At 37.5% G+C, this 61,450-nt stretch overlaps 5 protein-coding genes across 12 annotated transcripts; 2 read left to right on the top strand and 3 right to left on the bottom strand.

The window, feature by feature from the left end:
- The first annotated feature begins 3,959 nt into the window (after positions 1-3,959).
- Positions 3,960-6,902, top strand: LOC110731800 (protein FAR1-RELATED SEQUENCE 5-like). 2 transcript variants are annotated; one of them, XM_021911685.1, is made up of 3 exons: positions 3,962-4,501; positions 5,100-6,382; positions 6,795-6,902. In XM_021911685.1, the coding sequence occupies exons 1-2, from the start codon at positions 4,349-4,351 to the stop codon at positions 5,436-5,438; spliced, it is 492 nt and encodes a 163-aa protein (XP_021767377.1). In that variant the 5' UTR covers positions 3,962-4,348; the 3' UTR covers positions 5,439-6,382; positions 6,795-6,902. The 2 variants fall into 2 exon arrangements, with proteins under 2 accessions (XP_021767376.1, XP_021767377.1); XM_021911684.1 differs by lacking the exon at positions 6,795-6,902 and having other exon boundaries at positions 3,960-4,501; positions 5,100-6,787.
- A 27-nt stretch (positions 6,903-6,929) lies between these two features.
- LOC110731801 lies at positions 6,930-9,517 on the top strand. Its single transcript, XM_021911686.1, has 3 exons — positions 6,930-7,151; positions 7,246-8,018; positions 8,121-9,517. The coding sequence occupies exons 2-3, from the start codon at positions 7,443-7,445 to the stop codon at positions 8,208-8,210; spliced, it is 666 nt and encodes a 221-aa protein (XP_021767378.1). The 5' UTR covers positions 6,930-7,151; positions 7,246-7,442; the 3' UTR covers positions 8,211-9,517.
- A 7,059-nt stretch (positions 9,518-16,576) lies between these two features.
- On the bottom strand, positions 16,577-18,542 carry LOC110731784. Of its 2 annotated transcripts, XM_021911665.1 has the most exons (5): positions 18,503-18,542; positions 17,477-17,647; positions 17,289-17,395; positions 17,078-17,153; positions 16,577-16,982 (listed from the first exon to the last, which is right to left on the bottom strand). In XM_021911665.1, exons 2-5 carry the CDS (start codon positions 17,561-17,563, stop codon positions 16,839-16,841), a joined length of 414 nt encoding a protein of 137 aa, XP_021767357.1. In that variant the 5' UTR covers positions 17,564-17,647; positions 18,503-18,542; the 3' UTR covers positions 16,577-16,838. The 2 variants fall into 2 exon arrangements, with proteins under 2 accessions (XP_021767357.1, XP_021767356.1); XM_021911664.1 differs by lacking the exon at positions 18,503-18,542 and having other exon boundaries at positions 17,477-17,718.
- A 12,193-nt stretch (positions 18,543-30,735) lies between these two features.
- Positions 30,736-35,725, bottom strand: LOC110731799. 6 transcript variants are annotated; one of them, XR_002513359.1, is made up of 9 exons: positions 35,472-35,725; positions 34,302-34,361; positions 33,939-34,211; positions 33,431-33,515; positions 32,691-33,345; positions 32,472-32,609; positions 32,256-32,381; positions 30,920-31,260; positions 30,736-30,828 (listed from the first exon to the last, which is right to left on the bottom strand). XR_002513359.1 is itself a non-coding variant. In XM_021911683.1 (8 exons), exons 5-8 carry the CDS (start codon positions 32,691-32,693, stop codon positions 31,030-31,032), a joined length of 498 nt encoding a protein of 165 aa, XP_021767375.1. In that variant the 5' UTR covers positions 32,694-33,345; positions 33,431-33,515; positions 33,939-34,211; positions 34,302-34,361; positions 35,472-35,723; the 3' UTR covers positions 30,736-31,029. The 6 variants fall into 6 exon arrangements, 4 of the variants coding, with proteins under 4 accessions (XP_021767375.1, XP_021767372.1, XP_021767374.1 ...); XM_021911683.1 differs by having other exon boundaries at positions 30,736-31,260; positions 35,472-35,723; XM_021911680.1 differs by having other exon boundaries at positions 30,736-31,260; positions 32,472-33,345; positions 35,472-35,724.
- Positions 35,726-35,825: 100 nt separating this feature from the next.
- LOC110731783 (probable flavin-containing monooxygenase 1) lies at positions 35,826-40,551 on the bottom strand. The gene is made up of 5 exons (XM_021911663.1): positions 40,114-40,551; positions 39,315-39,552; positions 38,646-38,821; positions 37,197-37,570; positions 35,826-36,859 (listed from the first exon to the last, which is right to left on the bottom strand). Exons 1-5 carry the CDS (start codon positions 40,549-40,551, stop codon positions 36,517-36,519), a joined length of 1,569 nt encoding a protein of 522 aa, XP_021767355.1. The 3' UTR covers positions 35,826-36,516.
- Positions 40,552-61,450: the final 20,899 nt, after the last annotated feature.

The raw sequence follows: 61,450 nt of genomic DNA, 5'->3' as shown, positions 1-61,450 counted from the left end.
AGCAGCTGCAATTGACACTATTTCGGAGCAGCTAGATGGGGCAACGGTCGAAGAACTATGGGATGAGGAAAGTGGTTGGAAGTGGGATTCCTTCGCTGAGCTCCTCCCCCCTGATGTGCTGAGATTAATTGAGGCTCATGCCTTGAGAAAAGACAACGACATAGGGGATTTGTTATATTGGAATGGGGGATCAAAAGGAAAATTTTCTATAAAATCCGCAATGACAATCATTCGTCGTGACGATGATCCTGGGAATGATGGCACTTGGAGTCTAATCTAGAAGCTAAAGGTTCAGCAACGAGCCAAAGTTTTCCTTTGGCTAGCAATGCACGATCGGCTCATGACTAATGCTAATCGGTTGAAGTGCAATCTCACTAACTCTCCTTGGTGTAAAACTTGCAAGGACTTTGAAGAAACTACAATTCATGTCTTAAGAGATTCCAAAGCGGCAAAGGAGGTTTGGAGGCAAGTTGGAGGCCCAGCTGCTACTGGCAGCTTCTACCAAGGTTCATTAAAGCAATGGATTGGGTTTAACATTAAACATCAAGTGCGAAGCAATCTTTCCCCTGAGGTTTGGCCAACCTATTTTGCAATTACCTTATGGTGGATTTGGAGGTGGAGGAACAATGTAGTATTTGATAGAACTCAAGACATACCCTTCAATATAAATCAATTTCTTCTTGCAAGGTTCGAAGAGGTATGGCGTGTTTTGGGAGAAGACGCTCAAGTTAACTCTCAGCAAGCAAGAACAAGGAATGAAGCTTTTGTTCGTTGGTTAGCACCTCCTGTAGGGTAGCTGGCGCTCAACACGGATGGTGCAGCTAAAGGAACCCCTGGACCAACAGGGAGTTGGGGGCTAATTCGTGACTACACTGGTAAAATGCTCCATGCTTTCTCACTCAAGATTGGTGTATGTGATGCCTATATGGCTGAATTGAAAGCTATTGAATATGGGTTGGAACTAGCACAACGAATGAATGCTGCAAAACTCCAGGTTCAAGCAGATAGCCAACTGGTGGTGGCAGCTCTAACTACTGAAGAAACTCACAGAGGCCAAGGATACCATATCATACGCCACTGCAAGCAGCTTATCGAAAATTCTAATTGGCAAGTCCAAATAATCCACATATACAGAGAAGCAAATCGTGTCGCGGACTGGATAGCAAACCAAGGCGTCATCCAGAACAACAGTATCGAGTTGATTCAATTCCCTCCTATAGAATTAGGACGTATTCTTCATGATGATATTGTTGGTGTGGCCTTGCCACGTTTAATTCCTAGTTAATAGTTTGTTTTTCCTTTCTGGGGCTTTGCCCCTCGTGAGCACCAAAAAAAAAATACATTTTGTATACATTATCAATTGATAATTAGCTTTTAAAATTTTAACATGTATTTTTACAAATATAGAAAAATTAATATTCTAATTGTCAATATAACACAATGATCAAATTAAAAAGTATACTCCATATGTCCGATAAATTAATTACTTTTGTATATATTTACTCCGCATCTATTATTCGTAAGGTTATAAACTATATGATAATTTATACTGGTATAATATAAATAAAATGAAATTATTTCTCGTATAAAACTAATTAGTAAATGTATTACTTACTAAATATGTGCATTGAAAAAATGAAAAATGCAATTAAAATGTACAGAAATTCATCAAATGAAGGCCAAGGGGTCTTAATATAAAGAGAATGAATAAGCTACTCATTTTATATAATCTTTTCGTTAGATTGGGTATCATGTACGATATTTAAAAAATAATTTAAGTTCTCTTTAAAAAAATGATTAAAGTTTTTAAACAAATTTGTATTATTACTTAAAAAGCATAGATTTTACTATTTGAATGAAAGCCTTTAAAAAAAATGGATGAATACAAAATTAATTATACACACATAAACACATACACACATACAAGATACAACTAATACAAGTAGAACAAAAGTAAAAAATAATAATAATAAAGTCAAAAGAAAAAAGTTAAAAAAAAAATTAAAAAAATAACCTAAGAGACCCGTTTTTATACAACCGGTCTCTTTTTGTTTAAAAGGGGAAGCGGGCTGGTCAGCAGGTCAGGTATTAGTTTGCTATGGAATAATCAAAGAGACCTGTTATTTCAAAAAAACAGGTCTCTTTGATTAACAGTGTTATTATTTTTTTTAGGGGTAGCAAGTGCTACCCCTTATTACTACGTAGGTAGGTCCGCCTCTGTGTGCCGCACCCGCAAACTAAGAGAGAGAATCCACTTCACAAGTCCAAAGGAGGTTCTATCTCAAAACCACATGGCAACAGGAGGTTTATCCCCTTAGCTTTATAAAGTGTTTGACTATCTCTTCGTTCTTCAACCAATGTGGCAATGTGGAACACTTACATGTGGTGATACTTAGGAGGTCTATTCTTCAACACTCCCCTTCACATGTAAGGTCCCTTATAACTTTGTCTCATGTGATTTTTCGTACTAGAGTGCTTCTTTACTGTAAATTCGCAATATCATCTACAAATCTACAATTATGAAAGATACCAAAATGAGTATATGACATGACAAATGACAATTGTGCAGAGGACCGCAGTTCACAGCAATTGTACGCACTACTTGTACATGCATGCCTAATGCCTACATTACATTTTCCTTGAAGTCAAACAAAGAACTGATTGTAGCTTCAGAGATAGGATAGATGTTCGAAATGAAGGTGCCAAATTTGTACTACGTTTATATATGATGAGTTGTTGGTTGAAGACTTGATGATATATCTAGCCCCTACCAAGAGATTTTCTTTGTTTTTGTTTTTTTTTTTGTAAGGATTATAACTTTTATTTCTAGGAGATAATAAGCTTCATCCATAAATTTCCCTTAAATATATAACCAATGTAATGGTGACCATAAATTTTGTAGTCATTCATTTATATTAAAATTATCAAACACTCTAACATAGTTTGTCAGCTTGATTTTCATTGCTACTAAAAAAAATCACCAAAATTATATTGGGTTTGTGTGTTGATAATTTCAAGCCGAGAAATTTTCTAAATTGGGTGGTTTAGGGACATTTTGATCCGGCCTTAGGCATGCCTTTATTACAAATTCTTAAATGGACCTGGTTCACACTAATTTATTGTGGACCACTAACATTAGAGAAAGTATGGTTGTTTTATTAATAAAAAAAGGGTCACTATAATTAAAAAAAAAAGGTCACTATGTTGAAATAAAAATCATTTTGGTTATATATAGGCCTAAGTGGTTATTTTTGTAATGAAATATTTTATATACTGATCAATATGAATAATAAAGGCCACTATGTTAAAATTAGGATAATAATGTCGTATTTCAAGTTCACAATATTATTAAACGTTGTAGTAGTTTTAATAAAGGTTACTATGTTAGAAAATAAGGTTATTATGTTAAAAATAATGGTCACTATGTTCAATATAATGTCAGTTGCGTGTGTATAGACCTCGGGTCCACAATAATATTATTGTGGACCAGGTCCACGCAAGTCTTTTTGTGCCTTTATATGCCTTTTAAACTTACCAAAACAATTTTTTAATCTATTGTCTGTTCTATATACTATTTCCGTTTCTTATTAATAACAATAAATATATTTTTATGTCTACAACTAAAACTCCTTTGCTACAAATAATAAGAAGCTAGCTAGTAATTGGGCCCGGACGATGCCTCGTGTCATTATATGAAGTTGATCATTAATATACATTTTAATTTCCAACTCAAATTTCTTGTAATTAAATTTGTTTTTCTTATTATCAATCGCAATATATTAATAGTTTGTATTCAAAAGATAATATAAATACCACATATGTAAGACACTTAGTTTTAGAATTATAGGTTACATGTTCAAATGTTGTGGAGATTCTTTTTTATTATAAGTGCATGACGTGCAATTAAAAACAATTAGAAAGGAGAGCCACGTGGCGTACTGAGAAGCTAAGTGGATGACGTGGCGTAATGAGAGGTTTACGTGGAGAAAGTAGAAATGCAGGGTTGTGAGACATTTGGGTATTGTCTCACAATGGCAATTTTGCAATTAAGTGGATAATATATTAAAACGGGGCTGGTTTTGGAGGGAAAAGAAACCGTTTAGCTAAAAAATAAAACGGGGGGTCCTAAAAGAATGATAGTGACATTTGAATAAAATACTAATATGCTGAGGGGGGGTCCTAAAAGAATGATAGTGACATTAGAATAAAATAATAAAAAATGTGTACTTGTTGAATAATTTTCGGAAAAGCAAAAAAATTAGTCTTCTTCTACCTTATTTCTCCCAAACTCTAAAAGGCAAAAACTGTAGAAGAAATATCAGAAAAGTATCTACGTTAGGCGAATGCAATGGTTGGAGATGGTGTTACTCACGACGAAGCTGTCGTTAGTAACACCGGCGATGATGACGTAATGATGCTTGATCTGGTGAATGATGGCGGAGGAGGAGGTCAGGTCGAAGAGGTGAATGACGGTTCTGCTTTAAGGGAGTTGTTGAAAGGGGTAAGTATTTAACAAATGAACACGAAAATCGATTTATAGGGTTTGATGTCATTTATTGTGAAGTATGTGTTTTGAGTAATATTAGGCAGTAAATTAGGTTTCAATCGTATTGGATTAGTGAAATTGAAATTGTAATTGACAAATGAAGTGGAAAATTGAATTGGAAAATTGAATGTGTATAGGAGTTCTGTTGTCTGAAATTGAAGATCACTGTTTTGTTTAGTGTAATTTGGTTAAGATTGAGTAGTTGTTGTTATTGGTAGCATTTAATTTTGTCTATTTAATTGTTATAGTTTCTCAGTCAAATGGAAGTATTAAAGCAAAAGGTTGATATTGAATATAGACAAAGGTTCAGTAGTGAGCTCTCCCAGTTGAATAAATAATTAAGATGGAAGATATTAAAGCAAAAGGTTTATATTGAATATTACACATATTATGATTTGCGCCCGATGTTAATATTTTCTTTAAGTTATCCTTTGTTGTTGGGTAGTTGTTTTAGATTAATTAGTTTTTGGATATGTCTATGGTTTTAATTAGTTGTATTTATTTTTGAAATATGGATGTATTATATATGTTGTTATATTTTTTTTGAATGAAGGTTGTGGTTGGTGAAGAGTCTTATAAGACTCCAAAGAAAGGTTTTAGTAGTGTTGCAATATCAGTTGAGATAGAGGAGTTTGTTGAAGTGGATGTTGGTCTTCCTCCTCCTTCAGTTGGGATGGTTTTCCAGTCATGGCAGGAACTTGATGAATATTTTAGGGAATATGGGAAGCAAAATGGATTTGGTGTTATTCGTACTAGTGCTTGTAAAGTAGGGAAAGGGCCTAATGCCAAAATGAGAAGGAATTGTTTATGGACATGTGAGTGCTTTGGGTTGCCTGATAGGAAGCGGAAGAAGGTGGATGCTAGTCTAGTGACCGATGCTCAGGTTGTGTGAGGATGAAGCGGTTGGTGTGAAGAGGAGGAGTAAGAAAGTTGACTGTCCTGTGAATGTGTATGCTAATGTTAATGAACGTGGGGAATGGGTTGTTTAGCGGGCAGAACTTAAGCATTGTCGACACACACCGACTCCAGGAAAGGCTAAGAATATAAGTAGGTTGAGGAAGAAGTTTCTGGTGGAAAATCCACATGTTGTGAGGCAGCTTTTCAACGAGCGGCGATGTGGGGTTCCCGTGGCAAAAATATATAATAAAATGGCCAGGGAGCGTAACGGGGTGGAGAACATGCCCTTTGCCCAGAAAGACCTTCATGAGGAAGTGGCTAAGCTCAGGAAAATAAATTTTGATGAAGGTGACGCTAAAGCAATGTTTAGCTATTTTCAAACTATGGTTGATGATAACTCTGATTTTTTCTACACTTATCGAGTTGATGAAGAGGGTAGGTTGAAGGATGTTTTGTGGGTAGATGCTAGGTGTCGCATGGCATATGAGGAGTTTGGAGATGTAGTTTGTTTTGACTCCACATACTTGACTAATGAGTACAAGTTACCATTTTGCAACTTTGTGGGAGTTAACCACAATGGTCAAACAATTCTTTTTGGGTGCGCGCTTGTTAGGAGAGAGACTGTTGAGACCTTTGAGTGGGTTTATAGCAATTGGTTGCGGTGTATGAACAACAAAACCCCGGTTGCAATACTAACAGATCAGGACCCTGCGATGAGGAAAGCTTTGAAGACTACAATGAAAGGGACCACACACAGGTGGTGTATTTGGCATATATTGCAAAAATTCTCTACCAAGCTGGGAAAGCATCCAAATTATCCCGAGTTGAAGGTAGACTTAGAGAGTGCTGTGTATGATAGTTTGGACATTGAAGAGTTTGAACGACGGTGGGCAGAGGTGATCAAGAAACACGAATGTGAAACGGACGAGTGGTTGGAAGGTTTGTAGTTCTAAAATATGACTTTAATGTTATTAATTATTCCGACATAAAAAGGAATGTTGTAGTCGGGTTTTATGCTTCTGTTTTTTATGGGTTAAATATTGTATGCTTCTACTATTTATTGTAATTTAGGTTTTAAAATATTACTTATGTTTATGGTAGTAGTACTATTATTTATGCTTTGTTGGTATTAATACTCTTCTGGTATAATGTTGTAAAATATTATTTATGCTTCTGCTGTATTTACTATTGTGTTATACACAGAGGCCTATTCCTGGTTTGGGTGTGTGTTAGACCAGGCCTTTTGGATCAGTTCAGTTAATGTGTTATACATGAGATGTGTGTTGTTATACATGTATTTTGTGCCATTTAGTGTTTCTGTTATTTTCCACTTATTTGAAGTTTTTTGAAGGCTTGTATGGTGAACGTGATATGTGGATACCTGCGTTCGTGAAGCATCTTTTTTGGGCCGGCATGAAAACAACCCAGAGAATTGAGAGTATACATAGTTTTTTCGATGGTTATTTGAGCCGTAGTTTTTTCGATGGTTATTTGAGCCGGCATACATTGCTTTGTGAATTTGTGGAGAGATATTGTGAAGCTCTTGAGGTTAGAGTCGTTACTGAGAAAAGAGCTGATGATAACAACTCCAGATATGTTAGGCAGCCCATGACATCATTCCCAGCTGAGTCTATGTTTCGGAAAATATATACCGATGCCAAATTTAAAGAAGTCCAAAGGGAGTGCACTAGGCTGCTATATGTGACGGGTAGGGAGGCACAACTAAGTCTACATTTCAATGTTGTACACATTTCAAGAATTTTTTCGCAGATTGAATTTTGTTTATATTGTACATGTTACAGGTTTGGAGAAGCGGCAGATCTCTGATACATTGATAGAACATGTGCTTGAGGATATTGTTTGGTGGAAACCTAAGAATTCAAGGAAGGAAGTACCCTCTCAGAGGAAACGGGTGTACAAGGTGACATACAATAGCAGCACAAAAGAAGCAGATTGTGAATGAAGGTACTTCGATTGCCATGGTATCATATGTCGCCATATGATTATGGTGTTTCAGATGAACAACTGTAGAGGAATTCCTGATAAGTACATCCTACGTCGTTGGAGGAAAGATGTAATTAGGAAGCACACTAGAGTGAAAGTGAAGTACCATGATCCTAGCAAGACGGAGGTCGTATGTAGATTTGATAAGATGATGGTGAATTTCTCTCCCATTTGTTCTAAGGCTTCTATTTGCAAGAGTGCTTCCGATGTAGTGTTGAATGGTTTGCAGTTGCTTGATATACAAGTAGAAGAGAAATTGTCCATGTTAACCCGAAACAGATCTGTCCTTTTGGGGTGTAATGGGACACCTTCTTCTGTTTGTTTTGAAAAAGAGGCTTCACCACCTGATACTGAAAAGCAAGGAATTTGTGCGAAGGACCTGTTTACACAACTTGCTACCATAAAGGACCCGCCAATTCCGAAGAAACCTCCTCACCGTACCACTGCTTCGAGGTACAAGTCTTGTGTTGAAAATTCGAAAAAACCGGGTAACAAGAGGAGTAGTGGAAAACAAGGAAGTGCTGCATCTGCTGGGGGCTCTCAAAACAACCTTCAATCCTCTTTTTCACAGGTAAGTCACTGATACGTTAATTATTGAATTTGAAAATAATTGTTATATTTATTTTTGGTTATCTCTTTGTTTTGCTTATTGGGGTGTATTTGGTTCTAATAGGAACAACAACATCCATTTCCTATGATGGGTTACAGTCCTCATTGTGTAGGAGGCATTCAAATGACAGATGGAGATGGGTCTTTGGGGTAATTCACTTCGTTGCATGGGGTGGAGCGGCCTCCTTCTGTTGGGGTTGCTAATTCTCCAAGTCAGAGGCCTTTTTTCCTCCCCCCACATCCACATTATTTGGCGTACCAACAGTACTATCAAATGCATGGAATGGCGATGCAAATGGGGGGTGGTTATATGTCGCCTAATACGGCTGGTTCTCAGTTCCCGTACATGGTGAGGCCTGGAAGTATGAGCGAGACTCCCACCCATGGTGGGTCCAACAGTACCAAGTAGGCTAACATTTTAACAATGCAATGCTGCCCACCCTTTTTGTGTAGTAATTCTAGGATATGGGTAGTTTTACTAGTTGTAAAAAGTGGTGTTGATGGTCAATTTTTTGTAAAGTACATTGCATTTCTGCCCACCCTTTTTGTGTAGTAATTCTGGGATATGGGTAGCGTAACAGGTCAATTTTTTGTAAAGAAATCTAACTTATAACTTTGAAAACCATATGATGCTATATGGTTTTGCCATTGCTTTGTAAAGGAAAATTTAACCTTTTGGGGAAAATGTGATGGTCATGAATTTGGGCTAGGTTGTTGTTTAATTAAGTAAGTGTTAATTTTTTTTTAATCATTGATGTTATTTGGGCCAGGTTGTTTAATTTGTGCCAGGTTGTTATTTGGGCCAAGGTTGTTTAATTTGGGCCAGGTTGTTATTTGGGCCAAGGTTGTTTAATTTGGGCCACAATTGTTTTTTAATTAAGTATGTGTAATTATTTTTTTAATCATTGATGTTATTTGGGCCACGCCAGGTTGTTATTTGGGCCAAGGTTGTTTAATTTGGGCCACAGTTGTTGTTTAATTAAGTATGTGTAATTATTTTTTTAATCATTGATGTTATTTGGGCCACGTCAGGTTGTTTAATTTGGGCCAGGTTGTTTTTTAATTAAGTATGTCATTTGGTCCAGGTTGTTATTGTTTAAGCACTGTTACTACGTATTTTGTTAAAGGTCCACTGAAACTGTAAAGGTCCAATTGAACTACTTAATGGTATCGCTGACATTGGTTTTGACATTGGTTAAAGGTACGAATGACATTGGTTACTACCTAAACCCTGGGTAGTCAGTCCAATTGAAGTAGTTAATGGTACCACTGAGACCTAAAAGGTCCAACTGGGTGTATATTTTAATTGTTAAGGTCCAACTTAAAAGCTTAAAGATCTATCTGAATTTGTTAAAAGGTCAATGGGAGGGTGAAAGTTATTAGGATCCACTGTAACTTGTTAAGGTTCCATTGTAACTTATTAGGGTACTACTCAGTACTTGGTATTAGTGAAGTAAGGGTTACCTTTAAGTCCAACAATGGTACCTTTGAGATAAATTATAGTACAATCAAATTAAGAAGAAATGGAAGATGCAATTTTATATATTAATAAGTAAAATAAGCAGTGGGTATCATGATTTTATTTTGGTGACAATGATGTATTGAAGCTCCTTTAACACTAATGAATGTAGTTAGGAACTTGGAAGTGATATTTTGGGTAGAAAGATCACATGAAAGTCGTTACTTGTTTAGTTATAACAATTCGATAAACCTTTATTGTCTCATCACATATACTTTTATTTCTGTATATTTTCACTAAAAAGCATAAATATTAATACCATTTTACCATATAGTGACACCATGTATTTAATAAATGGAATTGATACTGTTGATATGTTATTGTAATACTTTTGATATATTTATATAATACTTGAATAATGTTCAAGTTGTGTGTTCATCATTTTCAAACGTCCAATTATGTGTTGGTTTCATACCATTGACAACAACTTATTACCATTTGAGACTTGATGCTGTACCACTACGTCTGTAAAACCTCTGTAATTGTTTAGGGTACCACTGTAACTATTTAGGGTACCATTAACTATGTACTTTTACTGTCATAAATAATAGTTCAACTGGGACTATCATTTGATGCACTAGTGTTACCAACTGTTAACGAAGGGTTACCTCTAGGTGAAAAATTAGTAGCTCTAAGTCTTGTTAGGGTACCTCTAAGTCTTCCTAGGGTATCATCATTACAGTAAGAGGAAACCAATACATTATTCATGCATTTTGTTATAAATAAATAGTATTTGTTATAAATAAATAATGTTTGATGATGGTGGGAGGGATGTATCACTACAATCAAATATGAGAAATTCATGTATTATGTTATTATTCCCTTGTAAGTAAGATGATACGAATTGGTAATGTTATCAGGAAGATAATGAAGATAAACCTTTGTTTCCCTTTTATGTTTCTATGGTTATCATAGATAAACCTTTACTTCGAACTTTGTCATATTGACGATTAATGGTTTAATATATGTAGGTTGTTACAATTTGGAGGTGGGATTAACAAATGAATAGTGCATTTTTTGGCAATATTATGGTGTAATTAATTAATTAATGTACTTTAAAAAATTTTACCACTGAAATTAAAGGAAAGACCACTGAAAACAACAAATTACCAGTTTCAATATTCTTTTGTACCACTGTAAGCCTAATTTAGACCCCCTAGTGGTAGTGATAGTGAATAGGATGTAACAGAAGACCACGTGTGTTATGTGAAAGGCCCAAAAAGCCCAAAAGCGCCAAAGTTTTCGTTGTTTTATCGCCCAAAATTTCGGCTACAATTAAAAGATCTTTCATTTGCCTTTGGTTATAAATACACAAATACCCATTTGCAATTCAGTCAAAGTAAAATGAAAACCGATATTGGAATTAGATTAATCATGTCTTTAAACACAACATCTTCAGTTGGCCTTGGAAACAATTTTGGAGCCGGCGGCGACATTTTGTGGGTGGCTGCGAAGCGTTGCAACTGCGGGGGGCAAGCAATAACCGAATTCCGTATTTCGCTATCGGAGGCTAATCCTAGACGACCATACTACAAGTGCAGGGGTTGTTCATTTTGGCAATGGGCAAGGGAGGAGGATATGGTAAGAAGCACCAATATTGGTGTAGTTGAGATTGGGCAGAGGCTTGATGTAATTGAGAAGAGAATTGCTACTATGAAATATGTAATTCTTGTAATTGTACTTGCTCCTCTAGTATTGCGTATCTTCACTTGATAGTTTAAGATTGGTATTAAAATGGTATTAAAATAGCTACTAAAATTATGGGTTATCTATGTATTTTCACTTGAAATATATAGTTTAAGATAAATGCTGTTGGTTGAATGAAAACTTAGGATTAATGGTTTTGATTTAATTATGGCAAACAAAGAACCTAAATGTGGTTTTATGAGATAGTCAAATAAGGTAGAACATAACATTATAATAAAATTTTAAACATAACAACATACATAATAAAGCTATTACATCCGACTACTAGATACGTAACATAAAATTTAGCCGTAGTGAAATCATAGCAAGTTAAAATAAGTCATAAGAGTCATAGCAAATTCCCGCTACACTAGCAGTGTCTAAATAGATAAGTGGTCGTTGTCAGAATGCACAGCTCCATCTTCATTCCCTCCTCTGTCTTCGTACCAAGTCGATGCAGGGTGAAGTCGATCGGGGCTTGGATAAAATTTTGCTCCTGCCTGGATTCATTTAGGAAATAAGTAGAACACAAAATTAAATAGGGCCATATTATACAGTCAATTACAATATTATACATTCAATTATTTAGAAATTACAGAATTAGTAAACTAACCAATGAATGACAATCTAATCAATTATTAAAAACCAAAGACAAATAAAGAAATGGTATGTAACAAACCTGAACATCAACGCCCATTTGGTGGCCGTTGCTCGCATGACTCCTGTGAGTGATCCAAGGATTAACGTCTGCCTTTTGCCAAATTAGAAGCAGACTGTAGTACCCACTGACCAATCCGAAGCCATCAACCGAGTACACCCCTTGAAACACGTCTTTCACGTACCCGAGCAAAGAAGCGTCAGCTCTGGCCTCTGTCACCACCACCACTTCCGGGGAAAAGGCATTGTATAGCTTGTTGAACGTATCCTTGAAAGATGGACGGTTCACATTCCGTGCATTCCACACAATAAAAGTAGCCCCTTTTGGAAAACATGGAGCACCCGCCGTAATGTCTTCCGTCGAGCCACAAACAGAGATTCGATGGTACCGAATATGTCTTAAGGTTGTTGTAGATGTGAACACATTCAAAGTAACCAATCTAATGTTGAGGTTGACTTCCATGACATGAACAGTAGAAATTTTTGAGCCAATGAAAATGTGCTTTTCAATCAAAGGAATAGTGTAGATTGGAAGATGGTCGGTCATCACGAGTGGCTTACGATCGAAAATAGGGATCAAATCTAACGGTATGAAGGGAGCACCAACCACAGCCATGGATTTCTAACACAACCACCTTGCTAACACCGGGACACCCTTGTGGAGGTACCCTTCTAGATCGGACAGCGTAGGATAGTAAGCAGCCCTTGTGTCGAAGTCACTAACCTCCATGATGCTGTCGGGGATGAAGGTGGTGGTGTCATCGTCAAGAGAATTAATTAGTTGTTCGCGGACGATGTTCACAGGAATTGGGTCCATATTAAGGAAGTAATCTTCCGCATCATATTAACTTATCTCGTTGAACTTGAGCTCGGGCTCAATTGAGGTTAAGAAGCCACTAAAGTACATGACGGGTTCAGCTGGGTGTGGCTACATTAGGCGACCCCATATGTTGCGCATACTACAGAGACGGGTGGACATGGCTACACTTGAGATTGTTTTTTGGGTGTTTGTTTTTTGGGTGTGGAGGGGTTACTGACCACAATAAAATGACAACTGAAATAATAAATCATCCAACTACAACTGTAGCGTTCAACGCAACAAGCAATATGTTCAAACTCACAACAAAATCTGTGTTTGACATGACTATTCATCACCCCAGCACAGTAGGTTATAATTAGATCTATTACTAATATTTTACCCTAGGGTGTTACCGTGTGGTTTTACCCTATGCTTTTAATAAACACTGTCCAACTAAAAAAGCTTCAAGATTGATTGACATGACAAAACAATGTAGTTGGCTGAAGCAAGACATTAGCTGTACTTTATTAAATTTTAAATTCATATAAGTTAAAATAGTACATCCCTTTAAATTCACATCCCTTTAAATTCATAAAAGTTAAAATAGTACATCCTTTCCCAAGTGTTGAGTATTAGGTGGTTATTTTATCTTTTACAATTACAATTCCAAAATTATGGTTATATATTGAAATACTGAATATAACTTACACCCCCTTTGAACATTTTATTTCAAAATGAAACCAAAATTGAAAACGAAATGTGATATCGTAGATTTTATCTTAGATGGTGGCATACAATCGGGTGAGTTAACTGAAATATACGGGGAAAGCGGAGTGGGGAAAACACAAATATGTTTGCAACTTCTCCTGACTTGCATGCTCAAGCCTCCAGATGGTTTGTACGGGTCATCGATATACATTCAAGCATGCCCGGTGTTTCCTTTAAGGAGATTAAATGATCTTAGCAAGATTATTTGTGATTCACTAGTGGGGGAAGATCCTTTGTCCTCCGTCCATGTTAAAAAAATCGACAATCCTGATCAAATATTTTTGGTGTTGAACCAAGTCGAACAAATTGTGTTGGCCTCACATGAAGAATGCCGACACACAAGAGTCGTTATACTTGACTCTATAGCATACTTGTTCAGGCATGCACATGACAACACCGCAAAAGGATTCATGGAGAGGAGTGAAGTATTAGTGGAAATATCTAAAAAGATGAAACACATAGCGAGTACCTACAACATTGCATTTGTGGTGGTGAATGAGGTTCTCGATGTTTTCGAACATAATAACGCAATGTTGCAAACATTCACTTCTAGCCGGGAAGTCAAGGCATCACTAGGACAGAAATGGGCACAACAACTCTCGAACAAGATGTTCATTTCTAAGCAATACGACAACAATTCTAAGTCCTGGTATCGCGAATGGTTGGTGGTATAAAATACAAACACCTCCATAGTAGGGCGGCGATGCCCTTTTCGCATCACACACAAAGGTGTTGAACCCATTTAATGGACATCATCATCTTATGCTACGTAAGGTATGTTCCAGGATTTGTAGGGTACCATTTACGATCATAATGGTGCCACTTTATTGTTAGTTTAAAATTAGCACCAATGAGGTCAAATAATGTACCAAAAAGATTAAGTAGGATGCCATTATGGTCCCTAAAAGGTTCTAGTGATTTAATGTAAGTACCATTGTGGTCATATATTGTACCATTAAGATTAAGTAGGATGCCATTATGGTCCCTAAAAGGTTCTACTGATTTAATGTAAGTACCATTGTGGTCAAATATTGTACCATTAAGATTAAGATTAAGTAGGATGCCATTATGGTCCCTAAAAGGTTCTAGTGATTTAATGTAAGTACCATTGTGGTCATATATTGTACCATTAAAATTAAGTAGGATGCCATTATGGTCCCTAAAAGATTCTACTGATTTAATGTAAGTACCATTGTGGTCAAATATTGTACCATTAAGATTAAGATTAAGTAGGATGCCATTATGGTCCCTAAAAGGTTCTAGTGATTTAATGTAAGTACCATTGTGGTCATATATTGTACCATTAAGATGAAGTAGGATGCCATTATGGTCCCTTTAACGTTGTACTCAGTTAGTTTAAGCTTTGTATCCGGAATTCAGCTTATACTTGAAAGGTCCACCAACTACCAACTAGAATTAAATGAACACTACAAGTAATGCAGTAAATGTTTTAAAGCTTTGTATCTCGTTGGGCTCAATGCAACACTTAAAAAAGCTACTAAAGAGCATCATTTAAGTTGAAGTACAAGGTTGGGTGGGTAAAGAAAATTATGTAATTGATTTTGATACAACTGTCACAATGAAAACCTACATTGTGAAGAAAATTATGTAATTGAATGTAAGTCCCATCTCGTTGGGCTCAATGCATAACTTAGTAAATGTTACAGCAAAGGCAGTTGGATGTATTCAAATCACAGCCAGTTCTACGTCTATAAATGAACAGAAAATTTTAACATGGAAATCATTTCATAAATTAGCACCACAAAAATTCCTAACAACAAAATCAAATACAAGAACATGGGTAACAAAGGTATTAGTTCTACGAATTATTAGGTTTAGATCAAAGGCAAACACATTTCAATGAGTATAACATATGGCATCTGTAGTAGTACTATTTACACACTAACTTTATTAATTTTTATTGCAGTGGCACTTTATGTATTTGTCAAATGGTAATTCTTGAATAAATAGAGGTATTTTATGAGGTACTAATATATGTTTGTTTTCATTGTTGGTGCAGCTAATTCGCGTGAGGAAAGGAAACGAAAGAAGTTCTTACGAAGGGTGGCCAAGATCAAGAAAACGGGGGTACACGATCCAAAGGCTATGATTAGGGACATGTACATGCCAAAGTACAGCCATCGTATGATGCTTTGTCATCAACTACCCACAATCGCACGGGGTGGCTTAGAAGAACCAATCAAAGGGATTGATTTCCACCCAAATTACCCTTTTTTAACTCTGTTCAATGTTAGTAGGGCACGTTACTTTCGTAAGGAGGCTTTTTGTTTCATGTGGTACTTGGTCGATGTTGCAAACATAGCCATCTATTTCAACTTGAGAACCTTAAGGAGGTCTCTAGCTGAGTGTTATGCCTACGCCCTTTACCACACCTACCTCAAACGTTTCTTTGAGTCTTTTACATACCTTGAGGATTGGTGGTTGGATGTTGATGAGGAAATTGGCAAGGGGAATGAGTGGGGAATTGTACTTGTTGGCAAGAAGTTCACTACTCCTGCTGAACAAGGAATCAAGGTTACTTATAAATGGCTTCAATTCACAAAAGAGGATCCAACCGAGGCTATTACTAACATCCCCGAGCAGCGCATGGCTTTCAGACGCAAAATGTTGTGTGAAAATGGCTATGATGAGGTGGCTAACTTGTCTCTTGTAACTGCCGAACCGTTCACCTACAATGACTACCCACCCGAGTATGTCAAACGTCTACAACACGCAGTCCATTTGTATGAGACGAACCATGGAAGTGACTCTGCTCAAGGTCTAAACTGGACATCGGAGTCTGTTTCGAGTTTTGTTGACTCGGCCATCGGATGTCAATTACTAATTCAGTTTTGAGTGCTTAAAAATGTCATTTGTACGAATTTAATTGTTGTACTAATTACCGGCTCTTAAGTGTTAAGTTCTAATATAGTTGTATGTACTATTTACGTGTTAAGTACTAATATAGTTGTAGTACTAATTAAGTGACGCAAATTGATATATTCATTGTTTAGTACTTTGTATTTTTCAGAATCTACTTGTTTTAAGAATGTACAAATTACGGTAAGATACCAGCGTATGAATACCAAATTTCAATTCTACACAAAATGAGTTTGAGCCAGCCAAATGCAATGTCCTTTTGGGCCAAATTTGTCCTTTTAAGTACAAATACCAAATTTCATTTCTACAAATACCAAAATCCTTAAGAGCCAAATGCAATGTCCTTTTGGGCCAGCCACATACAATATGTCTACATTGTCAACCCAACCATAGTTTGTCATCACATCTAAAGTTGACAGTTTTTCCAAAAATCAAGGACACAAATCAAACACCACAAATTACAAAACACACAACTAACTCGCCGAGTGGGTTTGCGTAGACGCAGTCCTTTTGGGCCAGACTCGTTCCTTTGGGAGAATTTCATCAAATTTCACTAGCAATTCATTGCATGGGTTATTTGCATCCTCCAAAAACAACTTCTTCCTCAAGTTCTTCTCCTACAACACGCAACGTAGTAATATCAATATTTTGCCCCAAATTAACTATTATTAAACAAGTTCAATATCATGTATATAATACACAGCAAACATACCATCGGGTAAGTAGAAAGACAAGAATTACTGGCACAGTGTTTAATGCAACCAAGCATTAGCACACCACAGGAGAAGCTGCTCCATGAGTAGCAAGACATGTGGTTAGTTTAACTGATAAATGTCATGTACTTATCATAAGTGTGAAATACCATTTAACATTCAAAAGTATAAAACTATGACCTTTAACAATGCCAAATTCATGGTACTTACGTATCGGTTTGCTTCACCATGCCAACCACATGCCTAGGCCACAACTCACAAGTGCCCAACTCCCAAAGGGGATCTTTCAGGTGCAACAGAACATCAATTGCCTTCACCTATGAACACAACATAATTCAGAAAATGTGCATGGTTTGTCATTGCAAATATGGTTAAAACATTAGACTGAAGTTACTAACCAATTCCGTAACAAGCTCAGAATGGCTTTCATAAGGATCCGAGTATAACGAGTCAATGATCCAAAATTGCTTCTTCACCATATCCATGAAAAGGCACCACCAATGTTCATCCGAATTTGTCGCCGACCCGTCAAGCACAGGGAAGAAAACCTTGGCACCAACAGTTTGTTACTGTAGGGAATAGTTTCAAGCCTTTAAAATCCCACTAGCTTGAACCCCACTGTGATCATACACTAAAGTACGGTGGCGTCCAAAAGGGAAGAAGATAGAGCAAAAGAGTAGCCAACAAGTTTGTAAGGAACTTGTAAACCGTTCATAGGATGAAGGTTACACCCCTTAACGATCCAAGAGATCGTCAACTCCATAAGGTCATGAACCAAATAAGGGTTCGGGGATGATGGTACAAATCCAACCTAAAAGAGATTGAACCTGCCCTAATAATAGGCCTCTACTTTATTCTGCTCGTATTCATGTGCGCTTTCTGACTAACATACAATCAATAAGATTAACCCTAAACCTGTTTAATCTATGTTGGTTGAATATTAATGCACAAATAAACTATTATTGGCGATCAGTTGAATTATAATCATATTAACCTAACAAGATTATTAATTATCTTATTAAGCATGGTTGCAAATACAAATTCCCTTTAAGCATGCAATGAAAGGTGTGATCAAGCAATAAAATAAAAAATAATCAAGCAACATAATAAATAATCAACATCATTAATAATAATAATATCAATCATAATCAATAATCATGTTAAAGCATAGCAAGATCCTAGGCATGATACTAACAAGATTAATAACAAACCCTAGCATGTCACTTAACAATAAAAATCAAAGCTTTAGCCCTAACATGATACTAACAATCATAAATATTATGAAGGAAATAAAAGGCATCATAGCAATCATATTTAATATTAAAAATACCCTAGACATGATACTAGGAATATCATAATAACAATCTAAACATGATATCTACATCATAAATCAATTAATCAATAAAATCCCTTAAAGTACTTACTTGGATGCCTCGTACCTCTTTCTAATAACAAAATACACACGTTAGTAACTTCAAGGAAAATAATAAACAAAACAATTAAATTAAATAATTGAAAGAGAGATTTGGGACCAAACCCTCAGAAATTAAAACCTTTCACGTCTAGGGCGAAGGCAACTTCGAATATGGCTAGGTGTTTCTAGATCTTGCGAATGCGGAATTTTGTATCAAAAAGCAAAGCTTAGAAAAGAATACTAAAGAATTAATATTATTGAAAGTTGATGAAAGAAAGATGAAGAATGAAAAGAATTGATGAACGATTTGTGAATGAAGAGAGTTGATTAAAACTTAAGAATAAAGAGAATTGGTGAATCTTGGTGAATGAAAACGGAGTTTTAGATACGATATTTATAGAGAAAATCATCCAAAAAAGATAATTTAACAAAACAGAGTCTGAAGACCGCAAAACAACCTTGGCGTCAGCCCTGGCTCATTGGCGCCAGGACCAGTGGCTAGCATCAAGCGCCAATCCTGATTCCAGGCGCCAAGGCCTGGGGTTGGACGCCAAATTGGATTTCAATGCGTTTTCAAAAATCTGATAAATTTCCGTACTGGAAGATAAAATAATATAATTTCCATCGAAAATGCTATTTCATCTAATTAAAACTCTGAAGAGTCCTAATTGAATTAAGAATGAAAAGAACCTTCTAGAATGTTCTAGAAGACCAAAACCATTCCTAATTATATTAGGAATGATAAATTATATTAGGCCCTCCCCTAGATCATTGGGCCGTACTTAAAGCTCAAACCGGGCCCAGTTTAGTAAATTGGCCATAACTTCCTCAATATTCATCGGAATTGGGCTTATAATATATCGTTGGAAAGATATTTGCAAGCCCCATCCAACTACACCACTATTGGACCCATATCATGGACCAACCAAACTGGATTGGCTTTTTTCTTAAAATAAAGTTTTCAAAAACAGAGAGAAGAGAAAAGAAATAAAACTTTCCGCAACACTGGACCTTTCCACACTTTCGTTTCATTCGATTATGATTCGACGTGAAAGGCACTCATCACTAGGTTTGGTTTTAGGGAGACACAAATGGGTGTCTACAGAAGCCCCCACTTTGACTAAGTTTGGAGAAACGTAAGTTTCGAAAACGAATGCCAAAGTATCGATAGGGACGGAGAATGATTCAGAACGTTCTGCGATCCTTAATCAATCTTATAACGTCGATACCTGCAAAACTAGCATTAGTTAAACAGATAAAAGAGTTAAGAAACGCGTATCTTGCACCGTCGAGCACACGTCTCTGAAAGTAACCGATTGCTGCTGTTGTTGTTGTTTTGATGATCTCCTGCAAGCTAGAGAATGCCATCCCGCCTGAAAACCGCTACGCCTTGTAACTGCTTCCAAATCAGAAGATTGCTTCGACTGAAACTATCCTCTCCGCATTGATAATATTCCACGTCCAAGGGAACATCATCCAAAATTTTTTCTCTTGAAATAATTCTCATCCGCATTACGATCATCTTCCATGCCTCAGGAACTATGATCGAAGACAATTTCGCCCTGAAATTACCTTCAGCTGTTTGTGACAACTTTCCGCAAGCCAGGGAATGATTCCGAAGACATCTTCTCTTGAAGTCATCCTCATTTAATGCGTTAATTTTCCAAAGGAAAATACCGAAGATCCACGCCTGTCGATCCTTAAAAGTTCGCCTGAACTTTGCTCGTGTTATGCCTATACGTCGGCGCTCTTTCGCTTTGAACCTGTATATCGGTGCTCTTTGCTCTTGAACCTATATGTCGGTGCCTTTGCTCTTGAACCTATATGTCGGTGCTTTTTGCTAATGAGCCAATGCTTAGGTGCTTTAAGCATAGTGAGACGATCTTTTCATCAGGTCGATCACTTTACGTAATCAAGCCGATTACTTAATCATGTCAAATTGCTTAGAGGGGCTAACTGGCGTACCAAGGAACCCAAAATATGTTGCAGAAAGCTAGCACAACCCCAACAGGTGGCTGGCTTCTTTGGCGTCGCTGAAAATCAATCATCGCCAGACTTATGGCATTAGCTCCATACGCTGGCATTGGCGTCTGGCGCCAAGCACAGAAAGTGACGCCAATGCCTAGGGACTGGCGCCAGCACGGATTCTTCTTTAAATTCAATTCTCCGTTTTATTTCTTGCTCTGTTCGTCGCGAAACAGCCTGAGAGAAGTCCGAAAACTTCAATTGATCGTTGCTCACTCATTTCTCAACCGAATTCGCTCAAATTTGTTGCAAATCAAAGCTCTTCTCATCCATATTCCCGATCTATGTAAGTTTTCCTCCAAATCACAACGGTTTTTATGAATTCTTGGCATGTTCATCCACGAATTTCATGAAAATTCGAAACTTATAATGCTCAATTTGCTTTGTTTATCAAGTTTTATGCCATGAAATTGCTTGTTTATGTTTGTATATTGCCTTGGGAGTAATTTGAGACTTGTTTGACTCAATTTGGTGAAGAAATGAGCAATCCGCCATTGTTGAACCTCTTAAGGTAGTGAAGAACAATATGACCCGTTCTTGATGTTTTTGCTAGCAATTCTTGTTCAATTTGTCACAATAATCACTATAGTGTTGCAAGAAATTGTTTGATTGCTTGAAAAAATGCTGTCATGCTCAATTTGAATTTGTGCTCTGTTTTAGTACTACGTACTCTGTTTTTGCGAACATAGTATCATGCGGCTAGGCGAACCTTTAGATACTATAGAACCTTAATTTATGATGATTCTGCACAATGTTGCATGGCTAGACAACGAGGCTCAGGTTCACGGTCCCGAAACACTAGACGGGAGCATGAGCCCGTGGAGGACGACACTACACCGTCCACTTCGCTTGGTCGGTTCCCAGAGTGGGATGAGCAGACCTTGTTCTTTGCCCCTGTCCACCACATTTCAGAAAGGGTGAAACGGGGAACCGAGCCTGGGAGGACACGGCATCACGGCTCTGGCTGTGATGGTCTAGGCGATTTGTATAGGATGCATATTGCCAGAGACCGAGAGACGAGACTCCTATGGGAGTCTTGCGGATTGATTGCCTTATTCGAGACCTCCGAGGCTATGGTTGCCTCCAGCGGGGGTCACCACGTAGTACGCGCTCTGGTGGAGTTCTTCTGGGACACCACCAACACTTTTAATTTTCCATGGGGTGAGATGATGGTCACTCCTACAGACTTCAGTCTCATCACAGGACTGGAGTTCACTTCTGTGCCACTGCCATTCGACGGCGGTATCGACGTCTTTTCTCCAGAGGTCGAGGAACTGTTGGGGTTGATTGATGTTCGGGCTCGAGCTGAGGTTGAGACGACTCAGTTCAGCGCTAGAGGGATTCGCCGCTCAACGCTGGCAGCGGCTCTTGACGACGATGCGACCACCCGAGAGCAGCGGGTGCGCATCTTTGTGCTGATGTTGTTGTCAGGGACATTCTCCCCTGACAGGGGTAGTAGGGCGTTGCTTTACTACCTCCCTGCTGTTCGCGATCTCCGGCGGATCGGGACTTATGACTGGGCCAGCTTGGCCTACACTGACTTCGTTCGCGCACTGAGGGACTCGTGTCACCATCGGTCCTTTAGGACGAACGTTGCTCTGTGTGCTTTCTGGAAAGTCGTAGAGGTAAACATTATTCCCTATAAAGTTTAGCCCTATATGTTAGTTAGCATTTATTCATGCGTTTAATTTCTCGTAGATCTGGTTCTATGAGTACTTTCCTTTCATTGCGCCGGCGAGACCATCGCCGAGGGGGTATCCGGTGAGCGCCTCTTGGGGCGGCCACCATGTGGACCTGTCTACTGCACGCGTCCGGAGTCGGATCATCTCGGTACGACTTTTAGTGTTTATCTTGCTCTTCTGCGACGTTTTGGACATGTTCTTACCCGATTGGTATTTTTATAGGGACTTGAGGTAGTATACCGACCATGGGGTGGTTGGACAGTCCCTGGATTAGCCGCACAGTATTCTGCTGAGCGCCGCTACTTTCTGGGGACCTACGGAGCGGTTGTGTACTTAGGAGAGAGAGTTGCTAGACAACACTCTTCCGATATTTTTGTTGTTCCTACTCCTCCACCACGTCACATGTTAGACGAGAGAGAGTTATCGAGCATGGCCGAGGAGTCTGGTTCCTTCTGGCGGTCCCATGTGATCCTTGGGCGGAGTTATGCTGAGGAGCTACTTCCTTTGTTAGCTCCAGCCCCTTTACCGGCCGAGGATGTGAGGGTAAGATCCTTAACTTTTGTTTTTTACTGAGTAGCCCCCAAGTAATACCTTACTAATTTCTTTCTGTTTCATCAGGATGGTCCCACTGAGTTTGTGCCACCCCGTATGTCCATCCACTACCAGAGGATGTACGGGCCGATCGAGGAGATGATTTCTCCGGCTCCTGAGGGCGAGCGCTTCGTGGAGCGGTCGATTCCTCGTCACCAGACCAGAGTAAGTCTAGTTCTAATTCAGAATCTTGTATTCAGTTATCATGCATTTTTACTGACTTAACTTTCCTTGACAGTTCTCACGCGAGGTGGTTTCGGCTATGGCACGATGCATAGATGCCTTTCGGAGCCAACTCGTTCGGATGAGGAATGCGGCTACCTGTCGTCGAGACGACACTGTCCGAGAGGTAACTTTTCTTTACTTATTATTTCTGCACTATGCTTCAGTTTTTACCTTGTTTCTGATTTAATTTTTTTTGCAGGGTCAGCCGATTGCTTCTCACACCCGTACGAGGCCTGAGGGGCGGAGAGATCCGGCGAGGTCTAGCGCGAGACGTCGTCGCACTTCGTCTGGAGGTAGAGGTGGTCGTTCTGAGGCTGCTCGAGCCGATGTTGCTGAGGGCTCTAGGTCTTCTTATGAGGGTGCTCCTGCTGCACTGGTAGGAGAGGCTACCTCGGCTTTTAGAGGTGGTGGGATGTATGAGGTTGGCTCGTCATCGCAGCAGCCTCCGCGGTCTCAGCCTCAGGTTGACCTTGGCTGGAGCGGCCCTGTTTTGAGTTTCCCTCCTCCTACGGAGGCTGGAGCTGGTGCTGAGGCCGGAGCTGGTGGAGAGGTGACTACTCGGACGGCGCAGTTTTATGGCATGATGGGCCTACGTCCTCCGGCGCCGTAGTTCATTTATGTATATGCATTTTATTTTGACTTTTTATAGAACTTTGCCTTTGACTTATTATTTAGACACTTGTTTATTGTAAATTTATCTATTATTATGTTAGTGTATGTTAGTGTGTGCAAATGTGATAACAATTTTAATTCCGTCATTTTTATTATTGATGGAGGGTATTATCCGACTCTCTCCCCCAAAAAGAAAAAAAATAAAAAGGAAAAATAAAACGGAGAAAAAAAGCTGATTTTTGAAAATTAATTCAAAAAAAGAAATAAAAATAAAAATTAACTAAAAATAATTGCTATATTTAATTAATAAATAGAAAAATATTTAGAAAAATAAAAACGGGGCCATAAAGTCATTAACCGACTCCAATTTAATATCAAAACGCAAACTGAGCACGCGCGACCGTTCTACTGACTTGGCGCCAGCTGGCGCCAGCCTGTGGCGCGTGGCGTCAGGCGCTACACCTAGCGTGTGGCGCCAAAAGCTGATGCGTGACGCCAATTCCCGGTGTGTGACGCCAATTGACGCTGACTCCGTATTTCATTCAGATTGAAATTCCTCTCAATTTATGCATAAATAGCCCCCTGCTCAGCCGATTCTTCGCATAATTCCAGCGAAAAAATTATTCTTCTCTTTAGAAAAAATAATAATCATGTCTTTAGCCAATAAAACCTTCACCCAATATTTTCATGAATGGTGTCGATCTCTTAATGCTAGAGAAAGAAAAGAATTGGATTTATTTCACTTGGGGGGAATATATGGCATCAAAGGAGTAGATTTAGACATAGACTTCATACATACCGCTTTGGAATATTGGAACATTGATACACATTGTTTTAGAATAGGTTATGATGAAATTAGCCCTTTGCCAGAGGAATTTGGTGCTATTTTAGGCTTCCCTACAATAGACCTGGTAGTAATCCCTAGAGTAGATGCATATTACTATAAGGATTTTGAGCGCTTCTTTAACTTGAAGGAAAGGGATTTATCAAAGATAGTAGATGGAAATGTAGTGAACTTAAAACAATTCGCACGCTATTATTTTGATAAACCGCTTTCTGAATCTTTTCACATATAAAGAAGAAGGGCGTTCTTATTCTGCATGCTTAATCAATATTGTCTTAGTAGTGGTAAAACTAATGAGGGACAATCAATTATAACCACTGTGCTAGAACAAATTGAATCAGGGAGAAATCCAATGCCATTGATAGTTGGAGAGACTATGATTAGTATAGATGAATTGAAAAGGGACCCAAAAGCACCTCTTCGCGGTTCTCCAATTTTATTACAGGTAGAAAAATAATATTTTTGATTACAGAAATCAAAAAAATATTTTTGTATTGTAATATTAATTTATTTGCATTGGAATTTTTTTTTTTTTACAGATGTGGCTAATGGAGGCTAGGATTAATTAGCCCTCCGGACGACATTGAAAATTATACGCCCACTTGCTTTGTGAGAAGAAAGAAACGCATCCCTAAAATTGGGCGCCATGGGTGGAAGAAAGTCTTTGAATCACGTGATTTTGCTATCAAGTGGGTCATCCCATGGTGGAAAATAAAAAGGATGGTTGGTGTTAACAAGCAACCTTTCTGCCGTCTTCCAAGCTTGTCTCGTGTAACATACTATTATCCCTGCAGAGTAAAGAGACAATATGGCTTGCTTCAAAATATTCCTTCCAGGGATCTTCGTCCTCCCTATGAGTATCCCGTATCTCAAGAAGTGGATAAATTTGACACTTACTGGAGCGCTAGACCTTTATGGGAAGTGATTACCCAAAAGGTTCCCCCTTCTTTACCTAATGATGTAAAGAAGTGGTTGTTGAAGAAGTCTTCAATTGATCAGGGTAGAACCGATGTGAAGAATCGTCTAGGTGACAGGGTGACACCGGCCAAGGAACGCTTAGGTGCAAGCATTGAGTTCAAAACACCAACAATGCCTAAGAAGAAGAATACTACTAAAGACAAGGGGAAAAGGAAAGCTACAGACAAGAAGGCTTGGGTGGAAAAGAAGCATGGGGTGCTAGCTGAAGGAGAAACAATCTATTCTAAAAATGAATGTAGGTCCTCTAAAGGATGCCTACTAGCTAAAGTAATGGATGAAGAGGAGGAAACAGAAAAGAATTGGGAAAGAGCAAAGAAGGAGAAGAAAGACTAGAACATTGCTTAGCTTTAGATTTATTAGATTGTTATTTCTATTTAAAGTTAATTTATTTCAGCCTTATTTAAATTCCATTAAAAATGTAATTTTGTTTCATTATTGAAATTTCAGCTTTCAATTAAATTGTTACTTTAAATTTATTTTATTAAAGCAATGAAAAACCAAAAAAAATTAATTTTCCAGAAATCTTTCGAGTACGGAAGTCGAAAATTTTCCGAAAAACACCGAAATTCGCCCAGATTTTATGACTGAATTGGCGTCAATAATTGCAGATTGGCGCCAACTATTGAGGTCTGGCGCCAGACTCTGTTCTGTGACGCCAGTTGCTTTTCCGACTTTTGTTGACTTTTTGTTGATTCTGGAACGCGGAGATGTCGAAAAATAAAGTGGCCGCACCCGTAATGGGTTGCCTACGTATCCTTTCCTAAGGAATCAGGCCGAACGTAGCTCCCTTGAGTGTCCTACTCAAGTAATTATGGGTAGTATTCTTTAAGTTGGTCAAGATTGGTCATGTTTGAGAATTCATTGCCTTCCATGTCAGTTAATTTTGCTGCACCACCTGACATGATTGTTTTGACAATGTAGGGGCCAGGCCAATTAGGTCTAAATTTTCCCCTTGGATCTAAAACATTTTTCCTTTGCGCTTTTAATACCAAATCTCCTACTTTGATATTTCTTGTCTTGACCTTCTTATTAAAATGTCTATCCATACGAGTTTGATAGCACTGAGTGTGATGTAGAGCTTCTAGTCGTTTTTCGTCGAGTAGGATCAATTCTTCATATCGTGCCCTAGTTCATTCGACTTCATCGAGTTTACTCTCTAGCGTAATACGTAGAGATGGTATTTCTAGTTCGACGGGTTGTACGACATCCATTCCATATACCAAAGAAAATGGTGTATTTCCTGTTGTCGTATGGATTGTCGTGTGATAACCCCACAATGCAAAGTGAAGCTTGTCAGGCCAATCTTTATAATTTTCTGTCATTTTCTCGATGATAGTCTTTAAGTTCTTATTAGCTGCCTCGACTGCTCCGTTTGCTTGAGGTCTATAAGGGGACGAATGATGATGTTGGATACCATATTTATGTAGAGAATCTTCACATTCGGCTTGAAAGTGAGTTCCATTGTCACTTATCATTTCATGTGGGACTCCATATCGACAAATGATATTTCTCTCGATAAAGAGTGCTACATGTTTTGCGGTAAGTTTAGCATATGATCGCGCTTCAACCCACTTCGTAAGGTAATCAATTGCTACTAGAATAAATTCATGGTCTCCTGTCCCTGGAGGAGTGATCTTGCCAATTATGTCAATTCCCCATGTAGAGAATGGCCATGGTGATGTGTAGGTGTAGAGCAAAGATAGGAGAACGTGTTGTAAATTGGCATAAATTTAACACTTAGGGCATCTTTTCACATATTGATGGCAGTCCCTATTCATGGTAGTCCAATAATACCCTTCTCGCATTATTTTCTGGACTAACATTTTGCCATTTATATGAGTTCCACAGATTCCTTCGTGGACCATTCTCATTATTCTTTGTGCATCCACCTTCCCTACGCATAGGAGAGCTCGACCTTTAGGTACCCTTTTATGTAGCTCGTTGTCTATGAGTACATATTGAGAAGCCAAAAGTCTCAAGGCTCGTTTTGCTCTTTTGTCAGCATGAGGAGGGTATTCTCCATTGGTGACGTAGTTGAGAATGTCTGTGTACCATGGTTCTTCTTCTTGTTCTTCATCTTCGTCTTGGACTGGGTTGTCGTCTTCTATAGCCTGTATATATGCTGGTTTGTGTCTACTTTCGATAGTTAGGGGCATTTGCTCGATATCCGTGGGAATCCTAACCATTGAGGCTAATCTTGCCAAGGCATCAGCAAATTGGTTTTCTTCTCTAGGTAGATATGTGTATTCTACCTTCTCTAACTTATCGGTAAGAGTTTCCAGATAAGTTTGGTAAGGGGCTAGGCTTTCGCTCCTTACTTTCCACCTTTTAGATATTTGATTGATAATCAGAGAAGAGTCTCAGAATATCCTTAACTTCTTTACTCCCAAAGCCAGGGCTGTTTCAAGGCCTACCACGCATGCTTCATATTCAGCAGCATTGTTGGTAACGTCGAAATCGAGCTTTATTGAGATTGGGACGTGTTCTTCTTTAGGTGATACTAGTAGCACTCCGACACCACATCCCTTTTGGTTTGAGGCTCCGTCGAAATACAAGGTCCAAGTATCATCTTCGGTGACCATCAAATCTTCATCTGGAAATTCATTGTCCTGTATTGGTGTCGAGTCTTCTATTGGAAAATCTGCCAGAAAGTCTGACACCACAGATCCTTTAATAGCTTTTTGTGGCATAAACCGCACATCGAACTGGGCTAAGTTGACTATCCATCTTGAAATACGTCCATTGAGTGTTGATTTCTCAAACAAGTATTTGAGTGGATCCAATCAAGATACTACGAAAATGGTATGCACCAACATGTAATGTCTCAACTTAGTCGTGGCCCACACCAAAGCGAGGCACAATTTCTCGAGTGGTGTGTAGCGTGTTTCGTATTCGAGCATCTTCTTACTTAAGTAATAGATTGCATTCTCTTTGTTTTCTACCTCTTGTGCTAGCATGACTCCCATTGTCTCTTTGGTAACCGTCAAATACAACCTAAGAGGTATTCCGGGAAGTGCTGGCGATAATACGGGAGGATTTCCGAGATAGGCTTTGATCCGGTCAAAGGCTTTTTGACACTCATCATCCCATATTACTGGTACATTCTTCTTGAGCTTTTTGAAGATTGGTCACATATCGTTGTTAGTTTTGATATGAACCTACTTATGTATTGCAACCGGCCAATGAATCCTCGAATCTATTTCTCGGTCTTGGGCGGTGGCATCGACATGATTGCTTTAATCTTGGTTGGATCTATCTCTATTCCTCTAGAGCTTATGACGTACCCCAAGAGCTTGCCTGAGGTGACTCCAAAAGCACATTTTGATGGATTCAACCTCATATTGTATTTTCTTAACCTTTCGAAGAATTTCCTTAAGGTTACTTGATGGCCTGGACAGTCCTTTGATTTCACAATCATGTCGTCGACTTATACTTCAACTTCTTGGTGCATCATGTCATGAAGCAAGGCAGTTGCTGCACGTTGGTAAGTAGCACCTGCGTTTTTCAACCTAAATGGCATTACCGTGTAACAGTAAGTGCCCCATGGTGTGATGAAAGTTGTCTTCTCCATGTCTTCTTCCGCCATGAGAATCTGATTGTACCCTGCGTATCCGTCCATGAATGAGAGAAGCGCGTGATTTGCTGTGTTGTCTACCAGAATATCGATGTGTGGCAAAGGGAAGTCGTCCTTTGGACTTGCCTTATTTAGATCTCGATAGTCGACACACATCCTTACCCTTCCGTCTTTCTTTGGAACAGGGACGACGTTGGCGACCCATTCGGGGTATTTGGATACCTCGATGAAACCTGCAGTTATTTGTTTTTGAACTTCTTCTTTTATCTTAAGTGCTACGTCGGGTTTCATTCGACGTAACTTTTGTTTTATAGGTTTCATTCCTAGTATTAATGGTATAGTGTGTTGAGCTATTTCTCTGTTAATGCCTGGCATATCTTCATATGACCAAGCAAATACATCGATAAATTCTTTAAGCAAGTTAATTAAATCGGTTCTTTCTTGTTTATTCAATGTTAGTCCGATTTTAACTTCTCTTTTATGAGTTGAATCATTTGAGATGTCAACTGTTTCGGTCTCTTCAATTATCGGTGTTTTCTTTTCAAGTGTTTCCATTGCTTTAATAATTTCTTTATCTTTTTCATCGTTAGCTAAGCAATGTTCGTCATCTTGGGTTAGGGAAGAACACGAGAAGTAAGAAGAATGAGCGATATTATTATACTCTGAGATCATTATATCAAAGAGTGATATGTCCTCAGGGACTGGATCACTAACTATCCTAGGAGAAGAAATAGGAAGGGGAGGCGTTATAGCTAAAGACCCAGAAGATTCTACAGGGAAAGACTCTGACTCAGACTCTGACTCTGACGATTCTTCAAACATCGGCCCTTGCCCTGTCGTGATCGATATCTTCCTTCCACTCGGAGTAGTCACCTTGATAGTCTTGCGCCACCCTTGCAGCGATCCTTCGGCTGGAGTAATTAGCTTTGAGGGGTTGAAGTTTTCGCTTTGTAGGACCGTTTGAATGAGTGAGGAGTTATCTTCCTCATAAACTGGCTCATTCTTTTCTCGCCCAAACAGTAATCCCATGACGTTAAAGTCAAAGCATGGAGGTGCTTTCTCCTTATGGACGGGAGTTGGGATTTCGTCAATGAAGTAGCAATCCAAGAAAATCTTGAATCCTGGTTGTCGTATGCCATTTACAACAAATGGTTCGGGAAATTCATGGCATGGATAGTCCTCTCCTTCTTTTATAAACTGACCATTAAGCGTAAGGGGGTACTGATCCATTGGAATTTCTTTCTTTTGAATGCGAGCGTCCCTACGTGCTTTCAATTTGTCCTGGGCTCGCTTGAGATCCTTCCGAGTCGGTTCGAAACCAAGTCCAAAAGTATCTAGTTTAGGGAGGCCAGGTGACTCTATCGATTTTGCTATCCCCTTCTTCTTTCCTAAGGTCATCCCAGGGAAGTGTCCTTGTTTCTTTAGCATAGTGTTGATAATCATGTTGGAATGGGGGTCGTGGAAAAGAGATGTCCTTTTATCCTCTTGGATTAAGGAGACTTCTTCGTTAAAGCCCCATAGGTCTTCATCGTCTTCGTCGTGCTCCACGTTGATGATTGGATTCTCTATTGATTTGATCCTCATTGGCGAAGCATCAATAGTGATGGGGATTCCTCCAACTATGGCTTTCACTTGTTGGTGGAGAGATGAAGGGACGGCCTTTAGATCATGGAGCCAAGGGCGTCCTAACAACAGATTGAATGAGGCTTTGAAGTCTACCACTTGAAAAGTAGTAGCATGTTCTATTGCTCCTGCCGTCACATTTAGGGTTATTTTGCCAAGAGCTGTCCTCCTCAGCTGTCCTCCTGCCGTCACATAATCTTTGCATTAGTACAAGGTTGTTATCAATTTCATGCACATATTAACACAATCATGAACCAAAAAAAAAAAACTTACTAGCTTTCATCCCTCAGATCCTTCCACCCTTTCACAAACATGTCCAAACGCTTATCATAAATTGTTTCCCGATTCATCAAACCCACATCTTTCCCATTATTGCTCGAATTTCAAGATTCTTTGTCCTCCTCAACTGGGGGAGTCCTCTCTTTAGGAGCATTCAACAGTTTCGCGCCCTTGTTACTGCTGCCACTAAGACGAGGCTGGCTCCCTTTAGCACTGCTAAGAGTGTGCATATCTTCATTGTTCTTCGTTTGACCAGCCTTGGACCCACTACCTAGTGCACTGCTCACTATCCCCTCAACTAGACTAACAAGTCTAGGAGTTAAAAGAGCAAACACCTACACAAACCAAGGACAAATACAATAAATAGGTGAAAATAAGGTTGTAGATGAAGACTTCTTTATCACAAGTGCATATATATGAGTATTAATATGTTTTCTGAATTACAAAATATATATGAGTAATAATTCTCATATATATTTTATCACAAGTGCATATATATCACAAGTGTCTAGCATCTTTGTATCTCAAATTTCAGGTCAGAAAGTAAAGAATTTTGGGGCTACGAGGATTTTTACTACGAGGATGAAAAGGAACTGTGACACATGTAAATCAATTCTCTATGAATCCAATCTCATCCCTTCCTTTGTTCAGGCAGGGCAGCACTCACACTTTTTAACTCCACCCTTCTTAAAGGTTCAAAATCCTCGAATATTTAAAGAAACAACAAACAACACTTTTCAACAGCACTACAACACTATATTCATTAAGTCTATATGCTGCAATAAGTTTAAGCTGTACATTTGTACTTCTTTTAGGCTAAGTCTACTACACTGTATGAAAATACTTGCAAAGAAATTATTGTTTTCTAAATTAATGATTTAAAAAATCACAAGTGCTTATACATGTGCTCAACACAATCCCCTCAAATAGTATAAATCAAGTCATAAGTGCATATATATGTTACACTGTATGGAGTAACATGTGCTCAACACTATCCCCTCAAATAGGAAATCAAGTCATAGAGTACAATTTATGTTTTAAACACCGCAAAAAAGAGATATCCCCTGATCACATGCTCGGTTCTACTTTCCTTATTTCTAATATTTCAGAACAAGGCCAATTACACAAAAGTAATTGGCCTTGTATGCAATGTCTATGATAATCGCAAAAAATTAACTGATCTCATGGTCATTTAAAACAGAAGGAAATCATAACACACTCAACTCAGATTCCAAACTGGTACAACGTATTAAACAGATAACCTATGATAACCTATGATAAACTTACAAGGAAAGCATATATTAACAACAACATCATTAACATTACTTACCTGATTTGCCATTGAAGTAACAAAGTTAGTAATGGAATTATTATCAACTCTATTTTGCACCATCTCCAATTCTCCATCATCACGTGGCACGAGAGGATGGTACTCCCCATATGCAATGTCTAGAACCTGTTACACACACAACTACATAAATCAATTGACATCCGGAATAAATGATTCACCACAATTTATTTTCAAACTTTTATTGTGAACTCTAACCGGCAAATAGCCAAACTCTTCCTCAGACTTCCGATCTTCATCTACAACTGCTCTCAACTTTTCCGTATCCCACACCATCAACCTAGGGTAAATACCCCACCTATTTGGTACCCGATGGAGGTGATCGAAATAAAAAATCTGCATTTTCAAAAAAATAAACATCATTACCATATATTATCTTAATGCATTACATAACCAAATAGATAATGGTAACCTTACCATAAGAAACACAAAGCTCCCACCACACCCGCATCGAAAACCATCTTTCTGGAACTTTGACTGAAATCTATCAGCACAGTCACGCACCCAATCAATGGTGAACTTGCACCAATCATACTCTCCAGCAATACATGCAACTGCCAATGTTGGCACTAAGGATGCAGCCAAGTTCTAACTATTTGTGGTCGTGCACACTATCATCCCAAGGGCAACAATTAGGAAAGCAATCATGAAGTCCTCTTCATCCACTTCAGACTGCAACTCCACGAGAGAACCATCTTCAAGCTCAGGGCACATGGCTTCAGCTGCAAGATTCAGAGAGACTGTTTCTCCCTTCAACCCAACTCCGTATTGTTGAAACACCCGCATAATCTTCTGGGTATCCTCTTCATCATCACCAAGAACTACTGGAACTTCCTTGCTTCCCATAGGAATACCAGGGATGGACCTCACTTGTTTCGCACCCAAAGGAAGAATTGAACCATCTCCAAAGATCATGGTCCCATCACCAAAAACCCTGGTCATCAACCAGTAACAAAACTGCCTCGGGATATTTTTCATATCCAGATGCAGCAAGCCCCCAAATCCCATCCTCTGAACCAACTCCCTTCTCTTCTGATCAAACTTCTTCACCAAGAAACAAAACTTTTCCACTCTGCACACAATATTGGGCTGCTGCATTACAAATTATAATGAATAAATTATAAACAACCCCTTCTTACCAAACACATAATACTCACATTGTTGTACCTTCCCAATATTCTCATAATGTGTCCGTAGGACTGAACCATCAGCAAGTACTCTATGTCCTTCTGTTTTAATACCCTACAAATACAAAAAATAACTAAGTACTTCTCACATTTCACATATGAAGATGCCACATATATACAAGTTTTAATAACCAAAACTTCTTCATTATATAAATACTTCTACTTACAATCAGACTCCATTACATAAATACTTCTTCATTATATATATAATTCTCCTTACAATCATACTCCATTTATCCAAATCAAAACAAAAAAATATAACAGATGATAAGTGTCACTTCACATTTGATTCACACTTGATTCACTATACTACACATAAATTATAACACCACAATTTGGTAACAAGAAGCTTCACTTTTATACTTGAATTATTTTGTTAGCTTTCACAACGCTTACCACTTACAAAAATCAAGCTCAAAAGGTCTACATACAAATTTCAAACAAAACTAATTCACAAAGGCTGACACAAGAAAACTACCTTCTTATTCGCCCCGCCGGACTTGCCTTTTCTCTTCTTATCCTTTCTCTTCAAGTACTCCTTCATCATCACCTTCATAAATCCAGAACTTGAATCCGAATCACCATCACCGCTCGAATTCACAGATTGCTCATGATCATCATCTTCTTCTTCATACTCTTCCAAATCATATTTTGCCTTGCGTTTAGCAGTCGCCAATGGTTTCAATTTCCCCACACACTTGAGGTTCGATGACGAACCCACAGGTTTGCGTACCTCCCTTTTTAATGGACCCTGAAAACCATTACTACTAAGTTAGTTCTACACTTTAAACAATATTCACTCGCTCACCAATCCATGTAACAACAACAAACAAATACTCACCCCCCACTTTGTCCGATTCATCGATCGTACAAGTGACTTCTTCTTCATGACTGCCCACAACTTGAAACCACAGATTAGCTTTTAAAAAACAATTCTATTATTATAACAAAACATCTTACAACTAATAAGGCATCTTACAACAACACATCTTACAACTAATAAAGCATAAAATCCATTATTATACTTTTCAACCATTTCAATCACATTGAGTAAACCTACATTATTTATACTGAATTCATCTTATTAAGCCTCCAAATTCATTGCTTTTGCATCCCAATTCTACCACATTTGCTTCTCAAAAATCATTACTTTCACACAATAACAACAAATAATTACTTCATCACCATAAACCCATCATCACCATAACCCCACATAAACCCATCATCACCATCAACCATGAATGCAAATATACGAGACACAAAAGAAAAAAATTATCTTTACCCTTACAATAATCACAATCTTTTCAACATTCACATAAACATATATTGTGAACACAATAACATAATTTTTTCCTCCAACAAAAAAAAACCCCATAGTTAAGATACTATCATATACATCAAAGCCCAATCTCAAAACACAGGAAAACTTTGAATTTAGAAGCTTCTCTCCATCTTTCTCTAATCAAATAAAGTAGGCGACCCACAACAAACATAATTCATAACATTTAATTTTAGTCCAGCCAAAATGAATTAAAGATCCAATTGTGTGTAAACAAAATTTTCAATTGTGTAAACAAAATTAAATTTCCATTTGTGTAAACATCCGAATTAACCAAAATCAACCCTTTTTTCGTTGAACCCAACCGAATTCTACCCAACCATACTGCAAGTATTTCAATTAATTATTTTATTTAACCCTAATTAAACCTTCACTTTACACAATTCCGTTCATTTCATCGCCAATTTGGGACAATTACCAACACGCGACCACAATCCTCCAAAAAGCGCGACAATACTACATATTTTAAATAGTTTCTGCAAATTGGCCACCCACAATTAACCCCCAAAACCCCAATTTTACCCAAACATACACTTCAACAACAATACAGGTTAAACCCTATCTTTTTCATCTCAAATATCAGGTTAAACCCTATCTTTTTCATCTCAAATATCAGGTTAAACCCTATCTTTTTCATCTCAAACATCAAAACATTATAATATATATACGTACCTACCAACAATTGATGGATGTGATGGACAATTCGAGGAGAAGGACGACCAATTTGGTACGAAACGATGAGAACCTCTCAGTGATCTTGAAGGAGAAGGAACGTCTTCGTCTTCAGATAGAAATTTTGAGGTAACACAAAGAATGAGTGAGAAAGAAAGAAAGAGGGAGACGGAAATGCGAACAGGCACAGACACCGAGCTACTGCAAAAGAAAGGGACAACTCAGACTTTTTTCATTACGGGATGCTTTTACCTCGAAACGGGAACACAAGCTGGCATAATTCAAAAAACATGTTAAAGGACGTTGATGCCCCTGCGAGACAACCCCATATATCTCGCAACCCTCCGTTTAGAAACCGTCGTTTACGTGGCACATAAACGTTTTTAGAAACGCTTTAATTTTTATTATATTACTCGCTCCTTCTCATAATACAATGCTTCTTTGGATTTTTTACGCGGGAATTAAAAAAAGTTGTAAATTTCCTAAAAATGATTTAAAGTACATATGTGCATGTAGGGTTAGAGAGAAATAAAGAGACAGAAAAAGTAGTTGGGAATAATTGAAGAGATAGAGAGAAAAAATGTTGGAAATTAATATTAAAAGTACAAAAAAAAAGAAAAGGAGAAAAAGATGACAACTCATCACAAAAAGGGTAATAATGTCAAAAAGTACAACCTTTAAATAGAAATAGGAAGTATAACAATTGTACTATATGCTAATTTTATTTCAACTACAAAGCATATACATATTCATTCTTGTTTATTTGAGAATGAGTACTGAATAGATTAAGTGGTTAGAGCTCTTTTCCACCTTTTAAAATCAATTCTCATCACTCGTCCTTGTGGTTCTCTAAATACTATCTCTGTTAATTTTTATGTGCAATTTTGGAGTATTATTTGTGAGATATAAAATGTTCCAAAGTTGCACATAAAAATTAACAAAGGTAGTATAAATAAAAAATAAATAATAATTAAAAAAAAATCATGTTCATATTAATACGGACTAACAACTGAACAACTCAATGCAATTATGCAACTCAACTAACCTATGATTGGGTGTAATCCATGGGACCATAAGGCTCAAACCACTCGGCCCAAAATCCGTTCTTTCTTTTTGGATTCCAATCCATATCTTTGCAAAGTTGATCATTATACCAGATGTGGAGAGCTCCAATGCAAGTCTTGCTATCACGATTCTCTGAATTTTTCGCAATTAAATTTTCCGTGGTTAATATATCTTCCTCCATGTCTTGAATACTTGGCAGCTTGAATTTCCCTCCAAATAGTTCTGCCAACCAACGACATTTCAACTCCGAGGAATAGAGATTTGCTAAACTATCTGAAAACCCTATTATCGCTAGTTGTGGAATTCGCGGATGTATACATTCCCTGTATCAATATACATTTTGTTAGAACAACATATTTTAGTTGTATGCTAGACCAAAAGTATAAACATTAAAAATACTCTGTAATACAAATGTAGAAGTAATTATATTCGATCATGATATTCATATCTGGGAGATTAATTGGGGAGCCTTAAGTACATTTTAAGACTGGGAGATTAACTGGGTCTAATTAGATTTATCTCATTGTATATTTTATAAATAACAAATTTTTATGATTTTTACGAGTACGAATATGGAGTTATATCGAAGTACATTTTAAGACTGTGAAAAGTTAATGAAGCAAGAAAATTGGGACGGAGGCAGTAGTAACGAATACAAACCTGTATAGTGGAACAAGGGTATTGATATTAGGGGGCATAATATAGTCCTGAAATTTGGTTGATGAAAAAATGTGTTTGAGCTTTTGTTCTCCTTTGAAACCAGTAGCAAGAATGACCAAGTCGTTGTTGACGAGTCGGGGCGGTTCAAGTTCATTATTGCTAAGCAAGATCCCCTCTTTGCAAAAATGAAACCTAGAACATTTCTGTAAAACGATGCTCCCTTCCTCAACTTTGTCATAAAATTCTTGTGGAACTGTTGATATTAAACATGCATTCATTTCTTCTAATAAGCTACGTTCCGGTACCAATCCCAACTTCTCTAGTCGATGCATACGCTTCACTTCTCCCTCCACAACTTTACAAATCGCCCATTTCTGCATTTCATTTCGGTACAACCAAGGTTATTTCTTTGTCCATATAATGTGCTTTATAAAACTTTTACACTGGTTGACCGCTTGAAATATGACTGTCATATTAGTTTAATGACAAACAATGTGAACGGTTCATTTTCACATTATAATATGGATACAATTAGTTTTCTAATCCTATATATAAAGTGAAAGGACCTTTTTGTTTTCAAAAAAAAGAAAAGTAAAAGGGCCTTTTGGGTGATAAATTTCACTATCCCCAAATTACCCTTCTTAAGTTGCAAAATTACCTTTTTTTTTACAATTACAATAAAAATTTAAGAATTATTTAAAAAAAAAATCGTATCATAACTACCCAATAATTCAACTGTTCTCACTCCCCATAAAATATAAAACCACTCTTGAATCGATTTTTTTTTTTTTCATCTAATTTCTTATATGGTACACGCGTAGCATGTATATCTTAACTTTTATCTAATATAAATTTTTGAAAATTTTAATCCAACAATTTTTTTTTGAGAAACTATAAAATAAAAATAAAAACTACATAAATAATGAAACTAATAATTTCATAAATAATAAATTTTTTGATAGTGATATAATTTATTATTCAGAAGTTTTTCAGTGCGACATGTCACATGGTGCGGCAAGGGTTACTTGTAAGGTGTTACTGGTTTTGTCCGAGGTTACTTGTATTCTTGTAGGTTTTATTTATATGCTAAGTAACCCCTACAAGTAACCCCATACCAAATCAGTAACACCCCTACAAGTAACCCATGACCAAAATCAGTAACATTCTACAAGTAACCCTATAATACAAGTAACTCCAAACCAATCCCTCATACCAAACCAGTAACACTCTACAAGTAACCCATGACCAAAACCCGTAACACCTTACAAGTAACACCCTATAAGTAACCTATGTCGTATCATGTGGCCAGCTGTTTATAAAAATTTGTATTTATTATTTAGAGAAAAATACGTCAATTATGAATCACATAATCATCAAAACATTATATTAACGAATTATAAGGTTTGACCTTGAATTATTATGAGACATCAATATACAAAATTATATTACCAGTGACCAAAAGATTAAAGCTAGGAGAACTATGAGGAAACCATCACTGGGCTTGCGAACCCAAACTTCGGCGAAGCGATTCAGATACAAATATGCGAGAGGTGATCTCCACAAGAAGTAATCCGGTACGTTCCAATACACATTCCGGTAGATCATTGTACATGGATTATCTAATCCTGTATAAATATATACAAGTATAAGATCGTTTATATTAAGTGGTCTTGTTGAGAGCAAATCTATATGTGAGTGAAAGTGTTATCCCCGTTAAAAAAAATTATATAAAAGTATCATATCTCACATTAACAAAGTAGAAAATTGTGTCCACCATAAAAGGCTAAGGGATTCATCCCCTCATTGTCATAGGGTTTTAACTTTTAAGGTGAGACCCCCTTGACTCCTTAGTTGTATAAGTGGACTCTCACAATGGGTGTAACCCAGGCCCGTTTATCAGATCTTAAATCAATAATGTCAATTAAATTGTTGAAATATTATACACACATTTAATGTGAAATTTAAAATTAATCCCTCCAAAATTGATGGTCACGTTCACATACACACCTTAAAATGGACATATGCAATCACTCTTTCCCTTGGCTTCATTAGCAGTCTAGGGTTTCAGTCACAGTTTCCTGGTATCGAGTTTTCGACACGTACAAAATTAAACCTTACCATTAGCGATGACACACTCCATAGCGACGTCCATGGCTGTTTTCCCGAACCCAACGATAGTAACTTGCTTCCCTCTAACCAAGTTTCTGGCAGCTTCGTAGTCCAAGGCAGAATACTCCATTGAATGGATCACGTGAGATTCACATGCTTCAGGTCCTTTATTTGTTGGGTATTTTGGTACATTTGGTACTCCACTGAATCGCCCCACACATAAGATCACAAGATCCACTTCCATCACCTGTGCTCAAATTTAGTCTTAATTAGACAATATTCTTAATTTGTTTATTTTACATAAAAGTCTTATGTACGTGTTGGGGATAACCAAAGCGAATATTTCAAGTGGGTCAAGTTAATGGGGTATATAAATCAATCATGGAATTTTTAGATTGAGTTGATAATATTTCAAGGTATTATTAGAGCCAACGTGACACAATGATCATGAGTTCAAATCTCATTCACCCCTAACATTCAAGTGGAATATTTCGCGCTGGTTTTGAGGGACTCATGGCGCATCCTCATTTCAAGCTATGAGGGGGTCCGATAGGGCACACAAACCAATCCTAGACTTCAACCATTACCTTAACCTTTTGATTGAGAAAGTCCTTTAATAGGTGTATCTTGTACTAGACATTTATCAAACTCTTCACGTACACACGTAACACGTCCATGTATTAGTAAAAGTGGTAGTAACTCACAACTCATAAATAACAAGGAACTCTACCCGCAAGACCAAGCAAAATTTAATTTACATCGTCTAAGAAATACAAAAGCATGTACATGAGGATTAGTAATATCGTACTTCAGTTGAAAGATTATAGAGGTTTTGTGTCGCGACAAGCCATTTACCCCCGTTGCCAAAAGGGTCACCATTACCGCCCCAAAGAGTCCAAGACTGTAGTTCTTCATTGGAAGGACCTTCATAACTGATGCTAATAACTTTAGTACTAAACCTAATGTGCCTGAGCAAATCAAAATACTTAGCATAAGAATTTACATAATCCAATACCTGAACACAAGTTGGGAAAAGTTGATTCAACGAGGAAGGCCAAGGAAAATCAGAGAATTGATATAATGGTTTAGGACTTTGAAGTTTGGTTCTTTCTAATGTTTTGGCCCAAACACCCCCACTAATGTCTAGTGCCTCAAAAACTATGGGGTAATGACCTTTACTAAGGGTATATTTGCATGCTAGGAGACCACTAACACCTGCCCCTACTATAGCTACTTTCTTTTGCATCATGTATATTGTTGACATACAATTGGTGAAATGGTGTGGATTCCAATAAATTTCATGGTGTATAAATAATGAAACATATCTAGAATTGGTTCTCCATCTTTTACACTTTGTTTGGATAGGAAGAAATGGAAGGAAAAGAAGAGAAGAGAAATGGAGGGGGACAAAATCTCTTGTTTGGGTAAAAGATTGGGGGAAGGAAGGGGAAGGAGAGGGAGGGATCCATTTTCCCTTTCTCTATAATAACCATAATCTCTCCAAAATTGGAGAGATTTGGAGGGAAAATGGAGCTCACCTCCCCCTCCCTTTCTTTTCCCTTCCCTTCCTCCATTTTCCCTCCCCTTCTTTTCCTTCCTTCTTTGCTATCCAAACAAAGCGTTAGCCTACAATCAACAATTTTATTTTACGTACTCCCTCCGCCCCTTATATTTTTTTTCCCATTTGATCAACTTTCCACGATCTCTGAGATGTGTCTTAAAACGATTTTATCTCTATTTTCATAAGTTTAGTATTAATTAAATATAGATTAAGACTTCTTTTAATATATATATATATATATATATATATATATATATATATATATAGAATAAGACGAATTAAGAAAATGATTATATTATCTCTTATACATTAATGGTATTTCCTTAACTTTTAAAAAGATGTTTTTAGTTTGCTTCCCCCCCCCCTAGTTTTCTTAGTTGTTTTGTTTGTTTTTGGGGGCTTTGCCCCTCTCATTCACCAAAAAAAAAAGGTATGAGAAAATACTTATGAATATCATAAAGGAAATTATATCCTTAAAATATTTGTTTACTTATATGTCCGTATTGATTTAAAGTTAATTGTCTCTAAGCTTTTCATTGTGTGATTTAGTGATTTAGCTCTTATGGATAGTGTTTTGATAATTATTCCCTCTAAAATATTTATTTACTTATTTGTCCTCATTAACATTCGTTGTGGCCTTTTTAAATTAGTGTATGGACATTTATACCCCTAAACTTATTGCTTACATATATTTCCCTTGTTATGTTGCCAACATCTAAAACAGCTCCCAGAAAGGCAGAAATAGCTAGATTTAGCGCATCGGACTCGTTAGCCACTCTAGTTTGAGTTAAAATTTTCGGATTTTTCACCATATACCCTTGAGTTATTTTTTTATTCACCATATATCCATAATAAATTTCAAATTCACCATATACACTAGAGTTTCACAAAAATGACACAAAATGCCCTTAATGACTAACGACAATTAACTCTGTTAGTTATTAAGGCTAAATTTCCACATGTCAGCATCTGGTTGATTATTTTTTTAATTATTTAATTAATTTTCTAAAAAAAAACACCTCTAAAACCCAACCAACCACTTTTTGCTGACCACCACAACCCAACCACTTTCCCAAAATCGCCACCCCACCTTCCCACCACAGCCTAGCCTCCCCACCACATCGGCGCTACACCCCCCTAACCCCGCGCTGGTGCTCGCTCCATCCCCTGAACCATTTTTCCACCATACATTGAACCGTAAAAACCCCTCCCCGCCTAACCACCTGAGGTGAAAATCAGGCAACCTCTGATACCCTTCGTTGGCAGCCTAGATCCCCTCCCCGGCGTTGCTGCTTCCCACTTAGCCAAAAACTACCACTCATAACCCTAAAATCCCAAAATCAAAACCCTAGATTTTGATTTTGGGGTTTTTTATTTTGGGTTTTTTTGCATGGTGGTTAAGGGGGTGGAGATGGCAAAGGGGGTGATTTGTGTTCGCCGTCGTGGGAAGAGGGGTTTGGACGCCTGCGGTGGGGATGAAGGGGAGGGTTTTTTGAGGGAGGGAATAGGTGGTTTTGAAGATTGGTGAGAAGGTGGTTCAGGGTAGGAAAGGTGGTTTGTTAGCATGTGGGGTGTCGGTGTCTGGGTTCGCCAGCACGGGGGTTCAGGCGGAATCCGCACCAACGGGGGGTTGCGGGGACTTGGTGGTTGTTGGCTGGGCTTTGCTCTGGTGGTTGTTTTTTTATAATTAAATAAATTTAATTATTTTAAAAGTTAATCGTTTTAAAAGGCAGCCAATCATTTGTCGCCACGTGGGGAGGTAACTGTCGTTAGTTATTAAAGGCATGTTATAACATTTTAGTGAAACATAGAGCAACTACAATGGTTGGCTGATTTATTTAATAGCTTGGCATGCCACATAATTTTCTTAAGCTACAACAATTCAAGCTATTTGTTGCTTCAATAGTTAAGCTAGTTGTAAATTAATTTATTTTAAAATTAATAATGTTTTTTATCTAATAATTAATATTTGCCAAGCTAATTAGCACTACAAAGCTAATTTGCTTGCCAAAGCTAATCAATAAGATGTGCAACAATGGTGTAGCTACTAGCTTAAGATTTTTAATATTTGCAAGCTAGTCCTTTTTCCCAACCATGGAGAATTTTATTTGGAAAAAAAATGGATATTTGGTGAATAAAAAATACTCCCTCCGTTTTTTTTATTTGCATCACTTGTGTTTGCACGGAGTTTTAGGAGAGTGAATTTAGTATAATATAATAATGTGAGTGAATGAATAATTTATTATGGTAAAAGTGATGTGGAGACTATGAAAATGAAAGCATGTGAGAGAGAGTAGTGGGGACCATGAGAGAGAGAAATGATAAATTATTTGAGTGGGGATTAAAATAAGAGAGAAAATTATTAATCTATTCAATGAGATGATTCCGACAAGTACCCACAAGATTATATTTTTTCTTATGTATAAATCACAAACATTAGTCAAAGTAGGACAAATGAATAGTGCAAAAAATAGAAATGGAGCAAGTATTTAAAAACGGAGGGAGTATAAAGTTACTATATATAAAAGTGATGCAAATAAAATAAAAAAAACATCCATAAAAGGAAAGTGATGTAAAAAAAAAAACGGAGGGAGTAACTTAAGTGTATATGGTGAAATATTAGTAAAAGTTTTAAAGCTTGCTCCAAATTTTTGGGATGGGGGGTAAATAAAGTTAAAGGGATAGGAAGTAGCATATCTCAGTTTACAACTATTGTACAAAAATCCATCGATCATGTCTACTCTAGTAGCCTTTTTGTCATTCAAAATTGGACATTATTAGATCATGAAGTTGCTTCACACCTACAAATTACCGATAAAAATATATCAGACCTACATTTTGTTACTTATCTGATAGGAACCTGTCAAAAACTGGCACTGAAGACAACTATGGAAGTATTGGGTCTAAATACTACGTAAAACAGTAGCCTACAATTAAAGATTGCCGTATCCAAGGGTGTCGGAAATTAGTTCCTACATCTATAACGAATAATAATAATATGAAGAGTAGCTAACTAACTAGTAACTTACTAACTACACAAGCTTATAAAAGTGGTCTTTATAATAAAGAGGAGAGAGTCTAGACTACCTAGCTACAAGGTCGTAGGAGTTTCATGACCGATGATAGGTAATAGCAGTAGTATGACTGTACGAGTAACTCCTAAATCTAAGAGATTGTTATATACATACATTCTTGTATACCGTACACCCATGAGTATTTTATTCTCATTTTGATGATTGTTTTTCATTTAATCATTAAATGAAAGCAAATACTAAACTTGAGTGCATATAACAAATTCCACCAAAGAGGTCGTTTGGTTCGCTCGGGGCAATCAGAATGGAATGAACAAAGGGAAAGAATCGAAATGGAATGAAAATCCCCCAATTTTGCTGTGTTGTTTGTTTTGAATAACAAAGGAATGGAATGCCACTAGTCTAACCACCACACCACCACCACATTGCTTCACTTTCCACAATTTCCAGCCACCATCCAGCCACTCCACCACTCGCCGCCGCTCCCCACGCCCTCACAGATCTCCCCTCCCCCGAAAAAAACTCCCTTAGCCTAGGCCCGCAAAACCCTAAAAACAACTCCCTCTCCCCGTAAAACCGTCATCCGGCCCTCCCACCACCCTCGAAACCTTAGCCGCTAGGGTTTTGAGGGTGTAGGGATGGGCTGGCGACGGTTTTACGGAGATAGGGAGGGGTTTCTAGGGTTTTACGGGGGTTGTGGGATGTTTTTACGGGAGGGGAGGGGCGGCGAGGGTCTGGTATGAAGGTGGGCTGGTTTTCCGATGGTGTTGGTAAGTAGGAAGGTGGTGGTGTGATGGTGGCTAGGGAATGGGAATGGGAATGGAAATACCTAAGGGGTGGGGAATGAACTTGGAAGGATTTGGCACTACTAGAAAACACGTAAATTGCGACGGAAATTTCGTTGCAACCGGTTGTCGCAATAGTTGTTGTCGGAAAAACACCCTTTTCTGACGGAATTTCCGTCGGAAGCACTTTTTCGACGGAATTCAGTCCGTTGGAAGCGATTTTTAGGCCCGTCAAAGTCCGTCGGAAAATTCCGACGGACTGTTTTCCATCGGAAATGTCCGACGGAATTTCCGTCGGAAAGTGGTTTTAAAAAAACAAAAAAAAAAAAACCCACTGCCACCCCGTAACACAGCCTGTCGTCACCCAACACCACCAGCCCCAACCTATCACAACAAGCCAAACCCTAGTCGCAAAACACAAGAGAAAACTTACCACCACCAGATCCCCACCCACGAACCAAAATAAACCCCACCCACGAACCAAAACAAACCTAGATCCCCACCACCACCAGATCCTTGGCAATCCTGACCCAGACCCGATGACCCGACCCGAATGACCCGACCCATGACCCGAAATCAACCCGAAACCAGTGACCCAAAGTTGACCCAAAACCTGAATTAACCCGACCCGACCCAAAGTGGAACTGACCCGACCTTGACCCGAAACCCCGAAATGACCCAACCCAAAACGACCCGACCTGAGATGACCCGACCCGAAGTTGACCCGAGACCCGAAACGACCCGACCCGAAGTTGACCCAAGACCCGTAGTTGACCCGACCCAAAAATTTCCTCGACCTTTAACTTCTTTTAGTAAATAATTATATAAGTTATAAAAAGTTTATATTAGGAAATTATACATTAAAATAGACCCAGCAGCATCCTACATGACTACATTGACTTTCATATAATAGCTAAAAAAGATGGTCAAAATGAGATGTGTGAATAGTGCAAAATGTCAAACCGTTAAGGTTAATAAAAGTCAAACAATTACTATAATCCATGAAAAAAATAGCCTTAATAAATATAGTGAGTTTTTCGTCAAAAAATAAATAAATAAATATATATACAAAGTTGAATTTAACCTAATGAATTACCCGAATATGACTCGACTAGAAGTTGACCCGACCCGAAGTTGACCCGAAAATTGACCCGACCCAAACTGACCCAACCCGAAAATTGACCCGACCCAAACTGACCCGACCCAAACTTGACCCGACCCAAAGTGTTGACCCGATACCTGACCCGACCCGATTATCAGTAGACTCGTAATCAACCCGAAACCCGAAATGACCCGACCTTACCCGAAAATGACCCGATAACCTTTTGACCCGAATTTGACCCGACCCGAAATGACCCGACCCATACCCGACCCGAATGACCTATTTGCCAGGTCTACCCATGAATCAAAACAAACCCCACCCACGAACCAAAACAAACCCCAGATTCCCACCAATCCCGGCCCAAACCGCAAAACACAAAAGAGAAAACTTACCACCACCACCACCACGGTACCACCCACCACGATTTCCTCCTTTTCACCGGAAAACCCAAAAATTATTTAAAAAAAACACAAAACGTATCACCATCATGAAACCTAAAAATTGAAACTAAAAAATTAAAAACACATATACATACCTTTAAACTTGAATTTGCTTCAAAATTAACCTCGAAATCGGTTTAATAAGGCCATATTTGACCACGAAAACACTAGATCTAGTGTTTTCATGGTCGAATTTGACCTTAAAAAACCCTTTATTATTTGTTTAACACCATCCCTAAAGCCAAATCGACCACCACCCTCAAACCGCGGAGAAACTAAAGAGAATAGAAAAGAAGAGGAAAGAGAGGAGAAGAAAGAGGCGACAAAGAGAAGTGAGAAAAGAGAAGAGGAAAGAAAAGAACGGTGGGAAGGAGAGAGCAAATCAGAGGGAATACTGAAGGGGGAAGATGCGAGAGAAGACGAACAGGAGAAAGGAGAAGAGGAGAGAGAACGAGAATATGGATAAGAAGAAAGACAAAGAGAGCAGAGGAGGGGGAAATTGTGTGTAGGGTTTTTTTTTTTTGACGAGTGTGTAGGGTTTTTGTAAAAGTATATGATGTTTTAAAAAATATTATAATATTCCGACGGAAAATTTCGTCGGAAATTTCCGACGGACAATAAATCCGTCGGAAATTGTCTTTTCCGACGGATTTTTCCGTCGCAAAGTACATATATTTCGACGGAATTGTTAAATTCGTCGGAATTTTCCGACGAAATGAAAATCCGTCGGAAATTTCGACTTTTCCGACTGAATAATGTGTCCGTCGGAACAAATTCGCCGCTATTTGCCTGTTTTCTAGTAGTGTGGGGGAATAGAGGGGATAAAGGGAATGGGAAAAATCAGCTAACAAAGAGAATCAAGGTGGTTGGTTTCACTTTTCCTTTGATGAATACCCCCAACCAAACGGCCCCAAATCTTATATGGAGTGTAACAGGTATTTTCTCTGTATTTTTTTTATTTAATGTGGACAATTTATAAATGAGTCTTTCAACATGACACTTCAAGTGCTTTCAAGCTTTTGGATGTTTCATTGCTCGATTTAGATGCATTTTAGTATCTATGTTTGCATACTCAATATTGTACTGTATTGATATTTAGATCGTTTTACAAAACAAACTTACCACATACCCCTGAGTTTTTTTTTATTTATTCACTATATACCCATGAAAATTTTTAAATTCACCATATACCCTAAGTTGTTGCATTTTTAAAAATATATACCCCTAATAAAAATAAGATTAGTGAAATTTGGTCAAATATGCCTAGAAATCACCTTAGATCTCTCCCCCTCATCTCAAAACCACTCCTCTCCTTTTTCCAGCCCCCAAAACCACTCCAAATCTCTATAACCATATCCATATGATTAATTTTGAGGATGAGAAAAGGAAAGTTAGGGTGATTTGGGGGTGGAAAAATGAATGTGGGTGGTTTCGAGGGTTGGGAAATGTATTTAGGGTGGTTTCGGTTCATAATTAACTCTACTCATTAACAAAATTAACAATCATTAGTCATCAAGGGTGTATGGTGTTTTTTTTTTTGTTAAAACTCAGGGGTATATGATGAATTTAAAAAAGTTCAGGGGTATATGATGAATAAACAAAAAAACTCAGGGGCATATGGTGAAAACCTGTTTATTTATTTAGGAAAAGGACAAATGGTGTAACTTTTTTCTTGTTGTTATTTATTTTAAAGCAATTGTAATCAAATTAGTATTACTCTATATGAGACAATATTATCTAAGACTGAACTTTTTTCTTGTTGTTGAGAGTTTTTATTTTGTTTGAAGCAATTGTTATTAAATAAGTACTCTATATGGTCTCAAAAAAAAAAAAAAAAAAAAAAATAAGTACTCTATATGAGACAATATTATTTTGCACGTAACTTTCATTAGATTTTTAAGGTCACTTGCTACTAGATTGCATAAGGCAATTTATTGTACAATTTTCGCATAAGAATGCACATGGGATCGGAAGAGAGACGTACAACTTGTTCATTAAATTGTAGCTTGTATGATTGTCTTCTAAAAAGCCATTAAAGGAAGAAGACGTACGACTGATGGATTGAGAGCAATTATATGATTAATTTTGATAATTTTTTTTTAAAAAAACGTGATTGATAATTTGATAGACAAAAATATCATTGATGATGTTGTATACTTCATACATGATAATGATGAATCGATGATACATCTGACTCAAACTATTGCTTTTGTTTGGATAGATATATTTGTGGCTGAAAACATAAGAGCAAAAATATCAATCACATTGATTTTTCTAGTTACATTGAGGAGAGGGGGAGGGGGAGGGGGGGCAAAGATCCGAAGAAATTTAATAATTATAATATAATTCGATAGGGCATTTTATATGAGTGTCGGCTTCTCTTTTCTTTTTATTGAAATCGAACTTGGATTTATTAATCTTTAACTGGATTGCTAAACACTATCAACGTTTTTTATCTAACCGCCAACAAAAGTAATGACGTGACAAAATTACCCTTACTCATCCCCACTTTGCCATCAAACTTTAAACTCAACCATCAACAACCTCAAAAGCAACCACTATTGCCACCATGACCACGACCAACATCACCCAAGCCACCACGACCACCACCATCTACCATCACCGCCCACAACTAGGGATGGTAGTGGATCTGGACCCGACCCAGATCCTTGGATCCAGATCCGTCAGTTCAAATTTTGGACCCGGCCCGTCGGATCCGGGTCCTGCTGAAAAAAAATGGATCTGGATCCGGGTCTAGGGGCTAGACCCGGACCTAGATTCGTTTACCCGTTTTTTAATTTTCCTATTAAAAAAACGACTATTTCACCAAATGCCACTGAGTAATTAAAAAATTCACCAAATGCCACTGAGGTTTTCAAAATTCACCAAATGCCATCGAGATTTTATAAAATTGACCAAATGCCATTAACGACTAACGGCCATTAACTCCGTTAGTCATTAAGATTTAATCTTGACACGTGTCATAATATGATTGATTCATTTTAATTAATAAAAATAATATTTTTTTTCTTCATTTTCGTGGCAAAAATTGCTTGGGTATAGTTTTGGGGGTAATTTAGATCCTTTATGGTACAAATTAAGCTCGGAATTAACAAAAAAAATAATGTAAATGCTCCATTAAGATTGTTGAAAAATATTTCGATTAGCGTGACGTTATTTTTCAACCATCAAAATTGATCGGGTAAGGTTTTGTGGGTCATTTAGACCCTTTATGGGTACAAATTAAGCTCAGGATTGAAAAATAAATAACTTAAATGCTTCGTTTTGTGTGTTAAATCATATTTCGATTAGTGTGTCGTTATTTTTTAACCATCAAAATTGATCAGGTAAAGTTTTGGAGGTCATTTTGATCCTTTATGAATACAAATTAAGCTCAGAATTGACAAAAAAAATAACATAAATGCTTCGTTTTGTATGCCGGTATTGTAATTTTTTTCAGAAAAAACGCAAAACGGGGTTTTTTTTTTTTGCCAATTTCGAGTTTAATTTGTGGCCATAAAGGATCAAAATGACCCCCAAAACCTTACCCGGACAATATTCGTCACGAAAATCGAAAAAAAACATAATTTTTATTCATTAAAATAAATAATTATTGTGTATTAATTTTAAAAAGTAATGGCATTTGGTGAAATAATATTCCAAAGTAATGACATTTGGTGAAATAAGAATTGGATTAACGGAAAATTAATGTCCATATGTTATTAGTGGCACAAGGTGTCATTGTATTGTTTGTCAGTGGCATTTGGTGAATTTTGAAAACTTTGATGGCAGTTGGTGAATTTTGTAAGTACTTAGTGGCATTTGGTGAAATAGCCAATTCGAAAAAAAACTAAAATTATTATTTGTTTCTTTATTAAAAATTTTGATGATGTTAGTAGTGATAAAAATTAGTCCTTTCAAGAGATGAATTTTGGATGTTCATATCAAATACATTATCGTTGTTTTTCCACTTGCTCATTTGTAACATCGTATTTTTTTGCGTTGTTTATAATTTTTATTTTAAAATACTAGTTATTGAGCCCCCGCGAGCGCGATGCGCGCGCTTCGTTTGGTGAATCGGAAAAGTTTAGTTTGGCGTAATTAATTTGTTGTATTTTGACATAGTGTTTGTTGCATTATATAAATATATAATGTTATTATTATATATAGATTAATAAAGTTGTGGTTGTTTATGTAGCAATAATTTATAATGTGTAGTATAATTATTGTGTATGTTTGTCGATTCATAATGTAGCAATAATCTATAATGTGTATGTTAATTATGTAAATAGTGATATTATAATTGTATCAAATTAAGGAAAGATGATTCTATACTTTTGGATTATAAGTTGATATGGGCTCAGTCTTGCTTTATTTTAAATTTAAATATGTTGATGTATTTGCATGTTGTTTCTAAAAATTAAATGAAAATTTAAGCTAGAACTTTAAAAAAATTGGGTGATACTTAATTGGTGTTTTCAACTATTGGACCTGTTTTATGAAAATGTAGTTAAGAAGGCCCAATTGTTAGTTTGTTTTTTTTTTTTTTTTTTGGGGGGGGGGGGGGGGCTAGGCTGTAAGAGTTGTAAAATAGTTCTAAGAGGATTAGGCCCTATTTTAGTTCCTTTGTTTTTGGAGTAAAATATTCGGATGTAATCCTTTATAATTAGATTTTCCAAACTGAGTATGTCTTCATATAACGTGCGTTATGTAAAACTGTGCATCTCTTCTTGTTCTGCAATTAAGACAGAAATTCGAAAAGACATGAAAGGGGAAACTAACGGCTTAATTTTGATTAAAAAGGCAGAATTTGAAGGTTATTACACATCTCCCCATAAGTTTTCTACATTTCTTTGGAAAATTGGAAGAGCTTTTTGTTTTCATTGTTTTTTTACTTGTTCAAACTTCAAAATTCAAAGATTACTATGGACGGAGATGATGAAAATACTCCATTTTCAGCCTGGTATCGGAATTTCTTAGTAAGGAGAAAGGATAATCTACGGGGTCATCTTTTAGCAGCATTTGAAGTTCGTTCAAATGCGACAAATAAGCTTAAAGCATTGATGAAGGATATGGAAGATATAGATGGACAAATAGCAAAGTGTGATGAGGTTGCGAAGAACAGGAAGGCGAAGGGGCTTAGAATCGACAGCACTTATGATTCTCCAATTCCAATTGACAGTGATACCGACGAAGAACCTGTTAGAATGAGGAGAATTGTTGGCTTTAAAGGCGAGTCTTCCAAAAGCAGGGGTCAGTGTAGACATGGTAAGGATGCTGAAGGCGTTGTCGCTGAAGGTGGGGAGGCTAATAAGGAAATCAGCAATGAGGACAATGCATTGAAAGGGGTCATTGAAGCAATGCTTGTTCGTCATGCTGAGCAAGTGCAGCAGCAGCCTGCAGTTGCTGAAGAGAATGATGTGTTGGTGCAGTAGGCCCAACAGCAGCCTCAGCCTAATCAAGACAGGGTCTCTGAGGAGGAGGAAGAAAATGAAGAGGGGGAAGATCAGGAGTACGATTCATGGTATGAGCAGTCCGAAGAGGATTATGGGTATGATTCTAATTAGACAATCAATTAAGCTTGTAAGTATATAAGTAGTATAGCAATTTAGGGGCTTTTAGTTGTTTGAATTAGTAGTAGTTATTATGCTGGAGCTTTATGTAATATTTTGAAATTAGGTAGGATTAGATGAAGTATGGGAGTTTATGATGTTTTCGTAAGTAAGGAACTGAAAATGTAATATGGTAGAAGTTTTGATGTGTTTTGGAATTAACTCTTTATATATATGTGTGTGTGTGTGTGTTGTAAATTTTTTGATGTTGCGGGTTGTATAAAGTTTTGATATAGTGTTTTGATAAAGCTTTATGGCTATGGGTAGAAAACAATCTTATGCTGATGCTCAGATGCTATGTACTGCATCTGATTGTATGTCAAATCAATTAAATTACTATGCTTTAATCTTCCTGCATTCACTATCCCAGTGCTATCTAATTGATAGAACAAAATGGAGTATGGTATGCAAATCACTACCTCTATTTAAAATTAGGAAAAATTGCCCGCAATAATCCGACCTTTTAGCCATCCGCTAAAAATAATCCCACCTATGGATTATTTTTAAATAATCCCACCTATGGATTATTTTTAAATAATCCCACTTTTATACCCACTCCGCTATAAATGGTCCCAACCGGTCATGTAACCTGTTATAACAAGTTACTTGACACGTGTCTCCATGTTATTTGTCAAAAAAAAAATTAAAAAAAATTAAATTTTAAAAAAAGTTAAATGTTTTTTAAGAAAAACTAAAAAAGAAAAAAAAAATTAAAAACCACCACCAGCCCAAGCCTTCCCCGCCACCCCTGAAACCTCATCCCGTAGCATCGGTCACCCAAATCCCCGACCCTGGCGCCGGCGGTGCCTTGAACCCCCTCCCCTGAACACCCCGCCTCCCTCCATCACATAACCACCATCTCCTTCCCTCACGACAGCAGTCACAGCACCAACCTCCGTCGCGAAATCACCAGCCCCCAACTCCAGCGTCAGCGCCGTCGGCCACCAACAACTTGATCTGTCCACCCTCTCCCTCCCCCTAAACCGCCGACTCGTGGTCCCCTCTCCCTGAAACCACCAACCACCCTCGAAAACCTGTTCCCCCGTCCCGATCCCAGTCCCTCTCCCCATCCCCGTCCCAATTCCGATCGTTCCTCCCTTTGTCCATCTCGATTCCAGCCTCTCTCCCCTAGTCTCCTTCACGCGATTTCAGCCTCTCTCTCTCCTACCTTCGTCGCGATTCCGGCCTCTCTCTCCTTCCTCCGTCGCGGTGGTTTCATATGTGGGTGCGGTTCTAGGGTTTAGGTTGGGTGGTGGTGGATATGGTGGTGGCTGAATTGGTGTTGCTTAGGGGGTGGTGGTGATTTTTTACTTTTTTTTTATTTATTTTTTAGACTAATCAATAAGTGACACGTGTAAATTCTACTTTAAAAAAAAATTTACCCGCTCAACCGGTTCCAAGTAAAATGGGATCATTTATAGCGGGGTGGGTATAAAGGTGGGATTATTTAAAAATAATCCATAGGTGGGATTATTTTAAGCGGACGGCCAAAAGGTCGGATTATTGCGGGCAATTTTTCCTTAAAATTATTTTGTTTAATTTATTACATTATGAGCTGTAGATTGTAGATAGGATTTAATTTCAAGCAAGGAAGAGTTGTAAAATAATTCCTAGAGGATCAGGCATTGATAATTTGTCGGTAGAAATCATAGGGCCCAATTTTAAAAGGTTATACCGGGTTATATTCATTATTACTTTTATTAGCATTTGATAATTTGTCAATATTAAAAGGGTTATCTTCTTAATAATTTTGTTTTATGCTTTAATTAGGATATGGGAAAAGGAACAATTTATAGTTCTACTAAAGAAGAATATGATCTGTGCATGAGGTGTTAATTAATTATTTATAATTTATGCTACTGTGTAATATAATAACGATTATTATAACTTTAAAAAGAATCATGTATGATTAATAGAAGTGGTGGAGACCTAATGGTCTTTGGTAGTAAAAAGAAAATAAGAATATGGTTAATTTTTACTGTGTGATAAATGTAGGTATAAAGCATGTATGTAGCAAGTTATTGTCTTATGGACAATGAGCGTTAAAGTGTTCTGTGTGTTAAAGTAAAGTTGTTTATTAAAATGCCATATTGAGAAAGATTCTTTGCAAGATCATTATCTAATATGATATTCATTGTCGTTGAGTAATAGTATTTAAATTTTGTCCAGCTCTTATCTCTCTCTGTTTTCTTTTTAGCAAGATAGTATTACCTTTTAGAGAGAAAGAAGTCTATTCAGTATAAAGCCAAAAGGCTATTGGAATTGTAGTATTTTAGGATTTCATGTCAAGAGTAATCTTGTAAATTTTCTTAGTTTATTCTGATTGAGTTAACTAAGTTGTAGGCTCACGAAAATCTGAAATTGTTCTTTTCACAGTTTTGTTTCTTGTTTTAGTTTAGAATTGTATATGGCAGGAAATAAAGATGAATTTTCAGCAGTGTAGTGATCTGTTTCATTTATGGCACCTTTAGGCTATATTTTCTTTATATTTCTATGCTCGTTTTTAGTCGTTTATGTTGTGTTTTTAGGGAATAATGCTTGATTTGCGTGTTTGTGTGTTAGTTTAGAGAAACGCGTGCTTTTAATGGTTTTCTTATCATTTTATTCATTTCTCGGCTATTTCCCTCGCTTCTCTGTTTGTTTGACTTGTTTTGCAGGTGTGTCAAGCTTCCCGGAATTTAATCATCAAGGAGGGAGCTCAAGTGCATTCAAGGAATTTAACGGAGCCAAGTTAGGGAAGCCAAGCACGCAAGTCAAGCCAATCCAAGAAACAAAGGAAAATCAAGGCTTGCAAAGTATCAAAAAGGACCTTTGTGCATTGTTTTGGCAATATCTTGAGTTCTACAGATTGAATTGAAGTGATTCAAGTGGGGATATAAATTAGACTTGAATATCTTTCCAATGATAAGTTGCACGCCTTCATACGATCCCTAGGTTGGGAGTTAAAGCCTTCCAAAGTTGGCCCTGCAAATCTGCCGCAACCTATTTCTGCCGATTTTGGGCAGTTTGTCCCCGAGGGCTGGCCGCGGGCTCCCCGCGGGAGCGCCTTCCAGGGTGTCCGCTCCCCTCTGCGGGTGCGGCCGATTTCTCCGAGGATGCGGGCTTCCGGGTCTTTTACGATTTTATGCTTCTTTTCTCCTTTTGTTTATAGATAGTTTTTGGGGGTTTTCATTATAATTCATTCATGTAATTCTTAGTTTTTAGAATAGTTTCTCTCTTAGGTTGAGATCTTCTCTCTCTAGATTAGGCTAGATTAGGAGTAGTTTTAGAGAGAGAAAGTGAAGGATTTCAATGGTAATTGAGAGATTGAAGATACAAGGGTGTCAATTGAGTTCAAGATCTTCTCTATTATCAATGAGCATTCTTAACTCTATCTCACCTTAATGCTTTGTTTAATTTCATGTTTTTTTGGATTGATTTTGATGTTTGATGCTTGATTAGTGTAGTTATTCTTGATATATTGTTGATTCTTGATTTCCATAGTTGTTAGTTGATAGATGATGATTCTTGAATAGTTGTTTGGCTAGGAATTGGGTGAAACTTGTACGATTGATTAATTGTGATTAATTTGGGAATTGTGTTGATTGCTTGTTGAGATTAAAGTGATTAATGAAGGTTTGCATGTGTGTAATTTGATTAGGCCTCGAGAATTATGCTAGATTGCATTGTAATTGCTAATGACACGAACAATTGATTTAGTAATTGCAATTATCGATTGGTTTTGATTGTGATTCTCTTAGTTTGTTATTCATAGTGAACCCTAGCTTAACAATTAGGAGATAGCTCTTTGATTCCAATTGATTGCTCTTATCATTAGTCTTCACAACCTTTGATTGACTTGATCTTTCCAAGTTGTTGCAATTGACATGATTACTTGTTGATCCCCGTTCCTAGTGTTTTATTTCTTTGTTTACTTGTTTTGTTAGTTATTAGTATTCTCCCTTTACCCTTTGATTTCGACCTAGCTTAGGCGCATAATTGAAAGTGCTTGAACATTACCGTTCCTTTGGTTTCGACCCTTGACTTGCCTCTATACTCGTATTTAGGTTTGTTAAGTGTTTATAAATTTATTTTGATCGAGGGAAGATTAGATAACGACCTAGTTTTCCTCTCGTCAAAATGGCGCCGTTGCTGGGGAACGGTGTCTATGTTTGAGTATTTTTGATTGCTTGAGTCTAGGTCTTTGTATATACCTTTCTTTTATTTGAATTTTGTTTGTTTTGTATAAAAATGGCAAGTCTCTCAGTTCCTCAATTTGATAATGAGCCTTTTTGTGAATATTTCAATAGACTTGAGGGATTTTTGGACTATAATTGTAGTAGTCTTTTGGAGGCTTTTGAGATTTGTTATTTTGGTTTGAATGAGCAAAATAGGGATGAAGTTGAATGCATGCATAATGGTGAATTTAGAGCATTGTCAATTGATGATGCTTGGGATTTTTATGTTTGGTTTGCTTAGGATGTTTATAATAGGGGTAGTCATGATTCTAATGTTGATGTGCAATGTCTTGATTCTTATAATGTTAGCATGATTTCCCATGATTTGTCACATGATCCCATAGTTGAACCTAGAACAAATGCTTTCAATTCTATTTCCTCTTTTGCTCATGATGATGAAGTACATGCTCAAGTTGATGCTAATGGTGTGTTTCAATTTTCTTCATTATTTACCATGCCTTCTGGTGATGTAGTTCATTCCCTTAATAACGAATCTCATATGCTTGATTGTGCCCCCTCTCCCCTATTTAATGAAAATGCTCATGTTTATAATGATGATGATCCTACCTTTGGTTGTGGCTCTTCTTTTACTCTTGATCCTCAAACCTCTTCACCTTCTCATTCTCCAAATTTTTGTGATGAGTCTCTAATCCCCTAAAGTCAAATTCATGAATCTTTGAGGGAGTCGGAGATGAATCCTAACCTAAGGCCCTTGGAGAGACAAATGATGGAAACTTTAAGGAGCCAATTGGAGATGATTAGAGAGCGCGAGGATATTGTAATAAAGAATTGAAAAGAAAAGAAGAGTTAGAAAGCCAATTGTCATCCTTGATGCTTGTTTGTGATAAATCCCAATTTAATGTGTGTGTTGAGGATGATGATGATGATGATTTTGAGCAACCAAGAGAGTGTGAGGATCCCATTGGTGAGAATTTGAGTGATGGTGAAGGAGTTGAGAATGAAGAGAGTGTTGATATTGAAATTTCTAAGTCTATTTCCCATCTTGATGAGTCTCATGTGCATGTTTGTGACTCTTCTATCCATGAGTATTTGGATTCATTTGAGGTTATGTCCAATATGTTCTTTGAGTGTCAAATGAATACACATAGCCTTTTGAGTAAGTCCATAGAGAATGCTTCATGGGAGAGAGATGAGTTTGAAATGAATTTGCATCCATTCATGCATGGCTTTGAGACTTTAGGGTTTAAGGAAGTTGAGGGAGTTGTTGTTCATGGTTGTAGTGAAGGGGATTATGTAGTTCCTCTTGGAAGTTGGATGTTGGAGGGAGATGATGATCTTGAGTGTTCTTCTTTTGAGGATTCTATGATTGACTTTCATGCTCTTATTGGTGATTTGAGGCATGGTGGTGAAGAAGAGTTCATTTGTGAGACCATAGCCCCTATTTCCTCCTCTCATGTCCCTTTTTCAAGCAATTTCAACCATATTCCCTACACTCCTATATCCCTCTCTTCCTTTGTCAATGAGCCTATTGGGGACCCCCTTGTCTATGATAATTTGATGTGGCTCATTTGTCCCAAATTGAGGAAAAGGGTGATGTTGCCACCCAAAAATATTGTGAGGAGAGTTTGCCTTCTTCTTCCTTTTCTTTTTCCTTTTCTTATTTTGTTGAGTTTTCTTTTGATTCTTCTTCCTTCTCTTGGCATCTCTCTCCTCATAGGTGTGCACTAAGCTTGTTGCATGCCTTATTTTCGTCATGTGCACACTTGCTTTCATATGAAATGTGTAGTAGTGCATTTGACAAGCTCTTGCGTGCAATGAATTATTATTTTCTAGAGCGGTCAAGCTTGAACCTTAAGCAAGCCTTTCTCGGGAAGTAACTTGTGTTTTATTGCTTTCATTTTCTTTTCTTTTTAGAATAGATTTTCTCTCATGGAAATGTTTAATTTGTGTGCCTTTTGCTAGGTACATGACTTGATATACTTTGGTGCTTCTATTTGGATCAAGAATCAAGGAATATTGGCACCACATTTGCTAGCATATAGAAGGCAAGATTCAATATTAGAGTTTGTTAGCTATGCAAGGTTAAAATTGGGTCATTTGCGGGTATTTACACCCACCTAATATCCGGTAATATCCTTCCTTGCTCTTTCTCTAGTGGATGATGACTTGTTGGACATATGTTGGTTTGTAATCTCCTTGTTTTTCCCCTCCCGTGGAATATTTGATTTATGTTTGAGCATGTTGTCTCATTCAAGCTTGGGGGAGGGTATTCTATCATGTTTGGTGGAATGTTGATTCATATATGTCATGCACCTTTGTATATGCTTTTCCATGTTCTCATATTTTGAAAAAAAAAAAACTCCAAAAAGATTTTTGTTTCTATCAAGGCAAATTTGCAATGTGTTTTGTTTTGTTCTTGCTTAGGACATAATAACATTTGGACTTGTATACTTGAATGATTTTCTTCCTAAATGGTAGTGGTGTGCACGGTTTGAGAATACATTTGGTTGATTCTAGGATAAATCATGCTAAGGTTGTCTAGAACTAGGGGGGTCATGAAGCCGGATTCTACTTGTTTGTGGCATGTTTGGTAGTTGCTCCCTATCTTCGATTTGACAACCTTAGTGAGTTTTTTCTACAACCATGTGAGATTCATACTTTTTCAAGCTTTCAACATATTCTTGTATGAGCGGCGCGGATCCTTGACTTTCGCAAACCTAATCTAGAATCTTAACGTATGATTCCTAAGACCGAGACCGAACCACCTAGGGAGGACAAAGGCATCTTTTCGGGGAGGTATTTTTCCTTTTTCTAGGATAGTGTCCTTTTTTACTTTTGGTTTTTGGGATACATTTTCCTTCTTTCTAGCCCTTTGAGCCTTTTTCCCTTATTTTCAAGCCACATCTTTAGTTCTTGAGCCTTTTGTTTCATTTTTATTTTCATTTTTGGTTTTTGTGAAGCAATGGTCATTGTTGTTGAAGATTGTGGTCTATAAGTTTGGAACTTGGTTCAAGTTTATGAGCAAGTTTGTGTTGTATATACATTGTGAATAATGGCATATGTCTAGTAAAAAGCCGTCCAAAGTAAAAAAAAAAAAGGGGCAAGGACAAAGCAAGTGCAAAGTTGAAAAAGCCGTTCAAAGTTAAAAGAGGCGAGGACAAAGCACTAATAAAGAAATATAAAAAAAAAAAAAGTGAAAATGCAAAAATGCAAAAATATTTTTATGTGAGTATTCTTCCTTTTTGAGCATTGAGGACAATGCTCCATTTAAGCTTGGGGGGAAGCGTTCTCACGCTTTTTATGTATGTGTTTGTGATCTTAGCTTTGAATAAGCTTGGGGGTGTTGGTATTTTTGTTTGGTGATTACTTGGTTATGGTGTAAAGAAATGCGCAATCTTTGCTTCACAATTTAGGTTAACCACCAAATTTTAAATTTAGCCTACCTTAACCCTTCCTGCCTTACGTTACAACCTTTGAAAGACCTTTTGACCTAGGGGTTGAGTCATTCATCGGTGGAGGGAATCATGGGTTATAGCCTAAGGAAAGGTGATGCGTAGTCAAGACGTCGAGTAGCCATAAATTTGATCTTTTTCCGGTTCCTTCGTGGAACTTATGAGATGCTCACTAAGGGGAGATATGAGATTAGTAGGGGGAACACGGTAAGACCGTTTGGGATGAAAGTGGAGTGTGATAAATAGTTCCTATGCTTAGCATATTTATGTTTCAATCAACCTTAGGTATCTTGGAGCGTGCACTCCTTTACTTATTTAGAAAGATTTGCATTCATTTGTGCTTGTACATTTTATAAAGTTCTTTCATGAACATGTGTTTTCTCTTATTTTCTGTTGATTCCCTTCTTTATGCTTTGCTTTGTTTGTATTATTATGAGAGTTATGGGTTAATCTCTTAGGAAACCTTTACGAGAGCATCACTCGTCCTCTAGGGCGATCTAGGGGATTAAATGGCTTGTCTTTAGTTGCTAAAATTGACTGTGATTCCTACAAAATTGAGTTAGTGTATATTCCCATCTTCTCTAGTTTTCTTGATTCTTTCTTTGCTTGAATAATGTCTTCATTTTTCCCTTGGTTGGATTTTGTTTTGCTCGAGGACGAGCAAAAGTTTAGCTTGGGGGAATTTGATTTGTGCCATTATGGCACCTTTAGGCTATGTTTTCTTTATATTTCTATGCTCTTTTTTAGTCGTTTATGTCGTGTTTTTAGGGAATAATTCTTTATTTGCGTGTTTGTGTGTTAGTTTAGAGAAATACGTTCTTTTAATGGTTTTCTTATCATTTTATTCATTTCTCGGCTATTTCCCTCGCTTCTCCGTTTGTTTGACTTGTTTTGTAGGTGTGTCGAGCTTCTCGGAATTTAATCATCAAGGAGAGAGCTCAAGTGCATTCAAGGAATTTAACGGAGCCAAGTTAGGGAAGCCAAGCACGCAAGTCAAGCCAATCCAAGAAACAAAGGAAAATGAAGGCTTGCAAAGTATCAAAAAGGACCTTTGTGCATTGTTTCAGCCATATCTCGAGTTCTACAGATTGGATTGAGATGATTCAAGTTGGGTTGGAAACTAGACTTGAAGAGCTTTCCAAAGTTACATCCTTCATAAAATTCCTATATTAGGAGTTACATCCTTCCAAAGTTGGCCCTGTAAATATTCCGCAACCTATTTCTGCCGATTTTGGGCAGTAAGTCCCCGAGGGCTGGCCGCGGGCTCCCCGCGGGCGTGGCTTCCGGGGTGTCCGCTCCCCTCTGCAGGCGCGGCCGATTTCTCCAAAGGCGCGGGCTTCCGAGTCTTTTACGATTTTAAGCTTCTTTTCTCCTTTTGTTTATAGATAGTTTTTGGGGGTTTTCATTATCATTCATTCATGTAATTCTTAGTTTTTAGAATAGTTTCTCTCTTAGGTTAAGAGCTTCTCTCTCTAGATTAGGCTAGATTATGAGTAGTTTTAGAGAGAGAAAGTGAAGGATTTCAATGGTAATTGGTGACAATTGTGTTTAAGATCTTCTCTATTATCAATGAGCATTCTTAACTCTATCTCACCTTAATGCTTTGTTTAATTTCATGTTTTTTTGGATTGATTTTGATGTTTGATGCTTGATTAGTGTAGTTATTCTTGATATATTGTTGATTCTTGATTTCCATAGTTGTTAGTTGATAGATGATGATTCTTGAATAGTTATTTGGCTAGGAATTGGGTGAAACTCGTATGATTATTAATTGTGATTAATTTGGGAATTGTGTTGATTGATTGTTGAGATTAAAGTGATTAATGAAGGTTTGCATCTGTGTAATTCGATTAGGCCTCGAGAATTATGCTAGATTGCATTGTAATTGCTAATGACACGAACAATTGATTTAGTAATTGCAATAATCGATTGGTTTTAATTGTGATTCTCTTAGTTTGTTATTCATAGTGAACCCTAGCTTAA

The sequence above is a fragment of the Chenopodium quinoa genome, unplaced genomic scaffold, assembly GCF_001683475.1.
Source record: "Chenopodium quinoa cultivar QQ74 unplaced genomic scaffold, ASM168347v1, whole genome shotgun sequence".
NCBI classification, from domain to species: Eukaryota; Viridiplantae; Streptophyta; class Magnoliopsida; order Caryophyllales; family Amaranthaceae; genus Chenopodium; species Chenopodium quinoa.
The sequence above is the reverse complement of the archived record's forward strand: the minus strand, read 5'-3'. Positions and strand labels throughout refer to the sequence as shown.

Excerpts from the sequence above, each read along its gene's own strand:
- LOC110731801 (XM_021911686.1), top strand. The coding sequence starts at position 7,443 with ATGATTATGGTGTTTCAGATGAACAACTGTAGAGGAATTCCTGATAAG. Across the intron at positions 8,019-8,120 it reads TTCAATCCTCTTTTTCACAG|GAACAACAACATCCATTTCC; the intron begins GTAAGTCACTGA and ends TGGTTCTAATAG.
- LOC110731784 (XM_021911665.1), bottom strand. The coding sequence starts at position 17,563 with ATGGATATGGTGAAGAAGCAATTTTGGATCATTGACTCGTTATACTCG. Across the intron at positions 17,154-17,288 it reads ATGGTGAAGCAAACCGATAC|CTTCTCCTGTGGTGTGCTAA; the intron begins GTAAGTACCATG and ends CTCATGGAGCAG. Across the intron at positions 16,983-17,077 it reads GTCTTTCTACTTACCCGATG|GAGAAGAACTTGAGGAAGAA; the intron begins GTATGTTTGCTG and ends TGCGTGTTGTAG.
- LOC110731783 (XM_021911663.1), bottom strand. The coding sequence starts at position 40,551 with ATGCAAAAGAAAGTAGCTATAGTAGGGGCAGGTGTTAGTGGTCTCCTA. Across the intron at positions 38,822-39,314 it reads GGAGTGTGTCATCGCTAATG|GATTAGATAATCCATGTACA; the intron begins GTAAGGTTTAAT and ends ATATTTATACAG. Across the intron at positions 37,571-38,645 it reads CTTTAATCTTTTGGTCACTG|AAATGGGCGATTTGTAAAGT; the intron begins GTAATATAATTT and ends AATGAAATGCAG.
- LOC110731800 (XM_021911684.1), top strand. The coding sequence starts at position 5,695 with ATGGCCAGGGAGCGTAACGGGGTGGAGAACATGCCCTTTGCCCAGAAA.
- LOC110731799 (XM_021911680.1), bottom strand. The coding sequence starts at position 32,642 with ATGGTAATGATGTTTATTTTTTTGAAAATGCAGATTTTTTATTTCGAT. Across the intron at positions 32,382-32,471 it reads AAGAGTTTGGCTATTTGCCG|GTTCTAGACATTGCATATGG; the intron begins GTTAGAGTTCAC and ends TGTGTGTAACAG. Across the intron at positions 31,261-32,255 it reads TTACTTCAATGGCAAATCAG|GTGTTTGCTCTTTTAACTCC; the intron begins GTAAGTAATGTT and ends TGGTTTGTGTAG.